This window comes from Cupressus sempervirens, chromosome 6 (assembly GCF_028749045.1).
Source record: "Cupressus sempervirens isolate cs-2001-9-10 chromosome 6, ASM2874904v1, whole genome shotgun sequence".
In the NCBI taxonomy this organism is placed as follows: Eukaryota; Viridiplantae; Streptophyta; class Pinopsida; order Cupressales; family Cupressaceae; genus Cupressus; species Cupressus sempervirens.
Genome location: NC_143123.1, coordinates 415,661,716 through 415,733,804, shown reverse-complemented (window position 1 = coordinate 415,733,804; position 72,089 = coordinate 415,661,716). Strand labels below are relative to the sequence as shown.

Genomic DNA, 72,089 nt, shown 5'->3' with positions numbered 1-72,089 from the left:
GTGGAGCTAGCCTTAGTAGCCAAATTGGCCACAAACTCTCTAGTACATATTATGGATTAGACCTTCAAGGATTCACTACTATAGTGGACCTTTGAGTTATTCCCCTAGGATCATATGATGTAGTGTTGGGTATGGATTGATCAAGAGTTTATAGAGCTGGCATTTAATATATGAGGACTAGAATTGACTATATGAGGAAGATAATTAAGTGCAAGGATGATGAGGGTAAGGATAGAGAGATTGTGGGTTTCCAGAGACCCATATCGCTTCACACAAATTTTACAATGCAGCTTAGGTGGAGTATTAGAAGGGCTATTCATAGTAAGTGAACTAGAGGAAGAAGAGGAACCTAAAGATAAGACTCTAGATCACCCTATTCTAAAAGAGTTTATTGATGTCTTTCCTAGTGAGATTCTAGGGATGTCATCCAAGAGGGAAATATATTTTCATATTAATCTCATCTTAGAAGAAGAGACCATATATAAAGCTCCATACTAGATGACCACTAAGGAGTTGGAGGAGTTGTGATTACAACTAGAGGACCTCCTAGCTAAGGGTTGTATTAGACCAAGTGTTTCTCCATGGGGATTTCTAATTCTCTTTGTAAAGAAGAAGGATGAATCATTATGCTTCTACATTGACTATAGGCAATTGAACAAGGTGATGATTAAGAACAAATATCCCTTACCAAGGATCAATAACTTGTTAGACTAGATTAAGGGAGCCAAGGTGTTCTCTAGGATTGATCTTAAGTTTGAGTACCATCAACTATGCATTCATGATGTAGATATTCATAAGATATCTTTCCATACTTGGTATGGCCAATATCAGTTCATATTGGTTCTATTTGGCTTGATAAACCCTCTATTAGTATTCATGTGTCTAATTAATGGTGTGTTTCACACTTACCTTGATCAATTTTTACTTGTGTTCTTGGATGATATATTGATTCATTCTAGATCATAGGAAGAATATGAGGAGCATCTTTGGTTATTTATATAGTGCCTTAGAGATAATCAATTGTATGCCAATGTGGAAAAGTGTGATTTCTTCTATATTTAGGGTACATTATTTTAGGTGATGCTATCTCAATGGATCCTATAAAGATCCAGGCTATAGTGGATTGGCCAGCACCCACTAATGTTTCAGAGGTTAAATTAGTTCATGGGCTTGGCTAGATACTATCATAAACTCATCTAGAACTTTTCTAGAGTTCCTTATCCTAACATTTCCATTCGGAGAAAGGGAAAGAAGTTTCTTTGGATGTAGAAGTGTTAAGAGGCATTCAAGAAGGTCAAAGAGAATCTAATTAGTGCACCTATTTTGGCAATACCTAATCTAAAAAGTGATTTCATGTTGTGTACCAATGCTTTCCTAGAAAGGATTCATCTAGAACTCATCTATAACTTTTCTAGAGTTCCTTATCCTAGCACTTCCATTCAAAGAAAGGGAAAGAATTTTGTTTGGATGTAGAAGTGTTAAGAGGCATTTAAGAAGGTCAAAAAGCTTCTAATTAGTGCACCTATTTTGGCAATACCTAATTTAACAACTGATTTTATGTTGTGTACCAATGCTTTCCTAGAAAGGATTAGGGTAGTATTCATATAGGAAGGACTCATGATTGCATGTGAATCTCACAAACTCAAGAACCACAAGCTGAGTTATCCCACCCATGACCTTGAGTTAGCAGAAGTTGTCCATGTACTAGTTAGATGGAGACACTTCTTATTGGGGCATTATTTTGAGCTTCATAGTGATCATCATAGTTTGTAATATATCTTCACACAACCCAATCTAGATGTTAGATAGAGGTGTTGGATGGAGTTTTTGTAAGAATATGACTTTGACATGAAGTGTATTCAGGGGAAGGAGAACATGGTAGCTAACACTTTGAGTTATAGGAGACATGTTCTATCAGTAGTGACTCTTAGTGTTGATTTATGAGGTTATATAATATAGGGTCTTCCCATAGACACATTCTATAGGGAGGTGGAGGTAGAGATTGACTTAGGTAAACCTTTAGAGGGTAGATTACATCAGGCTATGTATTGGAGTTAGATGGCCTTTTGCGTTCAATCAGGAAATATTTATGTACCTTTACTATATTATCTTCATACATTGATTTTATCTAAGGCCCATCATGCACCTTACTCACCACACCTGGGTGTTAAGAAGATGCATGTAGATTTTTGATGATTGTGCTTTTGGTCTAGGATGAAGAAATATATTGCTGATTTTGTGGCTAGCTATCTTAAATACCAGAGGGTTAAGTTAGAACACTATAATCTTCTAGGGCTTCTTCAACCTATTCTTATTCCTTTATGGAAGTGAGTTATTCTTTTGATAGACTTCATTGTGGTACTACCTATGACTCCCCAATGATATGATGTTATTATTGTCATTGTTGATCAGTTGACAAAGATGGAATACTTTCCACTAATGATTTCATCCTATACAAAAACTTTAGTAGCCAAATTCTTTATGTGTGATATTTTGAGATTACATGGTATTCCCTAGAAGGTCATTTAAGATAGGGATCCTATGTTCACATCCCCATTTTGGACTTCATTATAGCATGATATGGGTGTATAGCTAAATTTTAGCTTAGCATATCACCTAGAGATAGATGGACATAATAAGTGGGTGAACCGATTTTTGGAGGATGTGTTGAGGATGTATATCATGGATTGATAGACTCTTTGGGAGGATTACTTAAACTTGGTTAAGTATGTTTTGGAATGTCTTAATGGGAAGAATGCTTTTGAGAGGGGGGGTGAATCAAAAGTACTAGCCTTTAGCCTATTTTAAATCCTTAATAACATATAACTAAAGTTAACATGCATACATATAAACATTAAACAATCATGAGAAAAAAACATGCATCACCACATAACACTTGAGATTTGTGTAATCCAGAAACCCTCCAGGAATAAGAAGATAAAATTGGGATGGGGATGATAGCCACAAAATCACTACAGCAATTTATTTTAACCACTTTTGATGGTTTTCCCTATTAAAGGTTTTACACTGTGTCAATAGTGACCTGGTTAAAGGATTTACAAACACTTTACATGAAGTGTTACCCTGTTAAAGGATTTAATCACCTTTACAAAGGATCTATAAAATAGCTGTTAAGCTAACCTATCAACATTGGGTTTACTTTCTAATACAATGGCTAGAGAGTATTAGGTATAATAAACCTGATAGCTTACAATCCTTGATTGCTAAATACAGGCACTTGATCTACTTTCTCTGATCTTGAACCTCTGAGATCCAATATTTTTTCGTATCCCTTGCTTTGTTCTGATCAACTGAATGTCTTACTATTGCTCTCTTCCTCTAAGTCTTTTTACTCTTCACTCTGAACTCCACTATAGTTTCCCATTCACTCCTTTATCCATTCATAATACACTAAGATTTTGTCTTCCTTATAAAGAAAATCAAAGACTTAGGGTTAGGTATGGATCTATGATCCATATTGAATATCTATTTCCCAATCATTCCTTGCGCTTTTGTTATTGGTTGCATGCCTTCTTCATTTTTTAATTGGCTGAATGTAGTTTGCATAGGAAAAATAAAAGATTTGATCTTATCTATTTGATCCTTCAATGTCAACCATAAAAATGGTTTACATCAGAATCAGTGATGTTACAAACTCATATGTGCATTCTGTGTTACTCAACACTTACTAATTTTTTATGCTTGGCACATGTAACAAAACTATCTCACTCCTCTCTTGTTGCATTTCTATTTTTCCCAACATCATCTGTGACTCGAAACTTAAATATCACTTGGCTCCTATATCATGCTCAGCATGCATAGTGTGCTTGTCTTCAATGTAGAAAGTGGTTAAGTGTGTTGACACTCAAATGTCAAAACCATTCTGAGACTAACAATCTCCCCATTTGACATGAGTGTCAAAAACATTTAACTAAGCATTATTTATCTGACCTTATGAGTACATTCACCAATCTTCTTAGTATATATAGAGGTTGAAAAAACTTGATCAAAATTTTGTGAGAAACAATATATAACACAAAATTATTGTAACTCCCCTGAGTTTATTGTGCCATTATCTATTATGTCTAGGTGTTGAATATGTCTCATGTTGAATGCTGATATAACATTATATCTCCCCCTTTATCTCATCTCCCCCATTCTCTTAATCTCCCCCTTTTTTTGACACTTATGTCAAAAGGGTTCTAAGGGTTAAGACCATATTTCACCAAAAATGTACTATTTACCTCCATAATCATCCTGAGAGAAGCATCCCAATTACTCAAAGCAATTTCAAGAGATTTTTACTAGATGGCAGTCTCTGTAGCAAGATGAACAAGACCATCTAAAGTAGACAAATTAGGGTCTTTCTTTAGAATATTTTCTGCATAGGCTTGTTCCTTATGGAGGATTTCCATGTTTGGGGTGATGGAAGATTGAAGCTGAAGCAATTCGGCTTTGATGGTGCTCTCTTCTATTGTCAATTCAGCCAATTCCTTCTGCATACGAAGCATTTGAGAAAAATGCTTCTCACTTTGAGCTAGATCCTTAGGTAGCTGCATGCTTGAAATATTTAGATTCCTCTCCAAGCTCATTATCCTCTGGTGGTCTCTTGTGTGAAATATGAGAAGTCACACAATGTTTTGTACAATGAGAATATATTCTCAAGTACCTATTTGACCTTTTCAATTTTCTTGGCCAATTCAACTTGTGATAGTGCTATTTCATTTGCAATTTTCTTGTTTACTTTCCCTTGAAATTTCTTTTCAAACCATTCCATTAGTTTTACATTGGTCTCTTGGTCTTCATTTTGTACCTGGTTCACTATATTGGCTAGTTGCTCCATTATGGGCTTTGTTTCATTAGGTAATTGTAAATTGAAAGCATCTAGAAATATATCCTTAATTTCTACTAATGCTTGCCTCTATTTGTACTCATTCCTAAGTACCTCTTGCTTCTTCTTCCTTTCAAGTGCCTCTTGCACTTCAGTCATTTGGGCAATGGTCATGGTGTTAAAGTCATACCTGGGAATGACTATCTCTTCATCAAGAGTAGAGTCTCCATAGTGAAGTACCCTTACAACCTTGGTAGAATTTGAGCCTGGTACAGATATCTACAAGGGTACTATAGAGCTTGGCTGCTATGAAGTTTCAGTGGGATTCCCTATTCTAGGCAAGTTCGCCAATGTTTGAATTGCCTACTACTCCTTCTCCTTAGGACTCTACCCTTCCTTGTCCTATTCTTTTTTGCCTTGATCAATGATAGTTATCTTAGGCAATGCACCTTGTGTTTGTGCTATAGATATAGAGGTATCTTTCTATTTAGTTTGCTCTTTTGTTGTCTCCCCTGTAGGTGTACTTACTAAAGTCTCAACCTTAGCAGTTGCATCTTTGACTTCATGCTCTTTAGGTTGAGTACTAGTAGCTGTAGGAATTTTTGAAGGTGGTTCTTGTGGATTCACCTTTTCCTTGGTAATTTCAACTACTACCTTCTGCAATTCATCTACACTCACCAAAATAGGGCTAGTGCACAACTATGATTGCAATGTTGTTTGGTGAAGAATCTTCTTGAGATCCTCTGTAGTAAGTGGATTGATGTTCTGACAAGAGGGAACATCCTTTATTTTTATAGATTTTGCAGGTGTAGTTGCAATATGTGGAGGACTAGGTGGTGGCAATTGGGTATCTTGGACACTCTGTTCTTGTTGTTGCTCCTCAACTGTTGCTTGTTCACCTTCTTGAGCACCTTTCTCCACATCTTCCTCTTTTTCACTTTCATCAATATCTTCTTCTTCATTTCTCCCTTCAAAAGGGTCCTCTTCTCCCTCCTTTCTTATAGTAAATCCATAGATTACCTTCCATATTTGTGTTAACTTTTTGACAACATCTTCAATTTGATTCTACAAGATACTAAAGGCTCGATATTTAGGTACAAATTTGCTTGCATATTTTATGTTTGTCTTACTAATTTGACCTTTTGTAAGGTCTGGCATTACATGAGCCAAAGTTGACTCTCTTATTTTCTTTTCTATTTTGAGGTAGTAATGCCACTTATTCTCAATTAGTGTGCTTAGCTCCTTGGATATTGAGTCATCAAGTTCAAGTGGAATAGTCTTGAACTTTGCCATCATAGTGTAGATGGACTCCTCAACTATGTTTTGTTGTTCTATAGATAACTTATTGAACTCTATGGTCTTAAGACCATAAAAATCTACATTATCTCTAATATCATTATAAATTCTTTCTAATCTAGATGAATTGGAGCGTCTTACCATTCTTAATTGTTCTTCATTAGATTCTATTTCTTCTTCCTCTGACTCCTGTTGAACTTTCTTCTCTTCTACCTTGTATGCCCACCTTGCTCTATTTCCTTCTTCTTTTCTTGTTCCTTTTCTAATTTGGTTGTTCCCCTTGTATCTTCCCTTGTAGTTTTCTTTACTGGGCTAGGTTTTCTCATAGTTGTTTGTGCCTTAGGCTGTACAACTAGTTGCTTCTTTGCTTTCCTTTTCTTGGGCTCAACCTTGGGTACATCCTTCTCTGCACTTTCCTCTTCTTCAACATCTTCACCCATGCCTTGGGTTAATTCAAGTGGTCCGTGCTCTTGCTCTTCTTCATCTCCTTTTGCTTCTTCATCTTCTTCATCCCCTTTTTTTGTGCCTTCACCAAGTTTTGCCTTTAGCTTTTTAACCAAATTATTCTTTTTCTTGAGTGTGGAAGTAGTCTTTAACTCCATATTCACCTTTGACCTTACCACATCATAAGTGCCAAAGTGTGGGGCACTCTTGTCTATCTCTTCTGCCAATAATGCAGTTATTGTTGCAGATGCTTCATCTATGTTGATCTCATAACCAAGAGGCCTTAACCATCTCACTCTTGGTATGATGGCTTGTACATAGGTATAGTCAATATCTACAAGAAAACAAACATCATTTACATGTTTCTCCACTAAAGAAACTAGAATCCTGAGTCTTTGCTTCATTGATTTCTTAAAATCTTCAAAATAACTTGTCATTAGTGTGTCAAAATTGTCTCCCATTTGTTCTATATATTCATTAATTTGGGCTATGATAGTTCTATCATTTCTCCATTCAACTTTTCCAAAAGAAGGAAATTCATTCTGAACATAGAAGAATATACAAACCAAAATTGCACCAAATTTGCATTGGGCACCCTTTGTCCTTCTTATAGATGCTAAGTTTTCATTAATCTATTGTAGTTGCAGCTCTGCAAGATCATAAGTATGATCCTTTTTCACCAATTTGTAGCCTACATCTACTGCAATACAAGGTACACTGTTGAGTCTACTGGATTGATAGAATTTATGGGCAATAACTCTAACCACAAATTCAACGAGAGGATCTTGAATGGTGTCAATTGTCATTCCTCTTTTATTCCACTTGGTACCTATATTTTTCTCAATAACCTCCTTGGATTCACTTCTCAAGGTCTTGTACTGATCTAGGGTAGGATATCCAGTTACCCTATGAATGATTCTTTTTGTGATCTCTATGGGAACATCTTCTAACTACAGACTACCATCATGAATTCTACTTAACACAAGTCTAATCCATTCTATCTTAAATACAGTGGGAAAACCTAAAGCTCATGTTAAACCCTTCCTCTCAACAATTTTATATTCATCCTTCAAAACTCCATTGGCACACAACTTCTCATAGGCTTCCCTTATCTCCATATCTCCTATGGCTCCTATCTTACAGGTATAGCATCTTCTTATCTCCTGAACCATTACAAATTTTGGGGGTATGTAGGAAAGGGCTCCAACGGGATCGTTCTTATTTGCAACTTTAGGGATGGGACAAAAATCAGGCTGCTTAACCTCATTAGATACTAGCTAGACCTCAAACGACTCTTTTTCATGAGTTTTCTTAGAACTCGAAGCCATTTGTGCAAACTAGGGTGTCCTTTACAAATAAATATGAAATTGTGTAGCTTAGCACAAATGAAAATACCTCAAGATCGATGAAAATGCATTGTAAGAGGTTGGAATCTACTTTGAACACTGGATTCTCTGCTATGAAGTTGCTTTGCTCTCTTTCTCTTCTTTGCTTCTCATTCACGGTGAAGAAAAATGATTAAAATCATGATAATATACCCTATTTCCATTGCATTAAATGCTCAACTACCCACTCGGCTTCTAAAGGATTTTTAACATTACTTGGCTTGCACTACATTTCCACTTCACTTGGCTTCCATTGGAGTTACTCAACTCAGCATCAGTCATCAACTTGGTCGTTGTTAGGAACTCGGCACCAACTAGAGTTTTATTCGGCCTCTAAGGACAACTCGGCTATTTTGTAAGAATCTTCATATTATGACTTGGCATCTTTGCTTATGCTGATTTGTTCTTTCTAGGACTTCTTTGTTTTTGGACTGGTGTATGATATAACTTTTTATATTAGTCCCATGCATCTATTCATATTTAGTTTGATGAAGTGTGATCACTTGACCCATTGGGTGAAGTGATCCCTTCACTTGATGTGCTACACTCATCTTTCTTCTTCCAAGTCTTATTCATTTGTCCTCTTATTTTTTCAACATCAATCTTTTCTTTTCCTTTGTTGGCTTCAATTTTTTATGCTTTTGACCTTGTAGGACAGTTTTTGTTGATATGACTAGTTTTCAAGAAGCTGAAACAAGTAGTTTGACTTAGCCACCTGCTATAATTCCCTCTGAAGTGTGTCCTTATACAATTTTCAAGGATATGTCCATATTCCTAACAATAATGATAGCTATACCTAGTGTTGTAATCCCAATGGTAGTGATTTTCATTTCCTTTTGTTTTTGCTAGTTGATTTGATGTCCACATAGGCTTTGATCTGCATTCAAAGGCTTTGTGTCCATACTTCTTGCAATTGTAGCAATGTCCATCAAATATTTCTATCCTTGAGATATTAGGCCTATAGTCTTGTGTCATGTGACCTTGCATGTTGCACTTGTGACTGTAACCAATGTTTTTTGGTATTTTTGGCTGATTGATCCTTCTACTCCTGCAAACATTAGCAGTATGCCCCTTTTTATTATAGTAATGACAAGTTGGTTTTGAATCCTTACCTTTGCCACTTCTTTTCTCAGCATTCTTTGATGATTCCCCAACTTCAATGCTGGAGTATCCAAGTCTTGATGTATCATGGGTTGACCTTGGGGATTTTAGTAACTGCTCAAAATACTTGATAGCTTCACTTGACTTGTTGAGATTCTCTGTTGTTTCTTTTTCTCTGTTCAATTCATTTTTTATTTGTTCATTCTACATCTTTAAAGTAGAGATATCAATATCTTTCATATTGAGTTCATGATGAAGGTTCATCATTTGGGAAAGTGTATCCATCTGCATGTTTGAGATCCTTGTTAATTCAGTACATTTTTCTTCAAGTCTATTTGCAAGATTCCTTTTGTCATCTTCCATCATGACTCTATCCTCAACTACTCTTTTCTTTTGTTCAGTGATTTCACATAACATTATAGCCTATGATTCATGTTCCATCTTGAGAGAGCTTATCTCTTCTGCTTGAACTCTATTTTTCTCCATCAGTTCTGCTATTACTGTATCAAACTCTTTTGAATCTCCTTTGGCAAATACTTGTGTGGTGTCAATCTCCTTGTAGTGAATATCATTTTTGGCTGTGGCTATCTCCTTTCTTCTTTTCAAGGATTTTCTTAGTTCCTCTCTAGCTTCCTCTACCTTGTGTAGAGTGAGATGCACATCTATCACCTAGTTCTCAATGATCTTCCCAAGTTTGAAAACTTCCATCTTCAAATCTTTTCCTCTAAGTTGTTAGGCTTCTTCTTGAGAGAACTTAGCTCTGATACCAAATTTTGGAATGTCTTAATGGGAAGAATGCTTATGAGAGGGGGGGTGAATCAAAAGTACTAGCCTTTAGCCTATTTTAAATCCTTAATAACATATAACTAAAGTTAACATGAATGCATATAAACATTAAACAATCATGAGAAACAAACATGCATCACCACATAACACTTGAGAGTTTGGTAACCCAAAAACCCTCCAGGAATAAGAAGGTAAAACTAGGGTGGGGATGATACCTACAAAATCACTGCAGCAATTGATTTCAACCACTTCTGATGGTTTTCCCTGTTAAAGGCTTTACACTATGTCAATAGTGACCTAGTCAAAGGATTTACAAACACTTTACATGAAGTGTTACCCTGTTAAAGGATTTAATCACCTTTTCAAAGCATCTACAAAATAGCTGTTAAGCTAACCTATCAACATAAGGTTTCCTTTCTAATACAATGGCTAGAGAGTATTAGGTATAATAAACCTGATAGCTTACAATCCTTGATTGTTGAATACAAGCACTTGATCTACTTTCTCTAATCTTGATCCTTTGAGATCTGATATTTTTTCATATCCCTTGCTTTTTTCTAATCAGCTGAATTTCTAACTGTTGCTCTCTTCCTCTAAGTCTTTTTACTCTTCACTCTGAACTCCACTATAGTTTCCTATTCACTCCTTTATCCATTCATAATATAATGTTATTTCATCTTCCTTATAAAGACATTCAAAGACTTAGGGTTAGGTGTGGATCTATGATCCATATTGAATCTTTGTTTCTCGCTCATTCCTTGCACTTTTTTTATTGGTTGCATGCTTTTTTCATTTTTTTAATTGGCTACATGTAGTTTGCATAGGAAAAATAAAAGATTTGATATTATCTGTTTGATCCTTCTAGATCCTTCAATGTCGACCATAAAAATGGTTTACATCTGAATCACTGATGTTACAAACTCATATGTGCATTCTATGTTACTCGACACTTACTAATTTTTGATGCTCGGCACATGTAACAAAACTATCTCACTCAGCTCCTGTTGCATTTCTTTTTTTCTTGGCATTGTCTGTGACTCAACACTTAAATATCACTCGGCTCCTATATCATGCTCGACATGCATAGTGTGCTCAACTTCAATGTAGAAAGTGGTTAAGTGTATTGACACTCAAATGTCAAAACCATTCTAAGACTAACAGTATGCACATAATAATGGGTATCATAGTTTGATTGGGATGACACCTTTCCAAGCATTATATGGTCATCCCTGTCATACACCCTTGATTTGTGATAGTCTTGAGGATCGCATCTTGTTGGGCCCTAAGATGCTTTGAGACATGGAGCAACATGTAGCATTTATTCATGAGCATGTGGCTACAACACATGATAGATAAAAGAAGTATGAAGATGCTCATAAGATGGATAGACAGTTTGTAGTAGGAGATAAGGTATTCTTAAGAGTAAGTTTATGGAAGAGTATGATCCATTATAGAAAGGGTTTGAAACTAGCACCTTGACTTGTGGGTCCATTTGAGATTCTTGAGAGGATAGGTATAGTTTCCTATCGTCTTGCATTACTGCCCAACTTGGCTTTTATTTATGATGGTTTCCATATTTTTGTATTTAGGTAGCATATCCTTGATGTAGTACATGATCTTGATTGGAATGCATTACAAGTAGAGGATGGGTAGTTGGCTTTACAACTCATCCAAATTTTACAATGGTGGGAGTTGACCCTTAGGGGTTAGGTCATAGAGCAAGTAAGGGTCCAATGGGACCCTACTGATGAGACATTAGCTACTTGGGAGGATGCAGCTAGATTATAAACATTATATCCCTACTTCGTTATTGGCTTCCAGGAGTAACCCTAATTCAAGGGGGGGAGGGATAGGATGTAGTGCCTACCCCATTTTGGTTTTAGTCATGTCACCAAACACTTTTAGGCTAGTTTCATGTTTTATCATTTTATGTACTAGTACTTAGTTACCAGATGAGTTGATACTATCTTTATGTTTTTTTTATGCGATGAGACACTTTGCACTTTAGATATTTTATATTATTATGATTCATGGCTAGTCTTGTGATAATATTTAAATGTTTTCTATAATGATTGCAATTAGGATTATGATGATATTTTAGTTTATTATGGATACTTACCCCCATACTTGCATGTGTATGGTGCGCATGTTTGTTTTACATTTCTATATGTCATAATTGATATGGTTGCAGGATGGAGGTGTAGCCACCTACTAGTCAGGATCTGCATGATGTACCACTCCCTCCCATTATCTATTTAGTTTAAATAGATATGCATATGTACATGCTCATTTCTTGTGCAAGTTGCAAGTATTGGGCATCGAATTCCCCAAATTGTCAGGATAAGCATTCCCTATCACAATATCTCAATGGTAAAAGAGGCGAGATAGTTATTCACATCGAAATCCCAACCTTGAACTATTTTTCCTATCGTAAAGGAAAAGTATCTAATTTCGTCTACCTTCTGAATTCATCTAGGTGACTTGAATTCAATGACCTACCCTTCAATTTGTTTGATTGTCAAGTTTTCCCGATCTTATGTTGTCACTTTGAGACTTATAGTGTAGATGGTCAACTAGTGAGATTAAATTGATAATTTAATTAGGAACCTAAGTATGGGTAACATTATGACCTATTATTTAATTATGAAATCAATTAGATAAAAATATTTTTTATAATAGTTATTAAAAGTTAACTTGGGTTTTATTTTATTAAGTGTGTTGGATAAAGTTAGTGTTATTGATATATTAATTATTTGGTAAGAGTAATCTTTAAGGTGCATTAGACATTATTGAAATACAAATAATCATCTTTTTAAAAATACTTTGTTAAAAAATTAAATAAGTTTAAATAAAATAATAAAATAAAACATTAAATAATAAATAGCATAAATGATTTTATAAATAAAATAAACATTAAAAAGGGGATATATTAAAATAGCTAGAAGTTCCCAATTCTTGTGTAAGTTGGGTGGGATTTAGTTTCAAATAGCAGTGGAGGTTTCCTTGTATTGGGAGTTAGTTTTAGATGGGAGTGGAAGTCTCCTTGTCTAGTGGGAGTTTTAGATAGGAGTGGAAGTTTCCTTGTCTAGTGGGAGTCAATTTTGGAAACATAGAAACCTATTTATGAGTTAGTTTTGGGGTTCACTTTTAGGGGGGATTTTTTTGGAGGCAAGTTTTCATGAGCTCTAGGATTTTAATTATTTCGATTAAGCATCAAATTTAGATAAAAGCTGTAGAATTTTGTTGTAATTTTGGTTTTCTTAAATGTTTACCACTTTCTTTGTCTTCTTCATTCTTATTCTAGGGTTATTATGGGGTCTTTGTAAAAATAAAAATATTAATAATAGTTAGTTTTTAGGATTAGTGTTAATTGTATTTTATATATATATGTTTTTTTTTATATAATATGTTTTTCTTTTAAAAATATTTTTAAAAGCTTATGATGGGAATGTTTAAATAGTTATTTTTTATATGTATTTTTTTAGGTTAGGTTATCTAGGTGCATGTTGGAAAGTCACTTACAATGGGGACCAAATCCCTAAAGAGGCTACCCAAGTAACCCATTGTAGGTGGTCTTAATAAGTAATAACATTCAAATTAATGGGGTTAAAATTAATTAACAAGTTAGTGTGTTCCTCTCCCATACCTCGAGTGCTAGTACAGACTAGGATGGGAGTAGAGAGGGTACTTGATTGCAACCTTGCTACATTAGTATACATTGTCTACATGAAATAATATTAATGCCACATAAAGTCACCAAGGGCCTAAAATCTTGAGAAGACTACTAGGGTAACCTTTGAGCTGGCTGATGTGATGGCATTGCCTATGTGCATGCTAGGTTTCCTACATGTTTTTCAACCTCTGGTATTATACTATACCTAAAATATAGTACCGCTTGTGATAGATTGCTTTCAAGATTCCTTGACTTAGATTTAGTTTGTGATCATGAATTATTACCTGTTTGGGACTTGATATTATCTTCTTAGTGGGGCCACTTAGGTTCTATGAGGTTAGGTGGTAATGTTTCTTCACCATTAAGGTTTGATAGGTAGACACTGATGTTGGATGAGCTTGATTCAAATGTTTCCATTTCTTCTTCTAGTTGAGCTGTACTTAGAAGTGGCACTTCAATAGATGATGCAACTCTTTTGATGATTATTCTTTTATCATATTGTACCTCGCAACATGTTCCATGGATGAGAATACACATGATGTACTTACATGTATTCTTTAAGAATTCTAGTATTTGTGATATCAAATTCATCGTGGACTTGTTAAACTTTTAAACCTTAATGAGAACCTTATATGTGATTCATCGTTATGGAAACCTAGAGGAATAAAATTGTTTCTATTTTTCTTGTTTATATTTATTTTCTTTGGTTAGTTCTATAGCTTAATGTTTTAACCTCAAAAAAAAAAGTTGAGCAAACTTAGCATATTTTAAGGTTAGTTTCTCTAGGGTTCCCTAGTGGGGCATTACACTGCAATTATCACCAAGCACCCAATTAAGAAGTGAAGGATGCATAGTATTAAACTAACATAACCTCCCAAAATATTTGTCATCTTAAATCCACTATATTTCATAGTTATACTATCCTACTAATTCTAGTTACCAATGTTATTATTCAAATAATAATATTTTCTATTATTATTATTTGAAATCAACTTTCAACCCTTGTCCTTAATAAAAAAATTTGCCCATAGGATTCAATAAAAACATTTCCTTTTGAACTTACTCATCGATTACTTTGTATAATATTTTGATCCTTCTCAATTAGAGTGTGAATATCAATCAAAATGGCCTCTATTTATCACCAACATCTTAAACCCTTGACTTCCAACCCCAAGATATTCATAGCATCTGCCATTGTGCTTCCTTAGTTGTAAGTGTGTTGTAGGTCAAAACTTTCAAGCTTAGTTAGAAGGTGTCATATGTTCCCCATAATTCCTCTTAATGACCTCCCTAGGTCATAGTTACCTTTAGACATCTCCACAACTAGCAAAGAGTCACCTTCAATGGTCACATATTTCTATCTTGAGATGACAACAAGCTTTAGACCCCAGAAAAGGGTCATAGCTTTAGCCACATTGTTGGTGGTATTTCCTAGGTTACCAACATTAGCCATCAGCTATCTACCAACATAATCTCTAATAATACCTCTCCTAGCCATAACCCCACACCTAGAAGCTCTATCTAAATTAAACTTCACCCTAGGGATAGTTGAAGGTTTCCATTTAGCATTTCTTCTCTTGAGTTTTTTCATGTTGTTCAAATATAGGTGGGGGGTCCTACAACATTCTCCATTTACTGACTTCCAACTTCTCCTTTAAAAATCTAACTATGATATCACTCATAATTTCCTCCTTCTCTATTTCCCTAAAGATCCTATTGTTCCTCACTTTCCAAATTCCCCAATAAATATGAGGATATATCATATTCCACATTAGCCTAAGAAAAGGGTTCTCAAAGGGACAATCCCATTTTAGGATGAATTATTGTAAGTGAAGTTGAGAAGGCCATTCCAGATAAAGATTCCATAAAAAATAATTGCAAATCTACGCAACAAATGAAAAATGAATAACAATATGTTTGATTCTTCCTTTCTTAGCTTTACATAGGTAACACCTATGAAAAAATTCATGTTCCTATCACCCTCTATGAGAGATAGAATCCTAAACCTCTATTTCCAATACATTTCCTCATTAGCAGTCACATCCTTCCATTTAGCCCTATAAGCCTCTTCTTCCTTGAGAGTGTTAATAGAAAAGTCTACATTAGCAATTATCTTTTGAAGCATCTCTAGTTTTTCCTCAATCTCCTCTTTTTCTTAAAATATGCTCAAGTGAGTATTTACCACAATGTACCACATTTCCCCTTATATTATTTAGTTTAGCAACAAGTCTATACATGGACATGCCTTAAATTTTGACATTCCACTGCTCTTCAACATAGTACCTAAAGTTTGGGTGAGATATCCACATAATCCCATATTTTAATGGCTTCAAGACACTAAAGAACCCATTTGAAAAATTGAATAACATCAGAGCATGGTAAGAAACCATTCTGGGGAGAGCACTAAAAGATGAGAAAATAAGATGTTGCCAATCAGTAGAAAGTAGAATCCTATCCAACTCAACTTGGATTATATATTGACCTTTCCTATTGTTAGAATAGGTAAAAGGGGTTCCCTTCAAGTCCACATCAACATATCATTAAGTTTTATAAAGTCAGTTAGATCCTAGATACTCTCCATAAAGTCATTTGCCCCTCCATGAATCTTTGATAGATAGAGTGGGAAATTGAAGTCTCCCATACATAAACTCTTCTTGCCCCTATTATTATTCATGAAAGTAGGAAAAGCCTCCCAAGTACCATGCCTTCTAGTCCAAGTATTTAGAGCATAGATATTTAGTACACACTAGCTCATTTTGTTTAAAAAATATTTTATGGCAATAAAATTTTTATCTTGCCACAATAGTTTCCCCAACACCACTTTGGGATTCCAAAGGGTGGCCACACCTCTAGAATCCCCATTAGTTTAACTATAACTAACCATAGCCCTAGTCATATTCCATCAATAACTTTAGAGAAAGATAAGGAAGACATTTTGACCTCCAAAATAAGAAGAATGTCAATTCTTAAAGGATTAACAGACTTCTTAAGAGAAAATTTCTTTTTAGGGACATTAATCCCCCCATGTTCCATGAGAGGAAATTCATTTCTTACCTTTAGTGACACCATACAAGGTTGATTTATTAACATTTGCAATCTCCCTTTCCATTTTGTTAGTCCTTATACTCCTACTAGGTGGTCTACCCTACTTGGCCTCCAAACCTACATCAACTTTATTGTTTCCTCTACCTTTCCTTTTTAAAATTTATCACTCTCTAACATCACTCTCCTTCTACAAAGATGGTGTGGAGAACATGTCACACACTAGGAAATTGGTTTTCTTCTTAAGTGGGGGTGAAAGGATCTCTATTTTCAACACCCTACTAGGAGACTTAGACAAACACAACCCTTCCCAACTTCTCCCATCCCCACTTCATTTTTGGGGGTCTTTAGCAGGTCATCAATTCCTTGCAAATAAAGGTAGTCATCAATCTTATTCCCTTCTACTTCCACTTGAAGTTCCACACCTAGATTACCTTTTTCATTCTCATCCTTAGATCTCTTTCAAACGGCCTCCTCCTTTACATATTTACCCTCATTATCAACATGGGGTTCTTGGTTTTTCCCCTCACATGAGCATGGAGGAGTGGACACCTCAATCTAGGTATCTTGGTTCTCCCCATTACCATTACAAGAGGAGGATGACAAGAAAATTCACCTTTCAATAGTACCTTTGACATAATCCCTAGAGAGCCCCACCTTCTCGTTATCCTTATTTTCTAATGCCTTACAAAGTTTGGTAAAAGCTAGGGTGTCATTTGGTAATCATTGGGTTGTTCTTTCCATAATACTAGGTACTCGAGAGAACAACTGACATGTCTTCTACTGCCATAAATGTTAACATGAACAACCCATTAGGCATAGCTACAATGTTAACACTTCCCTTCAACTTCCATTTCTAAGGGACCCATTTTTAAACCATTTCAATTGAAGGCCTAAAGGCCATGAATTTCCCAACCAAGAAGAGTTGCAATGAGAAAGAGATATTATCCACAATTTTGTTAGGGAGGAACAACTTTGGGTCATCTACTCTAAGATAAACCTTTAGATCCTTTGAAAGGGAGGGATTGGTGGAGACTCTAACAGCGGATCCCTTCTAATCCCCCATCTTTATAGGAGCACCCTTTTTCCTTCCCACTGAGACACTTTGAGTCCTTTCCCAAGATTGTCAAATAATCCTTTAAAGAATCTTCAGTAGGTTTAGTCCTCACATAATTAACTCGCCCACTAAAGGGTAATGAAACATCTTCCACCTCATGTTGGGCCCCCGAAGAAGAAGTTAAGAGAAGCTACAAATCTAGAATAACTAGAGGCTCAGAGTCAGATTTTGACTAGCCCTCATGGGCCATGCACATTCAAAATTCAAAATTAAGAGGGAGTGGGAAAGTTACAGAGCTCATTTCATGTTTATATATTGTTTTAGGATAGCATGTGTTTGAATTTTATTAATAATATAACATGCTTTAAAGTTAACACCTTCTATAAATGAGCTTGTTTAGTGTGAAATGACACAGATATGCTCATGAGGCTATTGCAGAATTCTTAAATAGATAGAAATATGTAGCAATTTGATGAGCCATGTCAACCAATTCATTTTGTACCAAGATCTAACCCTCATTTTACAGTGCCCTCTATCACATTTTTTCCTTAGACTTTCTCTTTTAAAGTAACATAATCCACTAGAAACCTTATTAATCTAGAAATATTTCTATGGACCTCTATTTAAAATTACTATTATTGGTGGTTCATTTTAAAACTAAAGATTTACTTATTGGTAGCTAAATTCACTTTCTAATAGTTCCATTAATTTGTAAATTCTTCCATAAATATTTATATTTAAAATGATAATAGCTAGTGGATCTTTTAACTAATTATTCATATCAATTACCAACTATTTGTAGTTCAAAATGTTCCATTTCTATAATTAGTTTTGTTGTTACAATGCTGATCTATGTGTAGTTTGGAGCATTACTGGCTTATCACAACTAATCATTCATGAGAAAGAAATTAACACTTTGTACTCATTGCATCCATGTTATTCTCAAAGAAATGAAGCATTAGGCTATGTAGAAAAGTCACCCAACCTAATACTACTTCAATTTGAACACATTTTTTTATTAACAAAACAAATTCAAATCTATAATTCATTTTATTATCATTGCTATTATCTAAGAAATTAAATGTTTATAATATTTTATAATTTTAGTTTAGTTTTTATAAATAGTTTATTTATTCTAAAACAATGATAAATTCTCATGATATATAAGTTGATAAATTTTGTAACAAATATAACATCTACTTCAATTATTATAAATATTACTTTTTTAATAGATAGTAGACCGTAGTTTAAATTCAAAATCCATTATCAAAATAATACAAATTAAAATTAAAAATTAATGACTTAAATTATTCATATTTCTAAAATATATTAATTAGTTTTAGCAAATAGAAAGTATTATAAAGACTTACTAAAAAATTAAATTAAATTCGATGAAATGATATTCAATGATCAAAATATATTAATAACTATATGCTTATTTACAAATATTTTATTATTAAATATGAAGATTAAAATAGATATAGTGGCCAATCCACTTTTGCTTTTAAATTTTTTTTTTTAAATATAAAGATTACAATAACTCTTAGTTATGTGATGTAGATATAAAAGAAAATACTAAATTGTTAATGATTGTAAGGGGATAACTCCTTACCTTTAGTAGAAGAATAGTTGAAGCAATAATTACTGTGATAACTATTAAATATATTAATGTTTTATTATTAACATTATTATTATAGTAATATTTTAATTATTTTTGTTCAAGTTTGAATTATGTTTTGAATAATGTATTATTGTATATTGCAATAAGGAAACTGATGGACCCTTATCCAATGGAGCTCAGAAGACTTACAAAATTTTTGTATGGTTGATGATATGTTCCTTCTATCATTTTGATCTTTCAAGCACCTTAGTAGTATGGCTATGTCAATGGTCCAATATACATGTAATTTAATGTAATGAACCATTATATATAAATAAAAAGATTTTATTATTTTTTTAGAATAGAGTCTATGGAGATATATTAATTGATAGATATTAGTAGCTCTTGGAGATATGCCTCAAGTAATAGCTTCAATGAGAGTTTCCTAGTGTAATAGAATCATGAATGGAAAATAGACTAAAATCTAATTTAGAAATAAATAAAACTTCCATAGATGCAATCTAGATATGCAAGATATGATGGAAAAAATAAGCTATGACGGTTTTCATTAAGGTTTAAATATTAATTCATCATTTCCTCTTCCACAATCAATATTATTAATTTTTAGAATAATATGCAATAGGAGTAATCTAATAGTCAATTTTGAGGATTAATTATATGATTAAGATCTTACCATGTCCTATAAATCATAATTTGTATGACAAATTAAAGCCCTCGAATTAATACTATGAGTTGGGAATGAGAATAAAGACATCTTTATGTGATGCTTAGTGTGATTTCAAAGATAATGGATTAATATGATTATGGGAACCTTTGCTCTATCAGAGACTATTTTTTGGTTTTTGGCTTTAAGATTTTCTTATTGATCTTAGTTGAACTATTTGTTCCCCCATAGGTTGGATTATAATACCCTCAAGTTTTTTGTGTCTCTTAGCTCTAGACGTTAAGGTGTTGTTGTTAGATATAGGGAATACTGAGAGAGGGGTGTGAATCAATATTCTACAAATTTTGACCCAAAACTGGATATTATTAATTGTCTTATAACTTGTATATGAAAGAAAATAAATTATGTTGAACAATAAACTTGACCATGCAAAAAGAGAAAGCATAAAATCATATTTTGTTAACTACAAAAACCTTGGCCAAGAGAAAACCTTGATGGGGATTGTTAGCAATATGTCCAATCAATTAGATAAGGTAAGTTATGGTTGTCATTTATGGTAGCATATTTGTTTTGCAGATTAGCTTCATTTAGTTGTAGAAGAAAATTGTCTAAGTATTAGACAATGTTACAACAATAGGACAGTTTTGATAATAAAAAAATATTCCCTTAGAATATTCTCTTGTGTAGTTGACCAAAGATGCATGACATTATAATGATGGCATATACCAATGCACATGTCTATATAGTCAACCAAGTTCAAGTTATAAAGTAATTAGTGATGTAGTGATGACATAGTGTAGAACAGAGCATATCAGTAGAATGTGTTTAACAAATTAATTTATTATTTTGAATTATAAATTTTTGTTGAGCTAACTCTAATAATGTTATATGAGCTGACTAAGGAAGAATTTACCAATGTGTTTGTATAAGTAAAGAACTTTATTTGCAAAGTAAAGTGTGAGAAATAAGGAAAAAGTGTGGAAGTGGATGATGATTTAGTGATTAGTAAATGCAAAGTTGAAATGATCTTATGAAATGCAAGTAACAAGTAAATGTAATATTTTTCTATATGATGTGAAGATATGATGCATATTAATATGTCTGTAGTCGCTCATGTGTGAAGAATCATCAATTAGAAGATTTGTGAAGTACAAAAAACTACTCAGTTCTATATGTATACCTATTTCTTGAAGAACTTATTGTATAGTTGCATGTTAGGGTAGTGGGCTCTTCTTGCACACATTTGTATATGATCCACCAACTCTTAACAAGGTTGAAGCAACTCCTAATAGTGTTGAGGCTTCTAACAAGGTCTAGTCTCCTAATAGAGACTCGAGACACTATGCATGCTTCATAGACTCCTAACAGGGTCAATATCCTTAACCAGATTCTTTATATAGTGAATCATCTAGTGGGTTCCATCCCCACTAGGGTTTTCCCTTGGCCAGGGTTTCCCTAGTTAACAAAATATGCTGTCATGATCTCTCTTTGTGTATGGTTGTTTACACTGTTATGCACTATTGGTTTATTTTCTTATGCACATGATAAAGTAATTAATAATATTCAATTGTGGGTAAAAAGATTGATCATATTGTTTCACCCCCCCACCCCCCCTCTTAGTATTATCTATTTCTAACAAGGATGGTACCCACAAAATGATCCACTAATCAAAAGTATCTAGTTAAAGATATTGGCACTATTAGGAGTCTATTACATGCATATAGTGCCGTGGTCCTTGTTAGAGCACTTAGGCCTTGTTAGAAGCCTCAACCCTATTAGAAATTGTTATGTACAAATTCAAAATGTATGTAAGAAGAGCTCACTTCCCCAACATGCAATATACAATGTAATTCTTTGATACAAAAAGATAGATACAAAAACCTCTTTGCTTGCTACAAATATCTTCAATATCTAATATAACTCTCATTTCTCTTCACAAAACTCACATACCTTTGATCATATATCAGAATTCACATTAGATAAATTTGGAATGGTATTCCTAAGAAGAACACTTAACTTTTCATTATGTAACCTTCTTATATACCTTTATAATTTACAAAATACTATCCATTCGGCCTTCAATCTTTCACACACTTTGCAAAATATATTATTATAACTTTTTGAATTAGGGTTAACATCTAGGATGGTGTTCCTCATTGATTAAGTAATTATTTTGTAAAAAAATTAATTCCTTAACTTACAATTAACCATTTCCTATCATGCTCTATTATATTTGTATGTTGTTGCAATTGGTAAAACTAATATATCTTCCTCTGTATTGACCATGTTGACTCACACACTTGAACTCATCATCATGACACTTTGTCCTATCCATACCTAAGTGTGTGCATGCCAATAATGCTTCTATCAACTACACATACCAAAATTGTATCTTCTCTATCAAATAAACTAATTGATACTTAGACAATTTTCTAAGTATAATTGTTGTACCTTCATCTTCACATTCTGCTCACATTATAGAGGAATATATGTTGTCATAAATGACAACTAAAAATAAATTACTTAGTGAAATTTCCAAAAATCTCCCCCTTTTTCATTGATGACAACATATGGGAAAATTGGCTAAGCCCCAAAATGTTGATCAAAACTTTACAAAAAAATATTGGCCTTCACAAAATTTACAAAACTTCAATTTTTTTGTATCATCATAGTTTTATTTCCATCATCCCTTATATCTCCTACTACATTATATATCCCCTTTGACTATAATACTTTACATTATTACTACTCCTTTCTACATACATCATACAATTTCCCTATATTACTCCCCCTTTGACATCAATGAAAAAGGTGTTAAAACTTATATACAATTCAAAATTTGGATCTATACCTCTATATTAGGTAGATAGTTGTGTCATATAGTCATAAAAACTTGTCTTTAGACTCTTGAAGTTCTTCTCTCATGAATCTCTAAATTGTTTAGATATGATAAGAAGGGTGCAAAGTCCATAGGATACTTTTTCAATTGCATTCAAGTCAGAATAGACAAACTTCTCAAAAGATGTCTTTGCCTTAAGATATTCCTCTACTTCTTGTTCTAGATTTGCTATCTTCAAAGATAAATTGTCTCTAAGAAGTGAAAACCTCTTAGCAATTCTCTCTTTATTCATCTCAATAAGACTTATTTCATCATAATCTTTCCAATCTTATCCTCAATGTTTTCTATCTTTTGATTAGGCTACTGAAACTAATTTACCAATACATAGAGTTCTTCATGCTTCTTCTTCATCTCTTCATCACTATCTTTACTGAACTTAAATGAGAATGCACATATTGCATATAGTGTATTTCCTTCTTGTTCACATCTTCGTAGCTCCTTGATATATTCATCAAGAGCTCCAAAGTTATTTCTAATATTTTGATAGATAGTGTCAAACATATGTGTATCACGTTTGGATTGTGCTTGAACAGTTGCAATATTAGATAAACTTGTGAATTTTGTATCAAAATATTGCACTATAGCTTTTTCTCTGTCTTATGGATCTGACTCTATCATCTTCATAGCTAAAGTTATAAATGAACTTTGTAGACTTTTCACCTTCTTATCCTTCTCAATAATCTTTCTAAGTGATAAGATCAATTCATTCTAATCATCATCATATGATCTTGTCAGTGTTGCTAATGTAAGGGGTGTCCTAAGAACTAGGTACATTGGTCTTTTTCTCATCTTCCTCATTTTTCTTCTTCTCCTCTTCTTCTTTTCTTTTATTCTCTTCTTCCTCTTTCCTTTTCTTCTCTTCTTCTTCCTTCTTCTTTTCTTCTTCTTGCTTCCTCTTCTTTTCTTCCTCTTCCTTTTTCTTCTTTCCTTCCTCTTCCTTTTGCTTTCTTTCTTCCTCTTTATTCTTCTCTTCCCCCTTTCTTTTTTTATTTTCTTCCTCTACCTTTCTTTTATCTTCTTCTTCTAGCTTCTTCTTTTCATCATCCTATTCTTCTGAGCTAGTATAGCTAGTCAAATTGCCAAAATTAGTGCCAAAGTCCTTGAAAGGATCTTCAAAATTGCCAACAGTTACTTTGGTGGTATCAATTTGCATAGTATCTTTTGCAATGGTAACTTTTTGTGTTGTTTTTGTTCTACTTTGTTTAGATATGTCATCATCTATACTATGGCTTTCTCTATCTCTTCATTAATCTCCTAATAAATACCTCCCATAATGAATATAAATCTACTCATGTTCTTGAGATAGGGTTCAAGACTCTTTAATAAAATTGTCAAGTGCTCTTCACTATCAATCTTGCATAATTTTTTGAGTCCATTTTCTCTCATTTGTTTTTTTTAGTCTATTTTCTCTTATTTGTTTATCTTCCTCTTGCAGTCTCTTCTTCCTATTTATCATTTTCTCATACAAATCATTTGGAATTTGATCTTTTATGTCCTCAAACTTTTTATTAGACAATATCATATGTCTAATAACTACATTCTCAAGCTCCAACCTATCACTTCTATTGTATAAATGATAAAATTTATTTAGTTGCACAAAGTTACCTTCATCTATGATTGCACTATTCAACTTCTCAATTTTAGACTTTCAAGCCTTCATGTCTATGCTTGTAGCTTCTAGTTGCTTCTCTGTTTGTGACTCAAGATTTTTTTGAACTTGTCCTTTCATCTTTTTCTTGGTTATATTTTTCATTATTTCCTTGTGCCTCTTCCTAGGTCCTTCTTCTATAGCCTTCATTCTTTTCTTCCTTGGAGAATCAGGAGACTCTTGTTTAACCTCAACCAATATGACTAATTTTCTCTTGACCTCAACTACTTCCACTTCTTCTTCTTCAAAAGGCCCACATTATGGAATAGTAGGTGTGATAGGTGGCTAATGTTGAGATATTGTTGCATAGGGTGCTATAGTTGTGGATGCAGATGGAACTACTACAATAACACCTTTTGATGGTCATGTTAATGCCAAGGGTGACACGTACATTATTCCTTGCTAACCTATCTACCTCATGTCTATAATGGTTTTCTTCAGTACACTCATCTCTTATTCTCTCATGCTTGCCTTATGCATTAATTTATTCATTCCTGAATCAACTTTCTTCTTAGTAGACTTTTCTATTTTTTCCTTGCCTATTGATTGCATTAGCTCATCATAAGTTCCAAGCCTATCAAATTCTTCATCCTTGTCTGATTTAAGAATTGTCTTTGCATATCCTTAAATTTATTCTTTTGAGATCTCAAAGCCAAGTGGCTCAACATATAGCATTCTAGATTATACTACCTCAATGTATGATAAATTAGTATCCACCATAAAACAAATATCATCTCTAAACTTTTCTACCATATGAGGTGGTATTATGAATCTTTCTCTCATCTCAATTCGGAAAATAAGATCTATGATGCTAGATTTATTTTATCAATAGGATGTCTATTATGCATCTCTATATTTTCTCCATAGTGTACTTATTACTACTAAGCAATTCAATTACCAACATAAATGGAAATAGCTTAATCAAATGGAAAACTATATGTGTGATCTATTAGAAACAATCGTCCACCAATATAATTGAGAGGGTATGGGGGGTGAATCAATTATCCAATAATTAAAGTATTTATCCACATTAAATAATATTAACCATTCAACCAAAGTAAAAAACAACTATAACAAGATGCATGTACACAATTACACTAGATATGTTAATTAGGGAAACCATGGATAAGAGGGAAAACCCTGGTAGAAATGATGCCCACAAGATGATGTACTAATATAAATGTTTCTTGTTAGAGGATGTACCCTGTTAGGGGTCTATTACAAAATTTAGTACACATCAGTTCCTATTAGGATACTTTGAATCCTTGTTAGAAGATTCCAACCCTGTTTAGGAGTTGTGCCAACCTTGTTAGGAGTTGTAGAAGATAGAATGACCCACTATCCAAATAACTTCTGGGGCAAGACCACTAAACTCACCGTCTAACTAATCTCTCAATTATTCCTTGTAGAATAATTATCTATACTATAATTTAACTTCTTTCTCTATCCTGTGAAGTAGACCAATCACTATCAGACCTTGTAGACTAGGTCATGAATCTCAGATTCAAGTATCAAACTTTTGATCACACAATAAAATCTCGGCAATGAAGTTTCCTTCACCTTCACTCTTCTCTTCTTATCTTCACACTTTTCTCTTCATGCTACTTACAATAATTCACTTCCATCCATACATGATAAAGGAAAATGTCCTTCCTTTATGTCAAATCCATAAAAAAATTCCCTGAGTCAGCTATTACACCTTCTTAATTGATTATTATAGGATCATATTAAGAACATGTTACACTTAGCAATAACATTAATCTTTCACCTTGTAACTTGAATTACTTTCTATAGATGTAACATTATGATGAGCAATCTTAGCTATGTAATCTCTATAATGTCTTATTCACATATTTAACTTTGGTTTCTTAGAATAACAAATCTGCTAAGAGATATAAAAAGTTTACCAGAACGTGCCTCTTTAGACTCTATCTCAGAATAGTCTTCACCAAAACTTGCACAACTTCTTCTAGACTTAATATCTTATGCTTATGAGGTTAGCTACTTATACTAGACATTTGGTAGTATCTCCCTTTAACCTCACTTGGTGAAAATGCTCAATTATCTATCTGTACCAACTTGATCTTTCTAATGTTCTCCTATTAGATACCACAAAAAATTGCTACGTTGACATCAATGACAAACATAGTAATGAATGTAACATATCATCATGATAATGATCTAATCATGTTTCTACAATACTCCCCCATAGGAATATCATCAGTATTCATGCTTCCAACATGATCAATGATTGGAATCTAAACTGACTATGCTTAACCTTCTTAATCCTTTCAAGATTATCAATCAAATGTGCTCTTCAAATAAAACTTAAATTGACTTTCTCTCTCTCAATACACACTTTATAGGCTTCTTATATAATAAAACTATCATTTCATCATCTCTAGAACTAGAAAAAAAATTAGTTGCAATGATTCTTTTTGATAACCTTACATCATCTTGTTTTATCTTACTTATAACTATTCCTCTTCCATTATAAACTAATTCTGTGTTATCTGGAACTATCTTCTTAACATTCTTCTAATTAATAGGTATACTGCCCTCATTGCAAAGAACAATCACTTCATGAATTAGGTTAGCTAAAATTTCTTCTTTGTTTTCTCCTAACCAAAACTTCCATCATGGATTTTGCTGAGTATAATCTTAGTCCATTCTTCATTATCAAATTCATAATAAAATAGAAATTTCACTAGCCCATTGTCCTTTAGATGCTCAAACCCTTGTTTAAAATATCTAGTATATGATTTTCTCCTACTATTTCAAACTTTCTTTTAATGTATCTACTCACAACTTCTAAGTGAATAATTCTTTACAAAACTTGAGAAAATACGACACTAGGTTCATCCTCAAAGGGTTTAACTAGGTTGATTTTCATCTTAGGTCTTGCTTCTTCCTCAACATTGTGAATTAAGGACTTTTCCATTTTAAAAATCATATTTTGAACTCAATTCAAATCTCAATTCTTGCATAAAATGTAAAATACCTCAATTTTGCACATAACTAGGGTCTCTGAACTTTTCACTTCAATTCATCTTCAATTTTCTTTCACTTTGGTAGTTACTGCTCCTTAAATCTTCACATGCTCAAATAGTATACAAGATCTTGTTTGCATCCTTTAATTCTCACCAAATCAATCTCTACATTAATTTCACAAGTATACAATTCGTAAAACATTGTTTTTGATTACCAGCAGACTTGATTTCTTTCATGCAGTTAACATATGATCTCCAAATCATATGTACTCTTAACCATAGCTTCAACCCATCATGAAACACCTTATACTATGTTTTTTGTCTTTTTGATGCTTAGTTTAGTTATAAAATATGCTTAATTCAAATAGGATGAATCACATATAATTGTTGACTCCAGTTTTTCTTTAGGTGCATCAAATGATTGCTCTTATAATACTACATGTGAATTGGATGGATCTTTGGCTTTGACAAATAACTCTTTGAACTCTTGTATATGTTCTCTCAACTAATCTTTCTAGTTATTATTGTTGATATCATTCCTTATGACATTTCTCTTGGTGTTCCTTCTAAAATTTGGATTCTTTTTTATGTTCCTTGTATCCATTTTGCAAAATCTTGCTATATAACCAACATTATTACATAACTAACATACCGGCGCATTGTTTCTATAACTAGGTCTAGGCTAGTTAATAAGTGCTTTGCAATTTCTGGCAATGTGTCCAAATTTTTTGTATTTGTTCCTTCATTGGATCTCCTTCTTTCTCATGCAGGGTTAGTGCCTCTAGACATTCTATTATTGCTACTATTATTATCAAATTTAGGTTTCTTACAATCAACAACTCTATGACCAAAACTATGAAAATTATAACAATTAAAATTAGTAGCATGTTTAAATGGCTTACTTGTGTATTCTCTTTTCATATGACCTATTTGATTACACACAAAGTATCTTGCTTTAAATTCATACCTTACTTCCTTGGGTGATTCAGTCTACTCAAGTTGCTTAGGCTCATCAGTTCATTTAGGTTGGTCAACTTGTTCAATCTCCTTAGGTGAATTATTAGATTGACTTTCTTCAACTTTGTTTAGTTCATCTTTCTCTTATGTAGGCTAATGGGTTCCAAAACTAATCTCCTTTATAGCTTGAAATTTCTTGGATAAATTTTCTCCAATAAAATATCCAAGACTAATATTATTATAGGAATATAACTTCTCATCAATTATCTCACTATTAGAATATAACTTCTCTAATTGTTGTTTAGTCTGGGTTAACTCTCTTTTCACAATAGTGTTCTACTTCTTAAGTTCTGCATACTCTAACTTGGTGGATTCAAGTTCAGATGTAAGTTTTGTAAGATGGGATCTTAGATCTGCATTCTTCGATTTCACATGTGACTAAATTTTGCTATCATCTTTCTTTAAACTTAACTTCAATTCAATGATCTTCAATTCATGAATCAAGATCTCATTTTATTACTTCGATCTTGAAACTTTGTCACTATCCTTAGTTTGATCTTTAGGTTCCTTTATGGATTTGAGATGATCAATCTTGTCTTTTAGCTTGCTAATGTAGTCTTTTGCATCTTCATAGATTTCTTTCAACTTATCTCTTTCTTTAGTGAGTATGTCAATCTTCTCAAGATATTCTTCTAGGTTCTTCTATAATAGTTTCATGTCCTTAGGGATCTTACTCAAATTGTTAAGCCTCTTCTAAGTAACTGGGTTCTAATACCAATTGTTAGGTATAGGGAATATAGAGAGGGAGTGGGATGAATCACTATTCTACAAATTTTAGCCCAAAATTGGATATTATTAATTGCCTTATAACTTGTATATGAAAGAATACTAATTATGTTGAATTGTAAACATATCCATGCAACAAGAGAACTCATAACACCATTTTTTTAAACTACCAAAACCTTGGCCAAGGGAAAACCCTAGTGGGGATGGTACCCACAAAATGATCCAGTAATCAAAAGCATTTGGTTAAAGATATTGACCTTGTTAGGAGTCAATGACATGAATATAGTGTCTTTGTCCTTGTTAGAGGACTTAGGCCTTGTTAGAAGCCTCAAACCTTTTAGGAGTTGTTATGTACAAATACCAAATGTATGCAAGAAGAGCCCACTACCCAAACATGCAACATATAATGTAATGCCCCGCCAATGGATCAAAGGAATTAACCTAAAGTTTCACTAAGTTTGGTAGCATTTTTATTTATTTTTTAACATGAAAGTAACACCATTCATAACATAGTAGTGAAAGCAATATTAATATCCAACTGAAAGTAAACATGAACATACATACATAACTGGTTACATTCTTAAGGATCCCTTAACATTGAATCACGTCTAAATTAACTATTAATGAATCCATCTAATACTACATCCACATAAAACAATAATGAAAAGTCCAACGTTCTTAAATTACATTTCTAATTGCTCAATCATCCACTGTACATGCCATAGGGTATGAAAGGCTTAAAAGAATATATATCCGTGTAAATAAAGTACATCATCCTATTCCAATCCATGATGCAAATACTATAAATTAAATGAAACCACATCTCATACATGATACATCATCATAAAAGATATAAACATCCATCGTAACAGATAACTATAAATCACAAACATAGCTTACTAAGTGCATGGCTCCTCCCAACCATAAATAGCATCATTAGACCATCGTGGGCCCTAGCCATCCCTCCGTGCATAACATCCCAAATCACCAAAGAGATCATTGGCATTAACATAGTAGGAATGTCACTCCTAAATCATACTACATCATATGTAGAAAAGAAATCTATCATGCAAAGTAAAGCATAAGATAACATCATCAAATATATGCAAATCATCAATGTAAGGATATGTGTCCACCATCATAATCCATGAATAGAATGAAGATAGATGCCAACAACGAATGCATCAGCCAAAGTGTCTCAAACGGACCTCAAATGATAAGAGTGGAAAAGCACTACCACCTGACCGCGTGGTACCCAGATGGTCCACTCCCACTACGCTGAGGAGATAATCTCAAGTCCCAAACAAGTTATCAAAACACATAGCACAAAAACTCTCTAAATCTAGGAATCCTAAAAGCATACTAACTCAAAGGTTCCAATCACAAACCGACATCTAATCCCAAAGGCACACAAAGACATGTAAGAAACCTACTATGCAAGTGGGAAAGTGTCATCGCACAGATCATGCTAGAGTTACCCTGGTAGTCTCTCAATAGACCCTGACCCCCTAGTGATCCATATGCAACCAATAGTATCCTCTCATACAGACAAGGCATACTACGAAATGCAAGGTCACAACCAAGCTTTCTCTCTACTCCCATCCTAGTCTGTACTAGCACTCAAGGCATGGGCGAGAACAAACAATTATCTTATTAAGTCTATTTAAGTCAGTATTAGGTGTAATATTTTCACTTATTAAACAACTTACAATGAGTTACCCTGGTAGCCTCTTAGGGCCCCGGCCCCCATTGCAAGCCACTTCCCATCACTACAAGTAGATAACCTACCCTAAGCTCATGGAATCATAAATCAAAAAATACCAAAAGATAATCCACAATATAAACATCAAATCTTGATGAGCAACTGAAAAGCATCATAGATAATCATGACCACAACAGTTCTCTATTGGCAATTGAAGGTATCACTGATAATCACTATATCCATTGGTTCTCAATAAGCAACCAAAAAATATCTCAAAGTAATACTAATCGAAGACTCCAAAATGGTCGAGTCAAACATGTCACAACATGACATCATCAAGATCAGATAAACAATTCAATCCCATCAAAGTGACTAGAAAGTAATCCAAATGCAACTGATCAATATCTCATAAATGGTTACATATATCACAACTTACACAAGAAGACTGAAAACAATATCAAACAGCATGCCATCACATAACCATGGTTGAGTTAATAAAGATCGGAATCAAAAGACATCATCATGACATCACAATCATAACACCCGAGCCTCTGGTAGACGTCCTATAACTGGTCAACACTAGTCAACCCAAAAATCCAAAACAAGAAGCATAGAGAAAACACGATGCAAGCACATGTTTTGGTTTGCTAAAATTACATAGTTGAATAAAGTATGGAGGTCTCAGTTTTTGTTTGCAAATATATATTTCAAATGTATAAGGTTCTTCGTTTAATCTACAAGTCAACCCCTCTATACCCTTGATTATGATATAGAACAATTCCTTAAGTAGTCAAAAGATAATTATTTACTTATTAAATCATTTACTTTGTTTTACTTAAATCAATGTTATTAATGATTAGATAAATCTTCCTTATTTCTAAGAAGTGTTCCCCCTTTTTCAAATTATTAGGATAAGGCTTATCAACTTTCAATCAAATCAATTAAAACTTCATTGTATAACCTAATTATCAATTAAATTTAATTAATTCTAGCATTAATTAAATTAATTAATAATTACATAACTATGTTAACAAGTCAATGGATAACAGTCGATTAATAATCAATAATTTCTTAAATCAACTATTTTCTAATCCGTTAATATTCAAATTAATAACTTGTTAATAAATACTTAACAAGTTAAATTTAAAACAAATTTATTAATAAATCTACAATACTAGATTCATTATTTTTAATGAATTTAATATCTCTTTTCGATTTAACAATAATTGACAAATTATTATTAAATCGATAATTCATATTTAGCAATTATCAACATAAAAATAACATATAACATTTTTAAAGTAACAAATGTTAAAGTCAATTAATGAATATATATATATATATATATATATATATATATATCAGACATAGTTTTGAAGGATTTGTGAAAATTATTCAAAAGAAGGAATATAGTATATCCTCTTTGAGCTATCTACTCTTTCTGAAAAGATTTACCCACATCATTTAACTCTAGTCCATTAATTTTTTTTCGGATCTACACATGTAGGGTTTCTCATACGGAAAATTTAGACATCCATGACAAAATTGGATGCATCTAAGATATTCAACACATAAAATCCTCAGAAAGCATTCAAGGGACGCGAAGAAGATAGGAAGTGCAAGAAGCGAAATATCACATGCAAAAATCACAAGTGTCTATTTGGACACTCATGCTAATTCACTTCTCCTTAGAATTCGCAGAGCAAGCTCCTTCCTTCTCCAACGTTCCTAGGTCCTCCAAACACGCTCCTTAAGCTTCTAGTAGTGCTTGAATATAAAGATTTTTTAGGAAGCACCTAGAATGTCTCTAGAAACAATTAGAAGGTGTTGACAACTAAGCATGAGTTTTTTTCCAACCTTCTAGATGAGTCATAAGGTTGTAGACACCATGTGCTTAATTTGTGCGCTAACTCATGTGTTGTTGACATATGTGCAATCAAGAGGTGTGTTCACTCCTAGGTAGGCTTATAACTTTTATTTTAGCTCTTTTATCTTTTCTATTATTATTATTTATTTATTATTTTATTATTATTATTATTATTATTAATTTTAATTTATTTTATTTAATTCCTTTTCTCAATTAATTTCCATTTAATTAATTAAAATCAAAATATCAAAAGATCATGATATTATATTATTTTTTCCCAAATAATTAAATCATTAATTAAATATTTTAATTAAATGACTTAATTAATAAAAAAATTCACCATAGACCTCCAAGATAAAATATAAAAATCCATCATAGAACAATCCATACAAAATTAGTCTAAAGGGTTAAAAATCATGAATTATGTCATCCGACACATTCGGAAGGTAAACTATCCCAGATACTTGTCCTACCTCTCTAGGACAAATGGTTTAAGGGTTTAGGATGTGGACTTGAGAATTTATCTCCCCTCTCTTACCATTGAGATAATGTGATAGGGTGCGCTAATCTTGGCAATTTAGGGAAGTCGATACCCGATACTTGCAACCTGCATAAAATCCATGCATGTACATACAATATATACAAATGCTAAGCTAAATAGGCAATGGCAAGAAGTGGTGCATCGTGTAGATCCTGACTAGCAGGTGACTACGACTCCCTTCCTTAACCACATCAAAAATGCCATACAATAAGAACAAACACGCACACCATACACATGCAAGTATGGGGTAAGTATCCATAATAAAAACACATGTGATAATAAACCATCTAACTAATCATCATCAATAACTAGAAATAATGTAATAATCATGATGCATATATGAAATGTAGAGTCTAAGTAATCTCATCACATCAACTAAATCCATAGCATAATATCCGATAGTCTCAAAACAATACTACTAACCATCATCATAAACTAGTCTAACATAGTCCAGCAATAATAGCAACAATGTGTCTAGAAGAATGTGAACAAGGGTAGGCAATACATACAATGTAATCCCTTGATACAAAAACCTCTTTGCTTGCTACTAATATCTTCAATGTGTGATATAACTCTCACTGTTCTTCACAAAACATGCATACCTATGATCATACATTAGAATTTGCATCATTTATAGTTTGTATAGTCTTCTTAAGAAGCACACTTAACTTCACATTTTGTAATCTTCTTATATATCTTTACAATTTAGAAAATAATGTCCAGTTGGCCTTCAAGCTTTCACACACTTTACAAAATATATTATTATAATTAATTGATTTAGCTTTAACATCTAGGATGTCATCCCTAATTGATTAAGTAATTATTTTGTAAACAAAATAATTCCTTAACACACAATTGCCTATTTCATGTCATGCTTTATTCTATCATAATAGTGTCACAACTAGTAAAATTGTTATATCTTCTTTCATACCAACTTGTGTACTTGAACACATCATCTTGGCACTATATCATGTATGTACCTGAGTATGCATGTGCCAATAATGCCTCTATTAATTGTGTATACCAAAACTATATTTTCTTGTCAAATAAACTAACTAATACTTAGACAAACTTCTAAGTATAATTGTTGTACCTTCATCTTCACATCATGCTCACTTCATATAGGAATATATGTTGCCATAAATGACAACTAAATCTCAACTACTTAGCCAAATTGTCAATAGTTGTTTGTTCTTTCCCTCACTTCCTTTTTTGTTGGATTTGTCTTTGCTCCCTTTTTCACCTGGTTTTTACATTTTCTCTCCCTCATTTTTATCCCTTGTCTCCAACCTTTTGCACTTTATTTGGCTTTAAGTGACCTTCTTTCTTTGTTATTTTTCTGTTCTCTTATTTATTTTGATCTCCCTTTCCCTTTGTAGGTAGTCTTTATTTTAAGCTCTTTTGAGATCCTCTTCATAGGTTTAGTCATCTTTAAAAACCTTTTAATATAAGTTTCCCCTAGGGTAGTAGATCTATTATATCAATTTTCTTCCCTATTCGTTTCCCCTTAGTGCCTACACTAATGGGGATAAATTACAATCCTCTAATTACATTAAAATGCAATAAAATGTGGCAATCACTTTTTATCGATTAAAATATTTATTTATTTATTTTTATCGGTAATGGGTCAAAGCCTAGATAGATTAATTATTATTGTTTGTTGAAATTAATTATTATTATATATTAATTTTGAGTAAACTCGAACCAAGAACTCTCACATGAGAGGCTCACAAATTACCATTATTTTGTAGGCTCTTGCTTAATTAAAAAAAAATATTTTAATTATTGTAATGAAATTAAGTATGTATTTAATACATTTTATTTTAAATTAAAATATTTTATAATATATAGAATAATATTTGGAGAAAAATTAATTTTCATAATATCTTTTTAACATTTTAATAAAATTGAAAATAAATTACATAGAAATATGAATAGAAATAAATATATAAATATACAAATACATAATAAGTATATTATATTATATACTAGTATAGATATCTTAAATAAATCTATCTAAAGAAATACCAATAGATATCCACTACAAAATAATTATAATTTAATTTACTACGTCTAAAATTATTTATATTTCCTCTATCTTTATTTATTTAATTTTTAACTAACTTGATCTTTTTATTTTAATTTCTTAAAAAATGGATGATTTATATCTTCAAATATGCTAATTTAAACATATATTTTATGTGGTATTTATTAAATTTATTTTAAAAGTATATTCTATTTATAATAAGCTTTAAACTTTTGACATGTAGATGGTTTTCAAATTTAACCTAGAAGAATAAAAGTTAACATTAACACCCTCACACCATCCCACTCCCCCATTCTGCCATTGTAGAATGCCTATCGACATTAATAATATATTTTTAGTTATATTATATTATTTTGTAAAAAAACTATTATCATTTCATCAAACAGTAAATAATAAAAATAATAGTTAAAAGTTCTAAGCTTAGAAAACTAGTGTTTATATTACATAAAGCATGTAAGTTATAACTAAATATAAAATATGGTGAATTATAACTAGTGCATATCACTAGTTAGTACATAGAATTCAGTAAATGTTGCAATAGTACCCACAAGTTCTAATAATAATGTCAAGTAAGATGTTTATGTTGAGAGATTCTAGTTCGAACTCATGTTTATTTAGAGTGAAGTATTGTTTATAGGCACTTTTTTGAGCACATTTTAGGTCAGTTGCATTATTCTTACTTATCAAACAATAGTAAAACAAGATTAAAGATAGTATTAATAAAGAATACAATACTACTAAGATGATGCAAACTTTAGTAATGTAATTATTATTCTTAACATTATGTTATTATGATTATGCACATGTGAGTTATGGCACTCAACAAAACTATAACACAACATCTATGCAACATTGTGCAAGTGCCAACAATATCTTCTATTCCTAACAATACCAAGGTGAATACCCCTTGTGGGTGCCATGTGTAGCTAACCTAAATCCACCATCTATTTGGATTCACCCCTTCCATCTTCTTTCCACATTTCTCTTTCCTGTGTGAGAATCCTACCTTGTTTTAATTTTCATTCCATTTTATACACTTTGCACACACTCATGTGAAGCTTTTTTGTTAGCACTATCGGAATAAGGGTCCACATGTATCCACTTCTAATTAGCTTCATCACGATCATGGCTCCCTTGAAGACACTTTGACCCCACATGCACTTCATCAAAACTGAGCTTAAGACCTCTTGATTGTGTCAGTTATTCTTTTCATTTCTATTACCTTATTATGTCATTATTATCTACTATTAATCCAATCAATCAACCCTTCAGGATATATCCTCCCTAATTTAGTTACTTAGTCCTTTATAATGCATCGATTGTTCATTCTGGGCAAGAACTTTAGATTGAATGACCACTTGATTGGGATGCCTTTTTTTTATTTTAATCCTATGTATTAGGTGGCATATGCCCTAAGTGGCCTCAATCCTCTATCTTGGCTCATTTAGGATGACTTAAATCTGTACATCTAATTTTGTGTGATATAATTTGTTTATGGTGGCTTAGTGTATATCTTTGTTGGTTAGGTAGTTAGAATTATATATGACTCACTAGAGTCAGATTCCTTTATACGTTCTCACCAAGACCACTAATGATGGCTTGGGTCTATTAGGTTTTCCCTATGAGGATCATTTCATTTGTCCTACCATGGCTGCCTACTTACATTTATATCATTGTAATCACTTTGTTTTGTTGTAAGTCTAGTCCTTAAAAAGGAGCCATGCCATTCATGTTTCCTAGCATGTGATACATTACTCCACTACAATATTAAACCTAGGTGAGCTCTTTAAGATTAATACGATACTAATCCCATAGATTTTTCCTTTTAGTTAATTGGCATAAAGTTAGTTTGCATTCAATTAGGATCATTTTGCATTATGCATTCTTTTTATTCACCCTTCCCCCTATCTTTTGGGAAATCATGCACATTGCCACATTCTCCCTTTTTTAATTTCTCTCTTCTTGCCCTTCCTTTTGAGAAAATTTCTTAAATTATTATTTTTGCACAATTTTCTTGATGGGCACATTGTGTCCTCACCATCGCTTATGTAGTCTTAGGGCATCTTATTTTCTACTGTTATGATGTGATATTAATTTTGATTTCAACACTGAATAAAAATGAGCAAAATGTAGACACCTAAAATTGTCCTTCACACTCTAATATTTATTTATTTATCCTTAAACATTATAGTTAGCTTTGATCAATTAACTATATTTTTATGTTCCTCTATTAGTTTAATTAAATTTAATTTAATTAAAAAATTATTTTTCTTTTGTATATAAATACTACCTTTAATAAATTATATTATACTTCCATCTCTTGTTACACAATGAATTTTGTTTATTTTCTCCTTAACTATCCTAAAGTTCTTCTAAACCTTGACTAAATTAAAGTTAATTTCCATTTTCCTAATCATGTTTTCTTACCAATATTCTTTTAATTGTGATTAAAAGGTGTATTTCCTCTTCTATGGCTCCTATATGGCTCTTATATGGATGCATTTGAATGCTACATTAGTCTTTCTTGAAGCTTTCCAAACCCCGACCTTTTCTTTTTGCCTCTTAGATTTCTATAAAAAGGAGATCTCACTCCTAATTTGAACGCTTAGTATTCATGTTGTTGAAGCAATCTTAGCACTTTAAGCACTTGAGGACTTGAGCACTTAACATTCTTAGCATTTTCATTCCATAGTTGCTACATTTGTGTCATAGCTTATATTTCATGTCTTGCATGGTAACCTCAATTTGGTTTCATAGCTAAATCTGAATATTACATCTTTCATTTTTTTAGTTTAGCCTTTTATTTCAATCTAGTTTGTAAATCTTTTCCATTTGCATTCTTGGAATAGGTCTTATATTTGCATTTTTATCTTGTGAAGATTTGGAGCAAGTTCTTCATATTTCTTTCTCAAATCCTTTCACTCATCGATCTTAGCTTTCATTTGTAGATTTCATTTCCATTTGCATTTACTAAAAATTATAGTAGGATTATTATCTTGTATTGGGAGAGTACTCCCACAAAATTTCTTTAAGAGAAAATCAAACAAGGTTGATTAGGTGCCCTTGTTTTAGATTATTAGATGTTGTGGTAAGGATTTCTTGTATGTTGCCTATTTGTTTTTTAATATGTCAGTTTAGGTTGAATCTTGTTTTTTTTCCCTAATCTTGCATGTTTTTTGCTTGCAACATACATATCATATTTTTACACTATACAAAAATAAATCAAGTTATTATAATGTATTACCTGCCACCCAGATCAAAAGTTTGTATCAACTTCTAAAGATTAGAAACAATTATATGCTGAAATTCATACTATTCATTTAAGAATTTAACAAAAAGAGAATCAATATGTGACCAATAGGAATCTTCATCTCGTCCTTGTGTAAAAAGGTTATATGCTTCTTTTCTAAGGTATAGAACCACCATAAAAGCCTCAAGTCAAATCAATATGCTCCATGAGAAAGGGAACATCACATTTATTGATTTTCGTTCCTACTTTTTAGGATTGCAAGACATGTCCCTTGAATAAATGTAAAAAGGAAATGATAACAAGCGGCATACTGAGGTTTGTTGATGTCAGTTTTGTACCACAACATAACATATAGTAATTGAATACTTGATATAGAATATCAAACACTCAATCCCTCTCGTGAAAAGTAAATATTCATGAAGACATGAGAAAAACTCCAATGTTCCTTAAACCTATGGATACTAACTCGGTTATATTAATGTGATTTTTTGGTTAATCATGTAGGTGGTCTTACATTGTTCATTCAAGGATAACTTGGACTTTTGGAGTGATGGTGATGAATCTAAAATTGTAAACTAGATGAGCGCCAAATAATGTTGATGGTGATGATGGATGGTGTGTGTTCAAATGACTTATGCCTTCCTAACTTTCTTCTTCAAAACTCCAACTACTAAACTACTTGTTGCCTTACTCCTACTCTTATGAATGGAAATATTAGCAAATGGACAAGGATCAAATCTGATGAAAACTTATTAGTGGCTCTACCTCCATAGATGCAATGATTCAAGAAAAAAAGACTAGATTACCACACAAGGCTTCCTAACCAACTGCTAGGATGCTAGTGGCCTAGTTTATAGATCCCTATCAAAAATCCACTAATATCACCATGCAACTATCCATCTATTCTTACTCTTACTTAACAACTTTCTTGAAATAAAATCTACTTTAACAACTTCAAAGGAATCTAATTTTAAGTATTGGAAGTAGAAACCATGCAATAACACCAAATGTTTTTAATCACCATGCAAGTCACAACAATGATAAAGATAGGCAATTTTGGTATTATCTTAAGCAACAATTTTCTTCCACCCTTTACAAATGAGAGAAAATGGCCTTACGTAGGGGCCAACATTACAACCAATGATAGATATTGAGAGGTAAAATTAACGATTCATATTAGATCCCAGAAACCCTAATTAAAGTTGCCACCCCATCGACCAATGAGAAGACACCACCTCATCAATGGACTAATGAAAAAAAGGAAAAGTGGCAACCAATGAGAAGACACCAAAATGGTAGCCAATCAAAATCAAACACCTATCCTACCCAAAAGAAAGGAGAAATTACCCCTTGGGCTTACATCATCTAATCTTCTAATACAATTTTACGATTTTCTTTCATCTTTTTAGCCAAGGAAATGAACTTGGCTAGCCTATGGTTGATTTTCTTCATGGGAGGGCAAAGCATGTGCTTCATCTTGAGCTTAGCTGAATTCATCATTTTTCTCGCTGCTTGCAGTGTCTTAGCATGATCCTTCTTATATACCTTTGCATATCTGATAAAGGCATTGAGAGAGGCAAGGGTGCCCAAATGCTTCTTCTTCATGGAAACCTTCCCCAACTCATCCAATCTTGGTCCCAATTCTATCTCATTGACGTGTTCTTCTTTGATATCTTCAAAATCAAGTGCAGCCCCAACATCGCTCATCATGGTTGAAATGGAAGTGTCAACACTTAGGTTGTGCTGCGTAATCTTATTCTATATCTCTTCAAGTATCCTCAGTCTAATGGTCAAGGCAACAAACCAAGACTCCACCATACTCATTCCTCCTTCATCTACCAACTTGGCTCTCTCCAAATATCTCTCTGTAGCCCAATAAATACATGTAGCCTAGGAATGGCTAAGTCCTTGATTGGAAGGAAATCCTTCCACTCCCCTTCAAATGCTCTAAATTTGTCTCTAATAGCCACCAATGACCTGAATGTCAAGATATAGGAAGGCAAGAAATTTCGCCCATCTTGAATTATATCATAGATCCAATCCTTGACTTTGTGCAGCTGAGCCAATATCTCTTCTATGTTGCTCCCATTGTCTCGAGGAAGAGTTGTTTGGCACAATTGTTGGACAGGCTAGCAATCTCTCCAATTCTTGTTCTCAGGCTCCAACTTTACAATCTTCTCATTTGCCTTCCTCAACCTTTCTCTAATTGAAACCATGCCTTCTTAGATCTCCTCATATTCCATGTCATCTATGATTCTTCCCAAGTTATGCTCTACTATCTCATATTCCTAAGCTACAATCTCACCCATTGCCTTGCTAACCTTTGGTATAGCAATCTGAACCTTTTAGTGACCCTCATCATCGCTTCTAATTACCTTTGCCACTATTTTTGCAATTTGACTTTGTTTCTCGCTATCATCCTTTTCCAATAACCCTTGAATATCTTTAACTATTCGAAAAGTCACCACCTTGCCTCTTGGCATAAGCATTTTCCTTAACCATAGAGGTGCAGTGTATCTCCCCAAATCTAGATTCGGTTCGACTAACAAAGTATCACCAACAACCTTGGGTGCTTGGCTTATTTCCTCAATATCAATCGACCTTTCCTTTTCTTCACTAGTGACTGTCATATCATCTCCATGTTGGTTCTCTAAGAGAGGAGAATACTCAGTGCTATTGCTGTAACCACTTGATTATGAATTAAAGCTCACCTCTACTACGACCCCTTGTCTACTTGTATTATCCTTACCGTCTTCATGGCAAAGGCATCATAAAACATCTTATAATCTTTGGTATTGTGCAAATGAAGTTGTGAATAACACTCATTCACCAAACATTGCCCCAACCCATTGCCAATCACTCCTAAGGCCTTAAGTCCAAGATTTTCATATAGTCTTGTGATCAAAAGGTAGGATCCCATATAGAATTTTGCTTTTGATTTTGCACTGTTCTAAGTTGCAATTCTAAATTTTCACTTATGATTCTAGCCTAATCAAATGTTCTCTTTCCATTTTCAATTTCATCAATAAAGAAGTACATCTAGTTCTCGAATTGCATACCTTGAGTCACGCCCATGACTTATCTGAGAAGCACAATAAGATCATCGTACTCCAGTTTGAAATCTAACTTGGTAAGCTTTGATAGCTTAGTGACTCCCTTCTTGCCTTCATGTAACCAATTCTACTTTAGATGAATGAAGTAAGCCTCTTGATTATCCTAAAATAACTTGGTCACCTGATCCATCATTACCACTATCATGCTTTTATATTGGGGAATATTAAATACTTCTTCGACCACTTGTCGACCGATGTTGGCTAACACTCTCTTCCCTTCATAAAAAATGATGGACTTAGTAACAATATCAAACCAAAATGCACATTCCATTACCAATTTCGAACAAGGCAAAGTAGAAGGGAAAGTTTTTGTGTGTACGATTATGCTCTTGTAGATCTTCTTCGCCATGTGCGATTGTCCTTCCTTCAATCTATCCTTCAACTGTACCATGTTCGTTGGGCCAATATTGGTATCACTTATTCTCCTCATTTTCAAGAAGAAGGTGGTTATAGGCATCATGTCTTCCTTGTCTTTTTTGGTATTCATTCCCTTTGGGTTCTTGCTTGTACTAACATCTACCATCCTAAACACTTATTTTTGCCCTTTCATTCTAAATGATATGGACTACACTTATCAATCTCCAACCTTCTTTCAGTCGATGGAATCTAGCTTATTTCTGCCTCTTCAAGTCCTATATCTACACGTATCAATCTTCAACCTTCTTTCCCAGGGGTGAGACTACCACTTATTTTTGCCTCTTCGTTACCTTAGGATGGACTACACTTATATCTCCCAACTTCAATCCTAGGGTAGTCTAACTTATTTCTACCTCTCCAAATGTCCTATCATGAAATCTACACTTATATCTCCCAACTTTAGCCTATCAATCGAATGATGAAGTGGTGGATGATGAGTGCAAGAAGAAAATAAGAGAAATGAACCAAGAAAGAACAAGGAATAAAATTTGCCTTTAAAACCAATTTTCACCTTTAAAAATGAGTAAAATTTTACCTTAAATATGCCTTTACCAATAACTGGGCCCTCTTCAAATTCAAATTAGATCTCAAAAATTTCAATCTTCCTTGCAAATAATGATACCCTAGCAAAAATCAGAATTTCGACTTCCTTGAAATTGTCCACACTTGCCAAAAATCAGACCTTAAATCACATTGTCCTCTCCACCAAATACAATTGCCAAATCCTAGAAGGAGAAAATCATAGCCAAAGATGGAGAAATCAGGCTTCAAAAAATTGCCCAAATTGGAAAAAATTAGATTTGCACCAAAAATTGCCCTAGGGCATAAATTCGCCCAAGCAAGGAGAAAAATGCCACCAAAAAAAGCAAAAAATTGCCCCAAAAGTTGCCCAAGCTAAAATTTGCCTTCCTTTGAAGGAAATCACACACCCAAGGAGGAAGAGGAAAAAGGAATGAGAAAATAAGAGGAGAAGTGTTAGAATCTGAAAAGATTAATAACCCAGAAAACTAGTGCAAAGAATAAATATCTAAACTATGAATGCAAATGATACAAAATCAAAATAGCATCATAGAGTTAGTCTCCAAGAGAGTAATGCAAATGCTAGAAGCAAAATAGCATTAAGAGGATGCAAAAACAAGAGAGGTAAATACAAGCCAGGTAGCATGCTTATATAGGCAAGGAAGAGAGAGGAGGTGGCAACACCAACCAATGAGGAGCAACCATCTATCGGACTAAAGATAGCAAAGTATCTTCCCAAGATAGCTAATGGATGCTCACATGTAGGAAGGTGACACCTCACAACCATTCACCTAATAAGACATGCTTTATTAACCTAAGCGAGATTATTAAAAGTGTAGGAAAAACCTAGCAAAATAGAAAAAATAAAAAACTACACTAACACCCCCCCCCATAAGCGAAGCTTAGGTGGATGTAGAAATGGGTCCCGGCAACGAGGCCATGTTAGGTACCCAAGTACAATGCAAGAAGATGCAACCTCTGAAAGCGGGGAAAGAGAGAAAACCACAAGGGAAAAACCCTCCCCCAAAAAGAGGTAAGAACCTAGTGAAGAACTGAAGAAGTCTCCCACTAAGGAAATTGTCCCCTAAAATAGGAACAATGAGTGATCATGAAGAAGCAGCATCACTGAAGCATGAAGAACCGCAAAACTCTGTCAAAACGCTGATCTGTAGAACCCCCATGAAAATAGAAGGCACGAACCATCAACCAAAAGAACCTCCATGGAAATAGAAGGCACGAACCATCAACCAAAGAAGCATAGAACAACAATATAACCTCCCCTCAAGGCAGGTGAGGTGACAAGCAGCTGAAAAGATGGGCCAAAAATCTCTTATAACACAGGAGCCAAACTCATCGAGAGTGAAGTACAAACACAAATAAAGGCATGTGTCGTTGACACTGCATGAGGAATTAGAGAAAGAGGGCCTATAAGTGGCAAGCAACTATCCCACCCATGGCACTTTATATAATAGTGCGAGTACAATGAATCACAATGATGAAAAGGATCCCGAATCGCAAGAGTGGCACTTTATCTCAGTGCGTTGCATAAAAATGCTTACAGTGAATATCAACAATGATCAGAAAAAACATAAGGCTGAAACAACAGAAGGTAAAGCCCAAAACGAAGCAACTGAAGCAACAAAATCGATCTCCAGACCTGAAACAAATAGAATATCCACCAGAATGCTAAAATGTAAAAGACTGAATAAAATGTGTCTAGAACAGAATCTGGAATAACAACCAGCATCACTGGAAAGAGCTTTCCAACGATATAAAGAAGTCCAAAATCGGAGATCGAAAGCTCAAGATACGCCTCCCGGAGTGCAAAATAAAACATCCGGCTTTGACTGCCATAACAGGCAACCAAACTGCATCAAAAATCAAAAACACCTATACTAGCATCTCCGTCTCAGAACCAGCTTTCCAGCGCTTCTTTCGGATCGAAAAAATACCTCCGTATGCAAAAGTTATGGCCAAAAAACCGAAGGTAGGTCCAAAAGAGAATTTGAAGGAGAGTGCAAGCAAGGCTGATGACGTCAGCAATTTAGGGCATTAAATTTGATGGCTAGACAGCCGTCGCCGCAAAAAAAAGTGCCACGTGGCATCGTCACGTGGTAGTACGGACGACGTGGCAGGGGTGACGTGGCGGGTCCACGTGGCAGTGTGCCACGTGGCGCCCATGCCACGTGTCACCCCCGCAGTGGCTGCAATGGCTGACGCGGCTGCAGAGCTGTCGGGCTGAGCAGAGGCTGCCAGGGCGGCAGAGCTACCGGCAGAGGTGGCCGCAGGGCGGCGGACGAGGAGGAGCCGCCGGCGGAGGGCGGAGGACCAGAGGCGGCCGGGCCACGGCTAAGCTCAGGCGGCGTTGCCTGCTGCGGCCGCTGCGGGCTGCGCGCGGGTGGCGGCCCCGCGGTGGCGCGGCGGCGGTGCCCAAAAATTTAAATTTTTGATGTCGAAAATCGTCCGTATGATCCGTACGGAAGCCCTGCAACCAAAAAAAATTTGCCTCACGGAGCTCTATCTCCAAAAACGACAAGTTTTATATGAATCCTGACTGCAAACGGCCTTCCGGATCCAATGGTGATGTCCGTTTGGGCCCAAAGTGCTCCGAAAATTTGCTGATCCACTGATTTGAAAAAAAATTGCATTCAAATCTGTGACTGCCAACGGAGAGGGGTATGGTTGTAGCTTTGCATGCTCGATTCTGAAAAATATACAGCTTGCATGCAAAATCTAAAAGATACCCAGATGGTTTTTCGGGGCTGCAAACAAAACCCAGAAAGCGTTTTCCTTGCTGATGTATAAATGTTTCTATAGTGTAAATCATACGCCTTTAACAGAAAAAAATGGCTCCAAAAATCAAGAAACAACCCCAGCAACCAAAATATGACATGCAAATGCTGGATCAGCTTCCTAAGTCCATCAATGGTATGTTGGAACCTGCAATACTGATTGAAAACTTTAAATATGCAAATTGGTTGTCAGATTTGAGATTGAAACCCCAGAGAAAAACCATTTTTGTCAAAACTTTTCTGATTCTCAAGATCATCCAAAGATGCAAGAGAAGAGCATATTTTGTTTTTCAAAAAACTACAATAAAGTTTATTTGCCCCCCTCGAATCTCTCAAATAAGGAAACTAAAATCTACTCTTGCACATAGAAAAGCTCTGATACCATGTTAGAATCTGAAAAGATTAATAAACCAGAAAACTAGTGCAAAGAATAAATATCTAAACTATGAATGCAAATGATACAAAATCAAAATAGCATCATAGAGTTAGTCTCCAAGAGAGTAATGCAAATGCTGGAAGCAAAATAGCATTAAGAGGATGCAAAAACAAGAGAGGTAAATACAAGCCAGGTAGCATGCTTATATAGGCAAGGAAGAGAGAGGAGGTGGCAACACCAACCAATGAGGAGCAACCATCTATCGGACTAAAGATAGCAAAGGATCTTCCCAAGATAGCTAATGGATGCTCACATGTAGGAAAGTGACACCTCACAACCATTCACCTAATAAGACATGCTTTATTAACCTAAGCGAGATTATTAAAAGTGTAAGAAAAACTTAGCAAAATAGAAAAAATAAAAAACTACACTAACAAGAAGTCCCTCTTATACTACATTTTTTGCCTCTCCAAGTGGGCCAACCTGCTTGGAGGAAAAAAAAATTTAAATTAGCCCCGTAATTAATGGCCCAGATTTAAATGCAACATTAAAATCACTTAGCCCATAGTGACATTAGCCCATTTAATTGCTAGTTTTGATCAAAATTTGTAAAATAGAAACAAAGTAAGCTTAAGAGATATCAAATTTTTTATTTAATAATGTTTTGGCAATTAATATATCATTAAAATCAAATTTAGCAAGCCAAAATCAATTTTTAATTCCAATTTACCAATTTCCTTTAACATTTCTAAAATCTTCTAGGCTAAATTTCAAACAAATTAATGAGATTTTGCAATTTAATCTAATTTCAATTTTGCAATACAATTTTAATTTTTTTTCTTTTTTTAAGCAAAAATTAATCCTTTTCTTAGCAGTCAAAATTCAAACTCCAATTTCAATTTCACTATCAAAATTTTCTTTTTTCACCAAAAAATTCAAGATTTTTCAAAATGACTAAATCTAAAAATTCATTTTGAAAATGCTCAAACTTATACTATTTTTTCAAATTTTCAAAAAATATATAAGTCCAAAATTTGTAATTTTCTCCTATAAAATATTATTTTAACCATTGAAAAATGTTGTTGTTTTTTAAATTCTATTTGGCCTAAGGATAAAATTACATGTTCCGAAAAAATCAAGTTTCGCACTGAATGAAAAATAAACCAAATCAAATCCCTCTTGACCCGAAGGCATCCAAGGTGTAAAATTTTCAAATAAAAAATCTTTAGACAACTCCAAAAAAATTGCTAAGGCAACCGAGAAAGGGGGTCCCCAAAAATTTTTGACCGACGGTGTGAAAACCTCACAACAAGATTGAGCATTGTGAATTTTACCACAGGTTGAAAGGAACTTCTACAGAAATGGTCAACATGACATTCTAAATTTCTCGGTCTTTGATGCCAGCAGTATACAGTGTCACAATGCTTATGAAACAGGAAAAAGAGATTGATAAAATGCTCTTTCTTCCTATCAAAAGAGTAGATTAAATTTTCCTGTTAAAATCAACTTGCATTAACTTTACATGTGAAACTTTACAGAATTGCATAAGCATTTACCGTTGGTTTCTCATATACATTGGCAGACTAGAAAGGAGAAACAAAAAACCTTCGAAGGTTTATAGATCAACTTTAATTTTGCATGGGCATGCAGACAGCCTATATAGTGATACACTGACTAGAGAAATCTTTTGCCATCAAACTCCATGTATACATTTCCCATGAGAGAAAATAGCCATCAAAAGTTAGCTGATAGCTAGTGAATACCAGGTAGCTGATGAGTTAGACAGGGCATCTTTCATATTTAGCTCAACTATGATGAGTTACCTGCAGTGGGTTAACAATTCCAAGATAGTAAAATTATAAAGGAACCCTACTTGACTTTCTGAAGGTTGATAAGAGTACTGGTGAAAAATGTTATTTACTCATTCAAATGTCCTTGGTGCGATGCAACACCACACCTGAAATAAATGCATATATATCATTAATACATGAGCAACACCACACCTGAAATAAACACATAAATACATGAAACTCTAAGAAATTCATTCATATTTTGCATAAGAAATTCTAACTGGTATGGACAGAGATCAAGAGTGAAAAAAAGCTGCAAATGACATAGCTTAGTTGAAATGTTGTACCAATGATTTGGACTGTGAAACACTTGCTTGTTTATGGCTTTTAATTTTAGTAGGAGTCACTGGTAATGTTGTACCAATGGCCGGAATGGTAGCAACTCCTGTAAGCTTCTCTTCCCTTTTCTTGTTAAATATATGAGTAAAATCGTCTGCAGATGTCGGATCCTTCTCATCCCACTCACCAAATTTGGGCAGAGGTGCAGTTCTGTCAGGCTACAATTCACAAGACGATCAAATATCAGCAATCCAGATGAATTGGACAAATATCCTGCATTTCTTGAATAAAGTACTATCATTTTTCACTAGGCTGCTAACATACACCAAACAAGAAGATGCCTTATAGTTGCAGGTTAAAATTCTCTCAGTTTACAAGATCTATGCTTTTATTGCAATTGACATTTAATCAATAAGATAGTATTGTTAGATAAGTTAACAGATTTTTGATGCATATTTAATCTGTGTACAATTAAATATGTTCATCTCAATATCAGAAACAGAGGGACATGAAATATGATTATATTTGATTCATATAAAAAATGTTTTGTTTTGGAATCGAAAAGGGCTCAAATATTTGAAATTTGTATGCATGAAGCTCGTGTAAGTAGTATGTATTCTCTTTAAATAATATGGTAATAATTCCACATCTTGAATTCTCAACTCAGTGAAACAAGCTAGTTATGCCCAATGAAGAACATTATGTGCGTGAACCATCACAGAAAATGAAAATATACAAGGATTTAGAAAAGCAGTCAATAAACATACTAATATATGATTGTGTACCTTAATACAGATGGCACATCTTGGAGTAATATGAGTCAAGCTAGCAATGCTGGGATCATTATGCATGCCAAATTTAAAGTGATGAGTTGGCTTTTCAGGAGGATAGGAGTTGCATCTCAGCTATATTCTAAGAGAATGTGCTAGCACACAATGCATGTGGAATGCCATGGTAATGTTCATTAACTTGGTGGAGGAGGCTAACTTAAAAATTATGATTAGTAAACCCCAACCAAGTTCCAAGAACCAATCGCCAAATAACATCAGATGCCAGCAGAATAGGATCCTTTGTTTGAAAATGTTGTGCTTACTAATATGCAAACGACAACAAACAAGATGGTACATAGGTTGGCTAGTAGTGCTCCCTTTACGTAAGTTGGATCAGATTTGAGTACCAAGCACATTAGAACTAGGTTAACCCATCAGATCTCTTCTTCTAATATTTCTTTCATATATATCGATGGGGTCATGTCAGAAGTTTCCTTAAAGACCCTAGGCTGAATTTTCCCCTGACCACACCACCTTAGGGACATCAAGTATCTCACGCTTACAAAATCCCAAGTATCAACCTGTCTTTTAAAGGAAGGAAGCTGGAATTTATGAGATCGCCAACAAGAAGGGACACAGAAAACTGATATGTCTTATGCTTCAAAGGATCCACATCAAATTTTGTCTTCAAGAAGGGAAAGAGGTATATCCGCACTAGAAATGGTCCAATATCAATGTATCATATTACTTGAAGCAAGCTTCCTTAATGGCAATTGGGGTTGTGAATAAAATGCATCACCTCCATGTCCTTCAATGACTCAGAAGCTGTCATGAGTTGTATATGTTCTCGTGTGCAACTGCTAGTCATTATGGAACATTGGCATGCTACTACCTTGCAATTGAATTACTAGATTTTTCGAATTCTCCCTACTCTTCTGCTCTCGGTTCAGTAATATCCATCAGTCGGTTCTCTGAATTCCATTTACTAGTATGGTCATGATAGTGGACATGGAAGAAGACTCCATCAAGCCGAAGCAGCTTCTACTGTCAGAAACAACCTTTCTTTAATGTTCAAATAAGAGGAAGATCTTGTCAATTGAGAGGAGGATCAATCTATTCCAAGAGATAGGAAGTTTATCTGGCAAGAAACAGAGAATTAGAGGAGCCTTAGGATGGATTGTCAACATGCATGGGTTTTGACATGCACCAGAAATGGATTTCTCATTCAAATCAGTGAATTTTGTAGCTAGAAGGCATGCTTATGATGTAATTAATTTGTGCAAAATTGATGCCACAGACTAGCATTGTGACAAAACATTGCTCTTCAAAGTTGAGCAATATCACCAATGCAAATGCAACTGCATATGTTCTCGCACTGCAAGGTAAGGTGGATGTCTTCCTGAATCCTGCATGAACATCTTGATAATCTAATCTTCAAAGGGAAGATTGAAAAGAACAATACTGAGCCAAGGTGGACTGAAACAGTGAGATCTTCTAGGATTTTTCATACAATCTCATGAACAGTCAACAAAAACATGCAAAGTTTGGCTGCAATGTTCTGCAAAGAGATGAAAACTTCACAGAAGTAGCCATTATGGTGGAAATCAATAAGTCTGGTGGGTTTATTATAAGAGAGGCAATCACTGAACACATTAGGCGGCAAAAGAGAGCTAATGATTGTAGATAATTTACAATGCCACCATGGATAGTGCGAGAGGTGTAAAAGTTGTGGAAAGGAGGTTCCTTACTCTCCTTTGCTACATATTTCAAGTGAATGGATTGTTCACAGTTCGATATAGTGAACAGATTTTCCAAGGGCCTCTCACTAGCCCTATGTAAAGGTGTGCAGTTCAATTTCTAAGCTTAGCAAATGGCACTCCTGCACACCCTATTGTTTTCTCATAATTACTTTAGATGTTTCATTGAGATGCTTGCAAAGCCACGCTGATCCCCTATGACATTGTCACCATTAAGTTGCATGATTTTCATTTCTTATTCTTGAGACCTCCACTTGGTTCAGGTTTCCACTAGGTTTTGGTGTCTCAACATGGGAACTACAAACTTTTTGTATATATTTTCTCAAACATTAATATGATTTCTTCTATCATTCACATAAATCACAGTATAAGAATAAGAATTTCAAAGGAATTCACATTAGATCGATTTCGATTTCACTCTATGATTTTAATAGAAACTATAGAGATGAAGTTATACAGAAATACCCTTCCATTCTTTCCAAACACTGTCTGACAGCCAGTTTATTGGAAAACATTTTGTATCAATGTAGGATTCTGTACATGCAGAAACTTTTTAGTTAATATTTTATATGCTATTTTGTATAAACACATATCATCTGTCCAGTGTATTAAGGTTATACAGGAGTAATGGACTAGAGTAATTTCGGATATGACGCGATATGGTAGGACTCATATAATGATAATCACTGTCTGAGGAGTGTCAGCATGGAAATATAACTATGTAAAGAATGTGTTTCATCTTAGAGTACAACAAAAGATGAAGAAAAGCACATACATATAAATAGAATGTTACATTTACTCAAGGTATCAACCAAACTAATTCTCCTATCAGCACACGAACCAAACAAACCAGCAAAATTCAAACGAAAGGTGGCCTCGTTTGCTTGAGAAATTTGTCAGTCTGGTTTTAAAAACAATTGCATGTATTATTAACCAACGAGGAATGGAGTTGGCATATATCAATGGCTAGCTGAAACAATGTTTGTGGAAGGTATAATTGTAATGTTTAATCAAATCATTTATAGATTTAAACAGAGTGGAGGGATTTACAGTTTCATGAGCTCTAGCATTTGCTGCACGCAACTTAGACCTTCCCGGTGTTGATGGTGAAGAAGTCCCTCCCTCTACTGAACTCCTCTCACATGATGATGAGGTTCCTTTGAGTTTATTCCCCAGTCTTCCTTGGTAATGGTGACGTAATGGGGACCGGTTCTGCCCGTGATGATGTTTGTCTCTGATACCAGGATGAGAACCACCATTCTCCCAATTTGCATGTAGTACCTGCCTTGGTGAATCAACAAGTGTTGGCTTCAAAGATCCACCACCATCAGTTGTGCTATGGTCTGCACATTGGTGAACATGCAGTTCAAATACGTTTCTTCTACCAGGAGATTCAGCACTTTTATAATGATAACTTGATGGAGATTCATATTGAACAAATTCTATACCTTCCCTGCCAGCCTGACTCCTATGCTGAGGCTTGGTAACATAGAGACTTCTCGTGTCTGAACTACTTCTTGTCGTTGGAGAAAATGGAGATTGCCTAGCAGGACTAGCACAGTCCTCCATATTTAATATTTTTTCAGGAAGTCCCTGAAATAATTTGTCAGGTTTCTGGACAGTGTCTGTAGATTTAGTATTCTTTTGTTAAACAACTGCTACATCAGAACTGCTGTTATCATTATGCCACTTATGTACTTTCGTATATAGGTCTTCCCTTGCTGCAAGTCAAAAATAAGAGGAGACTCTTACAAATAGTAAGTCAATGCAAGCGTGTAATTCCCTATCCATAGCTGCACACCACCTTATAAATAGCATATGCAGACATAATATATTTAAGTCACTTCTTATCTGGAGATCAAAGTTTATATAATGGTAATAGACTAGGAAGATGTTCCTAGAAAGTTAAAGGTAATCAGCATGACTAAACAATCCATTATCTATTTTGAACAGTACCTGAAAGTTTGGAATCTCCCAAAAGAAATCTGCCAAAATGTTGAAGGATCGTGTAAAAACACAAGTAGAAACTGATCCATGACAGTGTTCTTCCTCAACTCTTCTGTCCTCTAAACTGGCATATCTAATGAGACAAGGTTCAAAAGAAGTTTACACTGGAACTGTGTCAAGCACCTAATCTATCAGGATAGCATTCCAAGTTCCAACAAATGAAGTCAGATCAATACTAGCAGAGTATGGGATTGCTATAAAAACATTAATATATCTACAGATACCAAGTTCGGAGAATGAGACACAACATATTTAGATCTGTAAAAAAACTGTTTACCAAATTTCAATATTCTTCCTATTGTCAGATTGCAGTACTTTGGATGTATGTAAATTTAATAACAAAATTATTAATAGTACATTAAAATATTTTAAATGTTCACCTTAATAGTTAGCTAACAATTCTTAAATGATTACAATGCATAAATTATACACAGAAATCAATATCTAGCCCAATTTTTTAAATTTGAATTGCCTCTAGATGTAATGAAAGCATGGCCATTTGGAAGAACAGCTAACATGACCTGAATGAGGACTCCATGTTTCTTTACTATTACAAATCATATCAAAATCCGTAAATCAAAAAGATTCGCTGAAGATTTACTTCTAGCAGGGGTCACTTCGTCATTTCATGCTAATCCAAAATTTTGCATTTCGAGTATAATCTTGAAGAATGTGCTAGATAGGATTCTTTCCTAAGTACTCTCGGATCTGCAAAATACAAAAATAAGAACTGTGATTCAAATTATGTTTAGCATAAAGTTAAACAAAGTGTATCTTGAATAGGTTTTACATATCTTTACTTAAGTTGCACTGACAAAGAGGCCTAAGAGTGGATTCCAGGTCTGTTTTATATCCAAAACAATTTCACCAACAATGTAGTATGAGAGTGGCATTTGCTCAATGATAGGTAACCGTGGAAGTACATTGGTAGGATCGCACACTTATCATCATTCACTAGGGACAACTCTAAGCTAAATACTTCCTCGGCTGAACCTGGAAATGATACTAAATTATTGAATCAACTATGTTTTCACAATCAGCTTAATTATTTCTTACGCAATTATGATCTCTGTTATTTTAGTCTTTTTGGATAAGTGGGTGCCAAAACTGACTTCTACAGTTGTCAAACCTCTAAATGGGCCAAATATCCCCATTCCGGCTACGTCAAAACAATTCAACTACTTAAGGTCAATCACACAATAACATACAAACATAAGAAAATATGTTGTTTTTGTCTCCCGAAGATGATTTGAATACTCACATTGTTTCTATCAGCGTTCATGGTGAAGTACACAACAAACTATACAGCTATATTGATTCAATCAGAATTCAGGGCATACTCACAGCATGCGTATATATTTATTGATTCAATCTGGCTCCATGGTATACAGACAGCATTTGTATGCGTACATACGCAAAACAGAGACAAGAAATATGTTTACAGACAACAAAAATGAATGAAATGTTTCTCCTGAGGGACTCACCTCCATGTACATTTCCGTGATAGCTCAATGCAGCCGAGGTCCGAATGGATTTCTCCGCAACCAAATCTTAAAACAATTCTTCAAAAAGTCCAACCCATGCGAAAAGCTCTCCGCACTTCCATAGTAAGCTGCAGAAGTTCCAGTTGGGCAGCAATGCAGCGTGTTTACAGTCTTGCTTCAGATCAAATCTCAAACAACATGGTAATTTAAAACATGGTATGAGTTACCTAAATCTGTTATATAACAGAACCCACTTTCATATATTGCTGGAAAGTTCCTTCGAGGTAATAATAGATACCTGCCAACAAAGGGCTACAAATGAAAGTAGAATGAAGACTAAATTCAAACGAAATTCAACTGAAATTGGGCGCTGGTGAGAACAAACGGCAGCCGCCATTTGGGGGTGTGGGGAATCCAACCGATAGCTTTTCAGAAAAGAATGATTAAATCTGTAATGATCTGCAATACCAAAAAATTATGGGACCCATGTGGGACTATGGTCTACTAAAGTCCAAGCTGTTGATTTAGTTTGAAATTTGTGGCCTGTTTGTGGCACTTCCATGCACCGCCTTTCAACGCCACTGTTTGACTGGACATGACGCCAAACCCTTTAAAGCATGTGGATTTTCTCCATTGAAGTCTTTACATCCTAACAGAAGAAGTGGGACCGAAATGCATTATAGAAGGGAGATAGTAAAGTCGGCAATTACTGTTTCCAGTTTTTTATTTGCTTGGACGGCAATCACTGCCGAGGGAGTTAATGTTGCTGGAATCATGTTATGTTTTAGTTGCAGGTTAACATCATGGAATTGAATTGAAAGCAAAGCTATTAATAAGGTTGTCCCCATTTTAGGGAATATGAAGATACAATTTGGGTGGGCAATATTTTTTTCCAATTTTTCTTCTCCTTTATGTTTGCTTTTAGGTCAATTTCTTGCGAAACTTCTAATTGGCCCTCTGGGAATTCATATGATCAAAATTCACCTCCCACCATGATGCTAAATATTTACAAATGATGAAAACAGGAGCAAACCTTTCAAATTGCAACATTAATGATGAAAAAAGAAGCAGACCTTTCAAATTGCAACGTCAATTATAGGGTTTTGAATTATACAAAATGCCTTCATGCTGCTCTGCTCCAAGTCCAGCTAATACCCACTTTGATATGTTGAAATTTCAATGAGCAATTAAGTCGTGTGTTTCCCAGACAATTCTTTCTCTTCGCCATTATGAGGGACGGGGGGTCACAGAGCTTTCAGAAAGAAGCAATGTTATTTTTAATTATTTTAAAAGTGCTCGTTTTTAGGAAAAACGAGTTTGCGTTCTATCAAAGAATGGGACAGAATACTGTGAGCTCGATATATTAAGATAATTTCTGGTGCCCAACATATGTTATTGACAGTAATTAACAGAATTTGAGTGCCCACTGATAACAGTTTCGAGAATGATGATCTATGTTCGTTATATCACAGATATAATGCGTATCTTTTTCTTATAAACCTGGAAAACATAGTTAAGTAATCGTAGAGATTGTTTATAATTTGCAAGGTGTTTTACACCCTAAAACAACCCATCAGTTGTATAAATGTACCTCGTGTAGTGATATGGGAAAATGTAAATGCCCGCAAAAATTGCAGGCATCTTCAAAGTATTTATGGTTTCCTCGTTTGGGTTGGAATTATGTGTTTATTTAATGTGCTTATTCATTTATATTTTTCATAATTGGAAGCTGCGACCTATTTTGGCTACTTCGCGTGCAAATTAAGTTAATTAATTGATAGGCTTTTAACGTGGGATTGTTCTTGTATTTTTTTTTTTTGGGAAAAATTGTCTCGCGATTTATTTTAAAAGTTACAAAACTAATTTTAGAAAATCACAAAATCATTTTGCAAATGTTATAATATTTGATAAGTAGGAGATAATTTCCACAGCAAGTCAAATTGTGATATTGCTATGAGGATTTTACCGTGTGATTTTGATTCAAACTCATTGACCCATGTTTCATGAGTAGTGATTCAACATAAATCCATCTCTCATGAGAATAAATGGAAATTGGATCTAGGTGATGCTCACATATTATTTGAAAATGATGTTCAACATTTATTTGAAAAACTCTTCTTATCTATTTTTTTATTCATTAAAATAATGTATTATTAATTATCTTTTTAATTTATTACTAATTATCCTTTCTATTAATAAATTTAAAAATTAAAATAAATAGAGAATGAATCAAATTTATTGTATAAAATCTAAAATTTATATTTCTTAGGAAAAAAAATGTATTACTCAAATAAAGTATAAAAAATATAACTAAAATGATAGTATTAACAAGTTTATTTTTTATAAAATTTAATTTTTCTTTTAGCAATAAAACAAAAAATAATAATTTTTATCTATTTTTTAATTAATTAAAATAATCATTATAAATTTACTTTTTAATTAATTAAAAAAAAAAAATCCTCTAGTGAATAAAATAGAGAGTATAAATGCAATAATAATATAAAGAGAACAAATTATAATATTGTTTATATTAAAAAAAAAAAATCTCCATATTTTGTATTTTCATAAAACACAAATATTACTTATTTATTTAATTTAAAAAATCATATATTGAAGTTAAGATTACTTTTAATATTAAAAAGTTTTTTATTTTCATAAAGAAATCTTTTATTTAATTAATTAAAAAAAGTTACATACAAATTAAGAAAAACACTATTCATAAATCTTTATAATAAAAAATAAACTAGAATTTCAATTAATTGAAAAAATTATAATTTAATTTTTTTTTATGATAATAAAACCTAAAAAAGTCATTTTATCTATTTTTTATTAACTAAAATAACAATAAAATTAGTTTTCTTTATAAAATAAAAAATTTCATGATTGAGATAAACTATAATAACATGTTCAAGCTGGAGTAGTACTAGGATGAGTGACCTCCCAGGAAGTCCTGGTGCTTAACCTTTGTGAGCATCACCTAGATCCAATGAATGTTAAGGGTTCCATTTATTCTCGTGAGAGATAGATTCGTGTTGAATCACTACTCATAAACCATGGGCCAATGAGTTTGACTCAAAAATTACATAGTTTAATCCTAATAGCAATATCGCAATTTGACTTACTATGGAAAGTATCTCCTACTTATCAATTGATGAGCTTAAGGGGCTTCCTAATGAATGATTCATAAGGCACAACACTTGGCAAAGGTTTTGCAAATGGGCTTGCAAGCAGAGTAGGTTTAACCATGGAGGGAACTTCGTAGTTAAGCATGCTCAAGTTGGAGTAGTATTGAGATGGTTGCCCTCCTAGGATGTCCTGGTGCTTCACCTCTATGAGTATCACCTAGATCCAATGAGTGCTAAGGGTTCCATTTATTCTCATGAGAGATGTATTCGTGTTAAATCACTACTCATAAACCATGGGTCAATGAGTTTGACTCAGAAATTACATAGTTAAATCCTGATAGCAATATCACAATTTGACTTGCTGGGAAAACTATCTCCTACTTATTAATTAATGAGCCTAAGGGTCTTCCTAATGAATGGTTCATAAGGCACAACACTTGGTGAAGGTTTTACAAATGGGGTTGCAAGTAGAGTGGGTTTAACCATGGAGGGAACTTTGTAGTTAAACATGCTCAAGCTGGAGTAGTACTGGGATGGGTGACCTATTGGAAAGTCTCAATGCTTCACCTCGGTGAGCATCACCTAGATCCAATGAGTGCTAAGGGCTCCATTTATTCTCATGAGGGATGGATTTGTGTTGAATCACTACTCATGGACCATGGGTCAATGAGTTTTACTCAAAAATTACACAGTTAGATCCTGATAGCAATATTAGAATTTGACTTGCTATGGAAATTATCTCCTACTTATAATAAGCTTCTTAACTCTATAGACTAATAATTGAAATATTCATTACATTTTTTTAGTAATTAAAAATAATAATATACTAAAATGATTAAAATATACAAAATATAAATACAATGATAATATCTTCATATTTAAAATAAGTAAATTATAATAATTTCTTCAAAATTTATATACTAAATTTTAGATTATTTTAATATTAAAAATTAGACAAATAGTTTCTCAATGTTTTTATTTTAATAAAAAATTAATATCATCTATTTAATTAATTAAAAAGGTTTATATACTAAAATTAAGATTACTTTTTATATTCAAAATTAATTAAAAAATTTAAATATATTTTATTAAAAAAGCATAGTATGCATTTAATTAATTAAAAAACCTACATAAAACTTTGTTATCCAATGCTCTCCAATTTCTCTTTGTTCAACTCTTATTTTGTGTGTTCCTTATATTGAACTATTTTCAATTAAGTCATTCAATATTTTTGTTGGTGGACTAGAAAGTCCCTATTTCAAGGGTATAATGTATGTTTTATACTTTATCTACTCTCTTTTAATTTTAGGTTATGGAAAACAATCAATTACCTCACCAAGTATAGACATTTCAAGCAATGACTATGACAAGGATGTCCCAACATTGACTGCAATGTCAACATCTGTGAATTGGAGGGGAAGTGACCAAAACAATATTATGATTTTGTCAAATATCTTTATAGCAATTTGCACTGATATATGTGACAATGTCACTTAAATAAGTGAGGATGCAAATGATGTACAACATGTTGAAATTACCACTATAGGAGAAGCATTGAACCAATTCCACATTACAAGTGAAAAATTGGAAGCATTTTACTATCTCATGTGCAAGTTAGCTTACAAAAAGTACTACAACATGGGCAATGCATCATAAATTAAGTATGTATTCTACAAGCTTCTTTGATGAATCTAATGTCATCAAAGTATACATATATGGTTTAGTGTTTTTCAATGAATTTCGTAGTTTGTTGGATGTTGTAAATAAGTGAACTTTCACAATAGTCTATTTTATTTTGAGTGCTTTCCCTTTTGCCTTTACTTCAAGATTCATGAACTATATTCCAAACGTGATTTTGACTTGTAAAGGGTTTCAAAGTCCTTTCAAAACTTGATAGCTAGATTTATTGCAAAATATATATATTTCTTTTTCGATATAGATTATGATGAGTCCATACAACTAGTGTGTTTCTACTAACAATATACATGTGTGGATTTATAAAACATTTAATACTCACTTTTAAATATAACTCAAAATATTTTCCAATATTCAATTTGAAATATTCTAGAAAGGCTTGAAATTTTTGAACAATTGTGTTCTAATGGTTGAGTATTATTGAAACCATAAGAAAATAAGAAGAATCATGTATTCTTTAAAGAGTGGAAGTTCTTGATAGATATGAATGTGTAAATTGATGGTCATTATTATCTTTTTGGTGTTAATCAGGTAATGTCATGATATGCCTTAAAAAGTTACATGGATTGTAAGAGGGGGCATCAAATTAAGAATATTTGCATTGTTTTTGACCTATTGAATCTGGTTAAGTAGTTGAATAATCTCATTTGACTAGTTATAAGTCAGTAACTATCCAAAATTTGAGAATGTCAAGATCTCTCAAAATATGGTGTTTTCAAATTTACAAACAAAACAAAATCGATTGTACATAATAAAGGGTAGGATGCTATAATATTATGAAAAAATGAGGTTTGATGTAAAAGAAGAAGAAATGATGCAAGGTTGGGTGCATGATCTAAGAAGAGAGTGCATGAATGTTTGTGTAGGAAGGAAAATTAATGAATCATCTTTGTGATTATATAATGCTGACCCTAAAACCAATCAACCTTTCTCATGCCAAATTGTGTAAGAAAATGTGAATTTCATGTGCATTGGAGAAAAGTAGACAGAGAATTCCATTGGGCAGTCTCCAAAGTATCAAATATAATCAAAATCTCAATTCCCAAATTCTAATAAATCTAGCATTAGCTATAAAAAAAAACCCAATTGATATCTAACAAGAAGGTAACTATCCATTGTAAAATCTAGCAAAAAGACAAAGTACTCTTTTATTGCTATATATTTGCATCAAGTATCCTATGTCTTTCCTTTGGTGCATCTTATCCAAGCTCATCATCATGAATAGGGGAATGGGTAGTACTTGATTTATCTACAACCACGTCCCTGCCAAAATTCTACCCAACAAAAATATTCAAATATGGAATGGGAGGATGAACATGAGAAAATCTTTCATTATCAGCATGGCCATGTTCTAAAATGATCAATAGAGCATTAACCTTTTTTTGAATTAGCAGGACTATGTCATCTTAAAGTATCCTTCCATTACACTATAGAGTATGCTTCACATGTCTGAAGTTTTTTCTTTCTAAAGATTCCTTACATACTATCACTAACTAATACATAAGCATGCCAAATTAGGACTTTATGCTCTCCAAACTACAAAAGATATGTATTTGATAGTGTCACAAGAGATTGATCTTAGTTTTTATTAGGTTCTTATTTGTGTGTGTTATTAACAATTCTCAATGTAGTTGTTTTGGTTTTGCATTGTGCATATTTTGTAAGGTTTATCAAAATTTTACTTGCATTTGATTGCCACCATCTTGTCTATAAATTATTTACAATGTGACAACTATATTAAACTTGCACCATAGTTTTTCGTAGGTGTATGCGACACGTAGATATGTTTTTCCATCACATGAAGTAATTATGAAAAGTCACCCACGACTACGACACTACTGCCCCAAAAGAAAAGATGTTGATTTTGGGGTATTGCTTCCTAGAGTTGACTATCAATTTTTAGAGGCCTAGATTTTTGTTTAGTCAACTCTTTAGGAGGCTTTTTCTTTTTCTTCCAAGAGATTGCTTGTACGAAGCTCATTTATTTCTCTACTCTCTTCTCCACCATATAGTGGTGGGATTCAACATCCTTCCAACATGTCACTATCTTTCACATTCTCCCCTTATTGCATTTGGGTACGATATATCCAGTATAAAAATAAACTCTACATCTTGTTGAGCAATCATTTTACACGATGCTTAATGACAGAAATCCTTTCAGATCTCTCTCTTGAAAAGCTAATCAATGACCAATTCCAAGGTTTAACTCAATTGAATATAAATGTGAATGTTTACAAGGAAGCCTTTGCTAGTATCCACCAATCTGTACATCTTTGTTGAAATGTAACCACAAAAGAGATATATTTTTGTATTTTCTATTTTATGATGAATGCAATTTCTAACCAATGCAACTATATGAATTCCTACTTTAACCAAGTGTTTTGAAAAGAAAATAATGAAGATAGAGTAACAAGATATTTGAAGAAAAATGTTGAAAGGGAAATTCCTTAGGGACATAAGCCAAAGTAACAACACATCTATAGATTAAATTATCAAAAGGATTTGTTAGGAAACAAATGAAATTAGGAGCAATACTTCCTCAACTTGGCTGATATAATCATCGATGAGAACTTCAATAAAAATTTGAAATATGTTTCATGTTTCATCAAATCATGAGGCCATGGAAAGTGTGCTCACATGAGACAAAACACTATGTAAGAACAATAGTGATCCTTTTTCCAACTTGTTGAAACAACAAAATTTGTTAACACAAGGCAAACACTAGAATTAAAAGATTGCACAATTATAACAATGCAATAAAACCATTAGCTTCATTATTATTCATGAACGTGCATTCACAAAAATAACACACTCTGACAAGGTTTACTACACTCACAATTGAGAGCACCAATAGCATTTATTATTGCATCAAAAAAATCGGCCTTGAATACATATTACATCCATGTATTTAAAAGAAATCATCTCCTCCCTTTGTGTTAGGAGTGAGAGCTCTTCTAATGCAACTTTTGCTAAAATACTAATAAAATAAAGTTATTTACATACAAACTAACTCTCTAAATCGTGCTAAGTAGGTCTCTACCCTTGTTTATATCAATTAATGGGTGCCTAAGCCTTTACATGACTTCCAATAATAAAAGAAGAACAAGATAATAAGATAGAAGCCATGAGATGATTTGGGAATCACCAAGAGCTCTAAAAAGGGAAGCTTGACCTTCTTTAGGTGTCTTTGGGAGTTGAAATGCCATCAAAACATGTTTCTAATGCATGGAATGTTCTAAAATAGAAACTGGAAGTTAACTGTCAGTGCACTGCTTCTTCTTGAGAATTGTCAATGCAACTCTTGATTTGGCACACCTTGCAAAAAGTGCACCTTGGAAAACAGCACCTTGGAAAAGCTCACCTTCAAAAAATGCACCTTGGTGACAGGACCCAAAAATCCAAAAATTCTTCTAAGTGTCAAAACTTGATTTCAAACATCTAGGTTTTCTTCTCCTTTATACCAAAATGATGTTTGGATGCTTGCTTTTGAATTTCACTATTATCTCTTCGAACTATCTATTGGTAGTTACTTAGTTATATTCTCGTATCAAGGAAATAATCTAGCTTAGAATCTAGTTCTAAGAATGCTTGTCTGACATCATCTTCAAACAAATCTAATTCAGATGAATTCCTAAGTTGTTGAGTTATTGTTTGCATTAAGGAAATTTTAGTCCTTAACTCATCTTCAAAAAATCTCAAGGCTAGCGATGTTGTTGTATTTGTTCACTTCCAAAAATTTCTCTTGAGCCTTAATCTTTATCCGCTGAATATCTTTGTATAGTCCTTCCATGAATTTATTCCCTGAAGATATCTTCTTTATCCAATCATCTAACTTATCTAACTCCTCTGATGAATAAATCTCCATTATCATCTAGTATCTTTTCCCTTTGATATATTTTAGCGCTTGCAAATCATTGGCCCAAGTATGTACTTCATCCATCAACCCAAAATCTTGGTTTATAATGTTAACCAATTTGTTGAAATTAGTCTAGATGTTGTGTAGAAAGTTCAAATTACCTTGTATTATGTACACTTCTCTTTCCTAAAAAATGTGATGCCATTTCTGATAAGCGTTCAAAGTTGAATCCAAAGGTTGCCCCATCTCCTTTCTATCCAATGCGGCTCCCAAACTAATCTCAAGACTATCTTGGTCTATAGGACCTACTTTTTCATTCAACTATCCCCTCAATAATTCATTATGTTTCTTCATTATTAAAATCCTTGACTCATCCTTATCGAGGTTTGCAAAAACCTACTTGAGACTTGTGGTGATCAAATTTTTTGCAATATCCACCATGGGCTTTACTAGTATTATCTCCTTCATTTGATAATACTTAGGAGTTAATTCCTCTATATTTGTGTAAAGGGGAAGAATGACAATATGTGCCATTAGATCCTGATCTTGATTCTTCATTATGAAGGCCAATGTTTTGCATCACCCTTAGGTGGCTTAGGCTTCTTGATTTCTTTTAAAAATTCTATCACGCCTTCCTCTACTATCAATTCTATCCACCTCTTCTGCTTGAAAAATACTTCCTTTTTGAGCCATGATGGCCTTGTCCCCATTGGTTACATGTACCATACTCAAGAGGTAAGTTATGATGCAAGTTCCTTTCCCTTATCACTCCTTTTTGGAGTCTTCTCATGTCGAGGAAGAACTTCAAAGTGAGCTTCTTTGTCATGTTGGGTTAGGGACCTAGCCTTGGTATTAGGTGGAGCTTGCTACCTTTCTTCTACTATTTTCCCTTCCTCAGATACTTCATCAGCATGCAATTGCACATATTCTCCTTCCTTTAGAGTTTAACTCTCAAGTTCAACCATCAGAGGAGGAAGGGCCACTAATCCTTGATCCATTAATTTTGGCATATCCTACGTTGGTGGAGGAGGAACACCAAGAGGTTTTGGTGGCATAGGAGGTAGTTTATTCCAATCTACTCCTAATGGGTCATTCTGAGGATTATCCTGTTGTGATGTGGAGCCTAATTAGACTCAAAGGTTTATTCACTATGGTTTCCCTCTAGATTATTTCTAATGGGGTTTGGGGGTAGTGCCCCCAAGATGGGGCCAAGAGGCAGCACCCCAGGTGCACTTCTTGTCATAGTACAGGGTGGGGTCAAGGAGAAATGCTCTCGTGGGGGTTTTCAGGGGCAGCACCCCTGAAGCCAAAAATGACCTTATATTGTAAAAAGCATCGACAACTATTTTTATATTATTCTAGCCCTAATTTTGTAAGAAAAAAAAATTGTATAAAAAGGCTTAGGGTTAGGGATATTGTTGGAAATAGAGATGGAGTAACTGAGAGGGGAGGGGTGAATCAGTTATCACAAAAATAAATCCACAGATCCTTGGATGTCTTAAAACAAAGTTGTTGCTAACACTGGGTAACCACACAAATAAATGCTAAAACTTGATAGATGTTCTGTTAACTTATTAAGCATTTAAAGTCATTAACATGCATGCATAAAGAAATAATCATAAACACAAGAGACACCAGATTTAACATGGAAACCCAATTTGGGAAAAACCACCAAGTAACTAGTTACTAATTTTCACTCTTCTGAAGTGAGCCCTGTTAGGAGCCAACCCTTTTAAAGGTTACAAAACACACTATTAGGTGTGACCTTGTTAGAGGATTTAATCACCCTGTTAAAAGTGGCCTTGTCAGAGGTCTTTAAAACAATTCAACTAAATTGTCACCTTGTTAGAGGATTTATAAAATGGCTGTCAAACCAACTCTATTAAGAGGTTTTGAATCACTATTACAATGATTAGAAATCAACAATGAAGTGATCTGAAATATATGCAACTTATCTTTGCTGAATACAAATCTCTATTCTGCTTCACTAGATCCTTACTAATCGAACACAACTTTGTAGCTCCATGAGGATATCTAATCCTTCCTCAACATTCGCTCATATATCCGCTCATTCATACATTCGCACTCTTATGCATCCACACTCTTACATCTTATGAATTCACAACTTGACCTTTTATATATACCTTTCAGATTGTCAAGTCAACTCAATTACAAGTTACAACAACTGAAAAACATTAAATCAGTTAGTTCCACAAGACAATTAAACTTAATTCTTTAGAACAATAAAATTCTTTGTTGTCCGACCCAGCTCGGTGACCATTTCTCCAGAATGGTATCCCCAGTGTTAACCAAGTGAAGCTTGGTAAATATTGAAAACCTTGCAACTTTCTTTGGAGACCGAGTTAACTCGGTAAACACTGACCTTCCTTCATTTACCAAGTTAGCTCGGTAAAAGCTAACCTTCCTTCGCTTACTGAGTGAGCTTGGTAAAAGCTAACTTTCTCTTTGATGATCGAGTGAACTCGGTAAACATTGACTTTCCCTTTGTTAACCTTGGGAGCTCGGTTAATATTGATTTTCTACTACAAGATCCTTTGATGCCCGAGTGAGCTCGGTAAGAGCTAACTTATTGTGTAATGAACAGGAACATTCGGTAGACACTGTAAATTGCTTTGTCGATCGTCTGAGCTCGGTAGACTCTATCTGATGGCTGATATGACATTTGTGTAACATCAAAGACAATACACAATTAACAATTATATCCAACATTTTCATAATGTGTGATGCAAACATTGGTTCTTGCGGCAGTATTAAGTTGTAAGGGATTGCATATTGTAATTAGGTTGTAATCACTAGATCATAATAATATTGGACTTGTTGTTGGTTGATGTAGCCCAAGGATTGGGTGAACCACGTTAAATCTTGGTGTCTTGTGTTCTCTTATGTGCAATCTATTATTTTTTGATATTTTTTATATTTGCATATAACTGTTATTTTTGTTTGAGGTTAATCCTAACAAGTGGTATCAAAGCTAGATGGTCATCATTTTTTTAAGTCAGATCATCATCATTTTTTTTCTCTTTTCTTAGTGATCCTCTGTAGGAAGGTCTCACAATTGAGTGGGAGTCTCATGGCTGAGTGGGAGTGATGATAGATGAGGGTAAGATGAGGGTTGGCAAGTTTAATGGGAAAAACTTTTAGTTATGGAAGATGCAAATGGAGGACTATCTTGATTAGAAGGATTTATGGAAGCCATTGGAAGGAAAAATCAAGAATCAGGGATCTATGACAAATTATAGCTGGGATCTTTTAGACAGAAAGACACTTGAAAGCATTTGATTATGTTTGGCACCATCAGTGGCATATAATATTTCAAAAGAGAAGATGGCAGAATAGTTGATGCAAACCCTATCGAAACTGTATGAAAAGCCCTCTGCTTCAAACAAGGTATTTCTCATTAAGCATTTATTTAATATGAAGATGACAAAAGGTGGATCTATTGCAGATCATTTAAATGAGTTTAATACTATTACTAGTTAGATATCTTTTGTGGGTATTAATTTTGATGAAGAAATTAGGGCTCTCTTGATTTTGTGTTCTTTGTTTGAAAGCTAGAATGGCTATAAGTAATTCTATTGCTGGATCTAATATTCTAAAATATGATGATGTGATTGGTATTATTTTGAGCAAGGAAACTCATAGGAAAACCTCAAGTGGATCTACATCAGGAAGTTCTTTGAATGCACAAAGTAGAGGTGGAATGACTAAGAGAGGAAATAGTTCCTAAAATTGTAGGAAATCAAGAGGAAAGTCAAAGGGGAAGAGGTTTCAATCCAGAGGACCGAAAGATTGTTGGTACTATGGTAAAATAGGGCATAAGAAGAAATATTGTTGGACTCAAAAGAAAAATGAAGGAGATAAATGAGAAAGGAAAAATGAGGCAAATGTGGTAAGTAACAAATCTGAGGAGGATGCTTTGCTTTTGTCTTTAGAAAGTGTTGACGATTCATGGGTTTTAGATTTAGTGCTTCATTTCATGCTACACATCATAGAGGTTATTTTTTGGATTATGTCTAAGGGGATTTTGGGCTTGTTTATTTGGGGGATAATGAACCCTGTCAGATTGTTGGAAAGGGAAAAGTTATGATTAAGTTGTAGAATGGGATTCATTGGCTACTACATGAGGTAAGACATGTTCCAAGGCTGAGTAGGAATTTAATTTCAGCAGGGCAACTCGGTAATGAAGGTTGTGAAGTTACTTTCAATGATAAAAATTGAAAGGTTTCAAAAGGTTCCCTTATAGTAGCAAAAGGTGTGAAAGTAGGCACCTTATATCTTTGTACAAGTCATATTATCTTTGTACAAGTCATATTGTTCCTTTTACTTTGATTGTTTTAGAGAAAAAATGAATGTTTAGGAACAATTGTTGCAGTTGAACTAGGAGAACAAATAGCTATTGTAGATTTCAATACAACACTATGGCACAACAAACTTGGGCACATGAGTGAGAAAGGTATGAAAGTAATTCATTCAAAGAAAGTTTTACCAGGTCTTAAATGTGTTAATATGGATTTCTATGAAAGTTGTGTGTATGGAAAACAAAAGAGAGTGAGTTTTGTGAAGACTGGGAAGGAAAATAAAAGTGAGAAATTAGAGCCTGTGCATACATATGTATGGGGACTAGCTCAAGTATCTTCCCTTGGTGGCTCTCATTATTATGTTACATTTATTGATGATGCAACTAGAAAAGTCTAAGTTTATTTCCTTAGGAAAAAATCTAATGTATTTCAAACCTCTAAGAAATGGAAATGCTTGGTTGAAAATGAGATTGGAAAGAAATTAAAATGTCTTAGATTTGATAATGGTGGTGAGTATTACAGTCATGAATTTGAAGATTATTGCTCCAATAATGGTATTCATAGACAGAAAACTATTTCAAGGACTCCACAAGAAAATGGAGTGGCTGAACACATGAGCATGACTATAATGAAGTGTGCAAGGAGCAAGAGGGTTGCATGCAAGGTTTCCCTTAAACATGTGGGTAGAGGCTGTTAATACTAATGTATATTTTATTAATAGAGGTCCCTCTACTCCTTTGGGCTATGGTATTCTAGAGGAAGCGTGGACTGGTAACAAGGTGAGTTATTCTTTTCTCAAAACCTTTGGTTGTGAAGCATTTGCTCATATAGATTCTAAAAATAGATTCAAGTTGGAAGCTAAGTCAAAAAAATGTGTATTTGTTGGATATGGCATTGATGAATTTGGTTATAGGCTTTGAGATTTTGCAAATCATAAAATTGTAAGAAGCAAGGATGTCATATTCAATGAGAAAGTGTTGTACAAAGATCTATTGCAACAACATGAGAAGAAAGAAGATGATTATGTAGTGTTGGATGATACTCCAAAAGCTAATGTTCCAATAATTCCTCATGATCTGGAACAACCACAAAAACAAATACCACACATACCAATGAATGTTAGACAGTCAACAAGGCTAAGTAGACCTCTAAAAAGATTTTTTTCCTTCCTTGAATTCTATTTTACTTACTAATGCTAGTAAGCCTCAATGTTATGATGAAGCTATGTAGGTGGATACTAACATTCAGTGGGAGTTTGCAATCAAACATGAAATTGACTTTTTTCTGAAAAATAAGACATGTGATTTATGCAAGTTTCCTGTAGGTAAAAAGGCTTTATAGAATAAATGAATTTACAGGTTAAAATAAGAGGATGGAGGTAAGAAAAGATTTAAAGTTAGGTTAGTGGTAAAAGGATTTGCATAGAAAAAAGATATTGATTTTGATGAGATATTCTCTCTTGTTGTTAAAATGACTTCTATTCACACTATTTTAAGTACTGTGGCTACTGAAAATTTACATTTGGAATAGTTTGATGTTAAAACAACCTTCCTTCATGGTGTTTTGGATGACAATATATATATATATATATGTACATATATATATATATATATATATATATATATGTACATATATATATATGTACATATATATATATGTACATATATATATGTACATATATATATATATGTACATATATATATATATGTACATACATATATATATATATGTACATACATATATATATATATGTACATATACATATATATACATATACATATGTACATATATATATATGTACATATATATATGTACATATATATATATATATGTACATATATATATATATGTACATACATATATATATATATGTACATATACATATATATACATATACATATGTACATATATATATGTACATATATACATATATATATGTACATATATACATATATATATATGTACATATACATATATATACATATACATATGTACATATATATATGTACATATGTATATGTATATATATGTATATGTATATGTATATGTATATATATATATGTATATGTATATGTATATATATATACATATGTATGTGTATATATGTATATGTATATGTATATACATATGTATGTATATACATATACATATGTATATACATATGTATGTATATACATATACATATTTATATACATATGTATGTATATACATATACATATGTATATATGTATGTATATACATATATATATATATGTATATACATATATACATATGTATGTATGTATACATATATATATATATACATATGCATACATATATATATACATACGTATATACATATATATACATACATACATATGTATATATATACATACATACATATGTATATATATACATACATACATATGTATATATATACATATATATGGCACAACCATAAGGATTTGAGGTCAAAGGTAAGGAGAACCTAGTATGTAGATTGAAGAAAAGTTTATATGGCTTGAAGCAAGCACCTTGGTAATGGTATCTAAAATTTGACAGGTTTATGTATGAGCATGGATACAATAGGTGTCATTCAGATCATTGTGTTTATTTTAAGAGGTCGGATAATAAAAACAACATTATTCTATGTTTATATGTTGATGATATGCTTGTAGCTGGGTCTAACATGAATCACATTAAGGGGTTGAAATGCTAGTTAGCACATGTATGTGCTATGAAGGATTTGGGGGCAACAAAAAAAATCCTTGGTATGAAAATTTGCAAAGATGGGAAGAACAAGAAATTGGCATTATCTTAAGCTGATTATATTGAGAAGGTGTTGTAATGTTTCTCTATGGAGAATGCTAAAACTGTCAGCACACCTTTACCTGGTCATTTGATGTTGACTAAGAAGATGTGTCCCAAGAACAAGAGGAGGAGGATATGATGTCTAAGGTACCTTATGCTTTAGCTATAGGAAGCTTGATCTATGCCATGGTATGTACTAGGCTAGATGTTGCGCATGCAATGGGAGTTGTTAGTGAGTATATGAGTCATCCAAGAATTGAGCATTGGAATATAGTAAAATGGATTCTTAGAAATCTAAGAGGAACATCTAGTAAGTGTCTACACTTTGGAGGCTCTACTAATGATTTACAGGGATATGTTGACTCAAATTTGGTAGGGGATATTGATACCAGACAGACTACTACAAGTTATGTATTTACTATTGGTGGGGCAATCATGAGCTAGGTTTCTAGGTTATAGAGGGTTAATGCTTTATCCACTATAGAGGCAAAGTATGTTGCTACTACAGAGGTAGACAAGGAGATGATATGGCTTCAATTCTTCTTAGAAGAATTGGGACACACTCAGAAGGATAATTATTGGTTTACAGATAGGTAGAGTGTCATTCATCTTGCAAAGAATTCAGCTCTACATTCAAAGAAAAAACACATACAGTTGTGGTACCATTTTATTTGGTTAGTTTTGGATGATGGATAGCTAATGTTGGACAAGATACATATAGATGATAATCCAATAGATATATTTACCAAGGTAGTAACTAGGGAGAAGCTAAACTTCTCTTCAACTTCAGTTGGTCTTCTAGACTAAACAAAATAAAAGAACAATAGAGTCTAGGTGGTTTGATATATTTTAGTGGGAGCTATAGGTTTAGTAGTGCTATGACCAATATCCAAGTGGGATATTATTATTGTGGAGTTTGATTAATCTCTATGTGGGAGATTGTTGTGATGTGGAGCCTAATTAGACTTACAGGTATATTCGACATAGTTTCCCTCTAGATTATTTCTATGGGGGCTTTGGGGTAGTGCTCCCAAGATGGTTTCAAGGGGTGGCACCCCTACAGTATCATGGAGTAGTGCCCCAGGTGCACACCTTGTTGAAGTACATGGTGGGGTGAAGGGTAATGCCTATGTGAGGGTTTTTGGGGGTAGTGCCCCCAAAGCCAAAAATGACCTTATATTGTAAAAGCTTTCGACTACTATTTTTATATTATTCTAGCCCTAATTTTGTAAGTGACAAAAAGCTTATATAAAAATTCTTAGGGTTAGGGCTTTTCATAATGTGTGATGCAAAAATTGGTTCTTGCCGCAGTATTGAGTTGTAAGGGATTACAGATTGTAATCAAGTTGTAGTCACTAGATCATAATAATATTAGACTTGCTATTGGTGGGTGTAGCCCAAGGACTGGGTGAACCACATTAATCTTGGTGTCTTGTGTCCTCTTATGTGCAATCTATTATTTTTTGATATTGGTTATATTTTCATGTAACTATTATTTCTATTTGAGGTTAATCCTAACATATCCCATATTCTCTCTCCCACCATATCAGTACCAAATGACGTGAAGTCCAAATCTAAGAGGTTAGAAACATCTTCTCCCCCACCTTCCATTTCTTTGATCCACTTTTGTTGTTCCTCTTTTGAGGTCTCAACTTGGATAGGCTCCCTAGGTACAAAAGACAACGTTTGAGTCAAACTTCTTTTCCTCTCTTCTTCAGTTGCAATTGTAGTCAACCAAGTCCTCTTATTTAAAGGGAAAAATTTTATTCACTCCCCTTCCTCCTCATCTTCCACCTCTAGGATGGTTTCTAGTACTTGGGGCGATGGAGTGGTCTTTTTCTCTAGTCTCCTCCTATTTACACCTACCACCATTGTCTATGTTTTGGCTCCTTTGGATACCAATGGGGAGGCTTCTTCTGGCAGGGCTTGAGGTGGTGGAACTCCTTCCTGTGCTGGCTAAGCTTGTTCTTTCTTAGTTTTACCTTCTTCTAGCTCAAGTTGAGTTTCTTCTTCTTGAGTATCTAGTTCTGCTTGAGCCTCTCTCTCTTGTTCTCTTACCCAAGGGGATCCCTTTCTCTTCTTTCCCTTAAACTTTCATGTCTCAAAGTACTTGACCTCTTGTTTATGTTGGTGTACCATTTCCAACCTTACTGGTAATTTGATGGGGTACGTCAGTACAATGACTTTTTTTTTTTTACCTCTCTTAGGTAAAGTTGTTTCTTGAAGAGGTAGGGCTTGAGGAATTGGATCCATTTGAAAAGGCTTCTTGATCCATTCTCTTGTTAGTCTTAACTACATGCTGGCCCTGATGATTAATATCATCATTCTCTTCATGCCCAATCTTTTCATTCAT

General features: G+C 33.6%; 1 protein-coding gene across 9 annotated transcripts; it reads right to left on the bottom strand.

The window, feature by feature from the left end:
* Window positions 1–47,292: 47,292 nt before the first annotated feature.
* LOC149552831 (uncharacterized) lies at window positions 47,293–55,571 on the bottom strand. Of its 9 annotated transcripts, XM_089788365.1 has the most exons (8): window positions 54,179–55,571; window positions 53,952–54,079; window positions 53,069–53,175; window positions 52,417–52,540; window positions 51,909–52,181; window positions 51,511–51,803; window positions 47,942–48,151; window positions 47,293–47,761 (listed from the first exon to the last, which is right to left on the bottom strand). In XM_089788365.1, exons 5-8 carry the CDS (start codon window positions 52,027–52,029, stop codon window positions 47,726–47,728), a joined length of 660 nt encoding a protein of 219 aa, XP_089644491.1. In that variant the 5' UTR covers window positions 52,030–52,181; window positions 52,417–52,540; window positions 53,069–53,175; window positions 53,952–54,079; window positions 54,179–55,571; the 3' UTR covers window positions 47,293–47,725. The 9 variants fall into 9 exon arrangements, with proteins under 9 accessions (XP_089644491.1, XP_089644493.1, XP_089644494.1 ...); XM_089788367.1 differs by having other exon boundaries at window positions 52,417–52,595; window positions 53,952–55,331; XM_089788368.1 differs by lacking the exon at window positions 53,069–53,175 and having other exon boundaries at window positions 52,417–52,590; window positions 54,179–55,331.
* Between the last annotated feature and the right edge of the window lie 16,518 nt (window positions 55,572–72,089).

Excerpts from the sequence above, each read along its gene's own strand:
- LOC149552831 (XM_089788365.1), bottom strand. The coding sequence starts at position 52,029 with ATGGAGGACTGTGCTAGTCCTGCTAGGCAATCTCCATTTTCTCCAACG. Across the intron at positions 48,152-51,510 it reads ATGCTAGAGCTCATGAAACT|CCTGACAGAACTGCACCTCT; the intron begins GTAAATCCCTCC and ends TGTGAATTGTAG. Across the intron at positions 47,762-47,941 it reads TTTCACAGTCCAAATCATTG|GTGTGGTGTTGCATCGCACC; the intron begins GTACAACATTTC and ends CATTTATTTCAG.